This window comes from Cucumis sativus, chromosome 4, assembly GCF_000004075.3.
Source record: "Cucumis sativus cultivar 9930 chromosome 4, Cucumber_9930_V3, whole genome shotgun sequence".
NCBI lineage: Eukaryota > Viridiplantae > Streptophyta > Magnoliopsida > Cucurbitales > Cucurbitaceae > Cucumis > Cucumis sativus.
The window spans coordinates 20517873-20589961 of NC_026658.2; the positions used below are offsets into that span (position 1 = coordinate 20517873).

The window sequence follows — 72089 nt, forward strand, 5'->3', positions numbered from 1 at the left end:
GTCTTAATAACCTAAATCCAATAAACTAACATCCTAAGGTGTTCGATGAGTCTTGAACAGTATGTAGAGATATGCAAGGATCAATCTTCGAGATCATCTTAAAGGGTCTATAGTATACGGATAAGGTTTGGTACCTTATCCTAATAACACTATGGATACGAATCACTTCATATTTGATATAAACGCAATGATCCAACGAGTTTGTGTACGTAACATACGAGTGAGAGTATCCTACGCAATGAGTTCGCATAAGATCGGACCACGAAAATAGTAACCAGTGGATGTAACTTTGTTAATTAGTTGGGTTTCTAATTCTTTAGGATGACCTAGGTAACCTAGTCTTAATCTTGAGTGTATTATAAACACCTGTTCGTGAGGGATTATCCTTTGATTTGTACGATGAAAGTGGTCAGATTGTTGACTCAATATGCTTATCATTTTGGGGACAAGATAGAGTGGGGAGCTGGGCATAATCACACAAGATATAATTCACTCCTCCTAACTTTAGGGTTAGTAAATGAGGGTTTCCTTAAATGGTGTCTCTAAGACTTGAACAAAGGATCATATCCTCTTTATGGCACGAAAGGGGTTTCTATTTATTGGTTGGACCATAAACAATATGTTCATTAGAGGAGCACTTGTATTTCAGGACTAGAAATAACTTAGGGGTAAAACGATAATTTGACCCAGTTGGTGTTATGAACACTTGTGAAAGACTAACTTACTGTTATTGGTCTATATCTGTGGACACAGAAATATATATGTAGTGAGAAGAGTTCAACTATGAGTTTTTAGTAGAGTGTACACAGTTAATGAATATTGATTAATTTTGTTAATGAGTTTAGCCAATTAATCTCATATCATTATAGCTTATTTGTAGGTCCATTAGGTCTTCTTCTTAGCTCGTAAAGGGTAATGAGATTTATTTATATTGATTGTAATTTGAAATGTTCAAATTTACTTTGGAAATTAATATAAGCTATGGTGATACATTATAATATAAAGATTATATTTTAGTTAAATTTTATTATATAAAATTAATTTTGAATATGATTCAAAATTAATTTATGAGAGATAAAATATATGAATGAGTTCAAATATTAATTTAATGTGAATTAGATTTATATTAAAATTATAGGTTAATATTTAATGTGTATATGATACACATTAAAACTAGAGGATGTGAGAGAAATTTATATTTGGATACGATTCAAATTTGGATTAAATTAAATATAGGATAGTTAATTTAGAAATTAATTAATTTGAGAATTAATTAATAGTATGGTCTAATTTGATTTAATTAAATTAAAACTATAGCTTATACGAGAGATATTCATTTAAATATGATTTTAAAAAAATATTTGTTAAATATTATATAATTAATTATTAATTTAATTTAATTATTTAGTTTAATATTAATATTAATTTATAGGAACGTGGGCCCACGCTCCTTTATTCTCTCAACTCCTCACTTCTTCAATGAAGAAGAAGGAGTTATCGGTAGAAAAAAACAATGGGGAGTTTCTTTTTGGATTCTCACTATGTGCCTCTGGTTTTAACTATTTTACTTGTAGCATGGATTTAAGCATGTTTCAGTTACTTTAATAGTTACTCACTGAGCTATTTGGCCCATGTTTTCTAATTTTCAAGTAGAGATCATGGAACCAATACTTGACTTCATTGCCAATCTTCTAGTGGTAGAGTTTTGAGTCCCCTTCAGTATGTATTGTTTTGAGTTAGTCTGTTGGGTTGCATGTAAGCTTGGAGTTTTGATCAGGGGGTGCTCGAGTCTATTTAATTTAACTCAGATGTTGGTTGTTTGTATATATGTCTATATCAGATTCATGATGTTTAGTATTATGTAATGTTGGTTTCCCTTCAGTAATGTTATGTTGTTGGATGGTTGATGTCATTTATGTTTCCATTGTGTTATCCATTTTAAGTAGAAGTAAGTTTAGGGTCGATAGTTGTCACTGAGGTAAGTTGAGATATTCATTGGTCAGTTGCACCATCTTTTGGGCTAAGAATAGGTGGCTTGGGAGAGGGTGTGACAACAACGATCCAAATCGGATGCTTTGTTTCATGTTAGCCCTTTTATAGCCACTACCCCTATCAAACTTGATTCTCGAAGATTGGCAATGGGTTTCATAGAAGTATTGCTAAAATCCAAACGATTTGATTATTTTATGGTAGTAGTGGATAGACTAAGTAAATTTCCACACTTCATCACCCTTAAACACCCTTTTACAGCCAAACAAATGATAGAGATTTTTATTGACAAAGTGATAAGTAAGAATTGAATTCAAAAATCGACAATCACAGATCAAGACAAAATTTTTAAGCAATTTTCTGAAAGAGTTGTTTTTCGCTATGGCGACAGTTTTAAAAAGAAGTACTACCTTTCACCCTCAAACGATCGATCAGACAAAGTGGATAAACTGTTGCTTAGAAACATATCTTCGTTGTTTTTTAACGAGCGGCCGACAAAGTGAAGTAAATGCATACCTTAGGCAGAACTCTAGTATAATACTACTTTCCATGCTTCTTCGAAGATGACTGATAGAGCAATCCTAATCCTCAATCCAGAGATCCAAACTATTAACGTAACAAGAACCTTTGAAATACAAAACTAACACCTCCTTATACTAATTTAGATCAACCAAGAGAAAGTTAGGAATATATTACTTCTTAAATCAAAGATGTAGAAGCAAGATTTGAAAATCTCGTTCTAAATTGAGTCACTCCACAATCAAACTTAAGGTTGGATTGAATGACTCGCATGCATTTTATCACAAGAATTGTAAATTAAGGGAAAGCTCTCAAAATGAGATTTCAAATTGCATTCATCAAAAGTCTTGTTGTTACAAATGGAAGGATATAGGCATTAGATAGCCTTGTAGAGATTCTATTCTAATTAATGAAAATACCAAAAAAAGAATTAAAACATTAACTAATCTTTTTATCTTCTAACAACTAATTTTCACCCACCATCTTTAATATTAAGCTATTATTGGTAGTTACCCTAACTTATTAAGTTAAAACAAATGGAAATACAATAAAAACGTGATATTAAGTATGCTATGAGGTCTTCAGAATATTAGCTTCATGGAATCTTAATGTCTACCTCATAGTCCACTTCAATTGAGAAAACATTAACCTTCAAAACTCCAAATGGTCTTTCGTCTCTTGTATTAGTATGTGGCACATGAAATTCACGATGATCCAACCCTATCCCTTCTTGTACATGAAGAATGAATGATTGTTGAATCTGTGATGCCTTAGATCTTGTAATTGGTTCGTATGGAACATCATGATTCTTATCGATAACTCCCTCTCAAATTGTGTATAGAAGGCTCCAGCTCCACTAGTATTGTATGGAGATAAGAAAACAATTAATAATAGCGTTGAGCTGTTGTTTAAGGGCAAAGATTTGGTCATCAACACACTAAAGGAAAACTTAATGATAGCTCAGAATATAATGAAAAAGCAGACAGACTTGCATCGATGAGAATTAAAATCCAAAGCCGAAGACAATTTATCTAAATTGAGGCCTTATAATAGGCAACGATCTCTCATTAAAAAGGGAAGTGAGAAGGTTTCCCCCCAAATTTTATGGGTCGTACCGAGTGAAAGAGGAAATTGGTTGAAGTTGCTTACTGGTTGGAACTACCTCTAGAAGCTATTATTATTCATAATGTATTTCATATTTTCCAGCTTAAACAAAAGTTGAGTCAAGCACAACATTTGCAACACTTCCAACTAGCCCTAACTGAGAAATTTGAACTGCAAGTAACACTGGAATCTGTATTGGAAGTAGGATGGAACAATGAGATGTGAGATGTGAGCTAATTCATGGCTAGTGAAATGGAAAGGATTACTAGACACCGAAGCTTCTTGAAAATTGGTTTATGCCATGAACCAACAATTCCCTATATTTCACCTGGAGGAAAGGGATATTATTGAAGAGGAGAATAATGGTTAAAAAGCCCAGATGAATGTGAGTACTTAAAGAATGTTTTGAATTGCCAAAAGTAGGTTTTATTTTGAAAAAAGTTGCTATGAGCTTTTGAGGGAGAAGAAACCAACCTTCAGCTTATATCTTTTATTTTCCTTTGTTGTTGCTTGTTATTTTTTATTCTTGTTCTTGGGTTGATATTTGTGTTAAGAAACTACCATCTCTGTTTCTCTTTTATGTTGGGGTTTTATGAGGTTAAGGAGGAAGAATTCTAACATAATTTTAACTTTATAATATAAATTTTTTTTTTAAAAAAAAAATTTAGATAATTTACTTTGTTCAAGTTTGTATAACTTTTGAAAAAGAAATGTTAAATCTCTACTCATGCAACTTCTACATCAATCATGCTCAACAACATTATCCAACATTGAGTTTGATATATGATTAAAAAGCTACGAAAATATGAGCAAATAAACAAGAAACAAATGACATCATTTATACTGCATTTTTCATATCATACATAAACATTTGACTTTATCTATGCTTGAGTGAAGAAGGCCTCTAATGAATTGACAAGGCCTAGTTCTAATGCTTCTCTAAAAACCTCCATCTCATACATATACATAAATAACATTCCTAAATTGACTTCTCAACCCGGGATCGGTCGACTAACCCCTGCAGATCGGTAGAGAATGAGTTAAAACAGCCAAGAAAAAAAAATGAAAAAGGATGCCTCAAGCTTGAAGAACCAGGCTCTTGCCAAGGATTATGTCATCTGTTGAAAAATCAGCCTCTTTTCTGAAAGTGCCTCTGCCAAAGTCCAAATTGTAGGAGTCTGCAAGACCTTCCACCAAATCAAATTCGGGCTTCCAGCCGAGCACGCTCTTCGCTTTCTCAATTGATGCAAAGAAATGCTGCATGACATTTATATTAACAATGGTGCTATTTCAGCCATCAAATTCCAGCAAACTGCATCATATTTATCATTATATCCACCAGATTACCTGATCACGGAAAGGGAATGGCTTCTTCTTTCCAAAGTCAAACTCCTTCGGATTGTAGTGAACAATCTCGGGCTCAGGAAAGCCTCCAGCCTGTAAAGTTTATTACAGGAGAGAGAAGCCAATTCAGATGTTATCTCAATGATGAATACTACGGTGTCCTGATTATTTCTTCAAGAGATTACCTTGGCACAAGCTTTGGCTAACCCATCAAATGAAACATATTTTTCACCAGAAATATTGAATACTTGCTGGCTTGCCTTGTCATTACCAAGAACCTGAACAAAAGCATTTGCCAAATCCTGCAGTTGACAAAAAAGGTTCAATTATTAACTTGATCTCAATTGCTACATTAACATCAAGAAATGTTTTAAACTATAATCCTTTTCCCAGGCTATTCACATCAAAGGATCTCTATTGGCCTGCTACCTACAACAGACTTAACGATTTGTTCCTATTGCACTAAATGACCTTAACAGCACAGACCTTGACGTGACCAAGTTGTGTAATTTGAATGCCCGAGTTGGGAATTGGAATGGGGCGACCGGCTTTCAATCGGTGGAAGAACCATTCTTCCACAGGATTGTAGTTCAATGGTCCATAGATGTAGACTGGTCTTATAGAAGTCCAATTAACATCCTTCGACGCCAGTAAGCTCTCTGTCTCAAGCTTTCCCTTATGTCTACTCTTTGGATCAACTGCATCTACCTACGAAATGAAAGAGAAGTGGAGGTCAAACTTTGAGTAAACCAATTATTTTGGTATTGGACAAAGAAAGTAATCTGAAAGCTTTTGTTTATAAGGAAAGAAAAGGTACCTCAAAATGAGGTAGGAGATCAGACTTGAGGTATACACCAGCTGAAGAGCAGTAAATAAACCTGAGAATAATTAGATACATCACATTTTATCGAACTCCGCAAAATCTATATTCTGTTTCATGGTTCTTTATGCAAATTTTTGTGAATTGTAATATTTAGACTAGCTTACTTACTTTACTGATTTCATAGGACAGTTATCTTATAATGTAACATTTCAGTTTGGAAAACTTGTAGAACATTTAATATTTCCACTGGATCATCACTATGATTTGAATATATGACCTTTGATTCCTTGAAACACCTAAATTTACCTTGACAGGTGAATAATATATCTTCTATACCTTCATAAAATTAACAATGCAGGCAACGTTTCCGAATTCAAGTCGAACAATCTGAATACTTTCACCCACAGAAACACAACAAACCAATCCCGTATCACCAATGGCACAAAATCATTTTTGTAAATCAAAATTGTTCCCTCTAGCATTGGAAAACATGATGCACATGACTAACAACAATTGCTGTGAAAAGAAAGCAGATATTATTTAGGAAATCTTACTGCTCTAGCTTAGGCAAAGCATCTATAATTGGTTCAACTTCATCTGCTTCTCGCCCTGAAATCATGTAGCAGTGTGTAGACCAAAAAAACTATTGGATATGACGGTTTTAAAACAAATCAGGGTGAAAGTTTAAAACCAGAAGTGATCGATCCGAAATCAGACTCACCATTAATGTCGTAAACTACATCAAACCCCGCGGCCGAGAGACTGGATTTAACAAAATCAAAGTCTTTTCTGTCTCCCTTCAAATGCAGAATCTGAGAAATGAGAATCAAATAGACAAATTTAGCATCTGTACTCCAACAAATTCACAAGTAATATGCTTAAAAATAAAACCATGGTACCACATTTCTCTTTATGAAAGTTCACAAGAGTTTTAAGGCTTAAATGGAAGCTTAGATGACCTTGGATTTAAAATCAGCATAATCTGCTTCCGACTCGCCCGGCAATTGTTGTGTAACAGGTGCTTTTCCTCTTGTAAACAAAGTTACCTGCCAAAATTAGCAAATCCCATGAATCTTCTAATGGGGAATCTGCAGCAACCAGAGAAAGAAGAAAGAGAATGGCAAAACCTGATGACCCTCTTTGACTAGAAGTCTAGACAAGAATATACCAATAAATCTGGTGCCACCCATTATAAGAATGTTCTTTTTGGCACTTGCTGTAACATGTAATCCTCCTTTTGGCTGCATAACCTTCCTTTTATACTGCAATCCAAGGCCAAACCACATTGAGAAAACATATAAAGCACTAAATGCACCATAATCAATCAGCCTACACTTCCCAACGTAATGTAATTTAACACAGTATCAGGTTAAAAAAAAAAACTCATATTTGAAACCTCATTTCCCCACTTATTCATTTTTAGCAGCGCACATGCTAATCAGGCTTCATGAATCAAACTTATATTTCAAAGCTTTCGTAATTAACATAGCATCAACGCAGAATGTTCCGAAACCACACTCACCCTCAAATTCATGTTAACAGCTTTCATGTTGAATGAGTTTTTTTAATCCAATTAATAGTCGATGTATCCTATTTCTTCTAAGCTTTTGTGTTTAGTGGCAAACAACATATATGAATCAATCAAAACGGAGGGAAAAGAAACTCGCATATAGCAATATGGCCACTTAAGGGGAAACCCAGTTCAATGTGCACTGATTTTTAGGCTTTAACAACAAGAACCGCTCAAATAATATCCAGATTGAATCAAAATTGAAGAGATAAAAGCAAAACCCAAAAGAGAAAGATAGGTAGGAGAAAAGAAACGAGAAATAGACCTGAACTTGGGCGTGGAGTCTGGCGCCATTGAAATCGGAAAGAGAAGAAGGAAGAACAGAGAATGAAGTAAACTTTTGGTGGTGAGCAGCCATTGGGTTTGCCATGATCCCCATTTAGAAACCCTTCGTCTTCCTGTTTGGTGGTGGGATTAAAAAGGGAATGGATTTGAAGGGTTGTTCTTCTAAGGACATGGCTACTCATTCTCTGGCTGGATTTCATTCTAATGTTTTGAGGATAAGACAGTGATTTGCCTCCACCTCTCAATTAAAATTTATCGAATCTAAAACCCAAAATCGAAAAAAGAAATCGAAATCGAAAGAGCCACTTCAACATCTTGTTCAAGCCAATTGGCCTCTCTAGTAAGTACCCACTCAAGTCATCAGCACCACAAACGCGAGATAACTGTACAACGTATAGTTGGGACTCGCAATGAAATCTATCCCACCTTTTCAAATGTGGAATTTATTTTGGAAAATTTCATACATTAACCCAAATAGTAATATATATATATATATATAGATATATTATCACCCACCTATTTCTAAAACTTCCTTACAACTTAACATAAATTCTTACCCTTATCTATTCAATATGTTTTCTTCCTCTCTCCTACCAACTTCTTGAATGCACCAAAATTTTACAAATTACATGTTATATCATAAGTTATTAAATTACATGTTATGTTATCATAAGTTATCGGGAGATTTGTTATCATCCACTTAATATCACACAATCGTTCACATAATACTTAAAGATTCATTAATATTTATGGTGTAATCATTTGGTATTTTATTGGATTTCTACACTATCGTTTAGGGTTTAGGGTTTAGGATTTAGTAAAAAATTGACGTCTGTGTTTTTTTTCCTATGATCAGTTTGTTAGGGTGTGGTTATAAATGAGGACAAATATTTTTCGTCATCATTTCTTTTCAAGTACACAAGACCCAGACTGTGATTAAGGATAAACTAACCAATGAAAAGGGTTAGTGACAAAGAAATTCGAAGAATTAATTTTTGAATTTATATATCCAATTTTACCTCGTAAACCTCTAGGAATTAATGTTTTGAAAATGAACAAATAAAAAGTAAAAGAAAATCAAATTAAATTTTTGAAAGAAGAAATTGATTAGAAAAGAATTAAAGAAAATTTAAAGGAATTTTCTATTCAAAATAGGACGAAAGAAATTCAATTTAAAAATTGAAAATAAAATTTATTCTAACTTACCAAATGCATTTTGGGATAGGAAAAAACATATAGGAAATATTCCATTTTTGAAAGAATTCAAAGAATCGGACATCCCAACAAAGGCTAGACCGATTTAAATGAATTTCGACTTGCTAACACATTGCACGAAAGAAATACAAAACTTATTAAACAAATCTTTGCATAAAAGTGGTTGAAAGAAGAATACCAGTCTATGAGACAATTGATTATATGCAGTTATTTTTATGAAATGGTATTGGAAAACATGAAAAAGAATTTTCATTTCTTCACATAGGTGTTGTACAAGTAGCCTTAATTCCAATGTTTAGATCTGGATTGGATACATCAATTTTAGCAATTTTACGTGACAAACGCCATAACGATTTTTTAAATTCATTGTTAGGAATTATTGAATCAAATTTGGCCAACAACCCTATTTATTTTAATTGTTTTCCAAATTTTATGATATCTCTTGATGATCCACAAATTCTTAAATCCTTGAGCCTTGAGCCTTGACATCGCTCGATAAGGTTTGAACTTTAAAGAATGATTGAAAAATTAACACTTGTTTACAAAATACTTACAAAGTTTTAACTACTACCATGCATCCAAAGACTTTAATGTTGTGAGCAAAGGGAAAAACCATGTTAATAAAGACAAACCTAAATAAATCTTCAGTTAGTGTTCAAAAACTCCTCTCTTGGGAAGAAGTTACAAAGAATCCTCATTAGATTCTAGACAATGCTTTCATCCCTCAAGAGAAAAAAAAGGAGGTTTTCCATATCGATCATTGAACATCCAGATGGAAAAGTAGAAATCAAGTTTGAGAATGAGTCACCTAGGTTCCCTGTAGTCAAGGAAATAATGAGCTCTCAAGAATTTATGATCTCAACGCCAAGTACATCCATGATTAGGAGTGAGTCGTACCTAATCTAAACAGATCAAATCCTCTGAAGATTAAATATGTAAGATTAGATAAGGAATACAGAATATTGTTTATGAAGAAACTCTCCCTGGTTCTCCAACTCAAACAGAAATAGATATCAGTTGTCAATTAAATGTAATTATTTCATAATCAAAGTTTGAGCTTGATAGAGAATCACTACAAAAAGAATTTATGTCAGCTGCAAATCACAGTGAAAGAATTGTCTTCTTCAAAACCTACTCTAAAACATAAAGGAAGTTGTTCAGAGTAGAAATATTTCAAGAACATATTTTGTTTTTTAGATGGTTCAACCAAAGGAAAGAGTTTCACCATCTTTACACCATCAAAGAAAAGGAATCTTGAAAAACTCAAAGAGGAGAAATCAAAGTTGATTATCCTCCAATGGAAGATGTTGAGTTCAAAGTTTTTATAATGAAAACATTATAGCAAAACATTTTCAGATCATCAAGGAATCCGAAGAAAACAACGCTCCAACAAATAAGGAAATAAAAAGTATCCATGTTCAAAACAATTATTTCAACAGAATGCTTTCTTCAATTGTCAGTCAAGTCTTCAATATGATTTCATCTAAAACCTTAAGTCCATTTGCTAACCATTGTACCAAAGATTAAAGAAAAACTCAAAACCATGGTCAGATAAACACACCCAAAATGTTCAAAAAATTAAGTCTTTAGTTAAATAAATCCCTTGTCTCCGTCTCATCAACCCAAAAGTAAATCTTATCATCCAAACTAATGCCCCTGATTTAGGATATGGAGGAATCCTCAAACAGTGTCTTGATAAGACCGAGTCATTAATCCGATTTCATTCAGGAATTTGGAATGATACCCAAAAAATTACTCAACCGTAAAAAAGGAATTACTTGCAATAGTTTTTTGTGTCCAAAAATTTCAAGGAGCGTTAATCAATAAAAAAATTATTATTAAAACTAACTCAAGAGCCTCAAAATTCGTTTTAGAAAAAGATGTAAAAAATCTTATCTCAAAACAAATGTTTGCCAAATGACAAGCCATATTGTCTTGTTTTGATTTTGAAGTTTTGCTTATAAAAGGAGAACAACGAAGAAGATGCAGCTCAATTAATGGAAGATCTTAAGAATCTTTCGGTCAACGATGAAGAAAACAAATTAACAAGATAAATTTTGGAAGATAAGAGAAATCAAATTAATTTTCATCCTCGACCATCATTTCCTGGAGAAGGACTAGAGAAAAAACAAAGATATGCCATCAATACAAAATTCAATGAAAAATCCATATATGTATGGAATATTGATGAAACTCCATTAGATCAAATTTACGACATATTGAATAATATGTTAACTTGTTATCTAGCCTATGAATCCAGTGGTCATTCAAATGTAGAAGTTGCTATGCATCTAATCAATAAATTTAGTGGAAGCCTCAAATTAGGGTGGAATCATGCTCTAACCAATTAACAAAAAGAAGCAATTAACAAACACAAGACAAAGATTAGAAGGGCAATTAGGACTGAAGAGGGAACTTCAGCAACTCAAAAAGTAGTAGAAGAAGAGAGAGAGGAAGATAATCAAGAATCTAAAATGTTTCTCCATGGGAAACTTTAGATGGTACGAAGATATATATTTTTATTTAGGATTTACCTCTTCAAAGATTGCAATGCCAGACATTGGAAAGAAATGTTTATAGACAGAATTCCAAGTTTTATGGCAGAACGAGTCTACAACTCTCTCAACAAAGCATACCATTGTGCAAATACCATGGAAAGACCTTACTTATGCTCAAATACCCTAAAAAATCATAGAATGTGGTCTTGACATTTGTAATGAGATAAAAATTAAAACCAAATTTCAAAACATTCAAATCTTCACAAAAGAGAAATGAAGACTTTTTGTTCTCAGTATGGATTTGAGAAAGACAAAGAACCAGGTTCTTCTTCAAGAAAAGTTAGTCCATAAAAACTATAATAAGAAACCCACATATTATAGAAGATCCTGCAGGTACAACAAAACTTACACCCCTAAGAGGTATCATAAGTATACCAATTAAAAGAAACCTGCCCAAAAACAGCAGAAAGAAGTTCAGAGAAGAGAAAATCAAGGAAGAAGGTTTTTTGTTACAAGTGTAGAAAAGAATGACATTATGCCATTAAGTGTCCGCAAAGAAGAATCCATGAAATACAAGAAGAAGAATATTGTTCAGATTCATCTTATATTTCTAACTTCCAATTGTAGGAAATCGACGATGACACCGATTCAGAAATCCCAAGCTAATCTTCTTCCGATGAAGGACTAACATGTAGTTGTATTAAAGACTGATGTAAGTGTGTTTTAAATGTTTAACTTTTGAACATGATTTATTATTTCAAACTATTAACCATGTTTCAAACCAAGAGTTAAAGAAAAATATTTTAGAAACACTTAGAGGTTCTTTGACACGAGAATCTTCTTCAAAACCATCTTCAAATAAGAAAACTGTTTCAAAAAAAAGTCTTTCAAAATTATTACAAACTCATAAAGAAGAAACACTCGTTTCCGTTGATAAAAAGTCTTTCAAAATTATTACAAAAACTCCTAAAGAAGAAACACCCGTTTTGATGATTTAAAAGTTGAAATCAATTATCTCAACATCAATATGAAATTTTGGAAAATAAAAAAGAAAATTTTCAAATAAAGCAAAATAACATTTCACGTGATTGAAACTTAAAAATATATTTTTTAAACCATCTAAATCTTGAAATAAATTTAACTTCAAAAATAAGTTTTCAAAAAATGGTATTGTTTAATTACTTTAAAAGTAGAAGATTTCAAAATTACTTTTAGTTGATGATTTGATTTTTAAACTATGTTTTAAGATTTTTTATTTATTGATGGATATTGGTTCAAGATTTTTGTCACAATTTTCTCATTAAATTCTTAAGATTTCTAATCTTCTTCATTGTTGCAAGTATACTCTTCTAGAAAATTTGATAGGCTCTATTACCTTTTTTTTCCTTTTCTAGTAAAATTGTGTATGCTTTCTCTAAGTTATACTTTGAAATCTGTAGTGCAACCCATATGAAATCTTTTTAAAACTTATTATGAAAAATAAACAAAACATGAAGATATAAATATTTGAACAATCACAATACTACATTAAACAAAACAATGTCCTTGCATATCGTAAACTAAGTTGGTCTGGCAGTAGTAAGTTCTCCATACGGAGATCAACATTCTATACCTTGAAAGAGGAAAAATACTTTGAAAGAGTCTTGGTTGTGAGATTCCTCTCAAGCTTCTTTGATCTGAAAAATTCATATTTAATTCTTAATTAATTCATTGAGTATGAAAATATCCAAAACTTACCTTAAAATTCTTAAAAAAATATCAAGACAACCCAAAATAGCTCGAAAATAGTTCATGGTGAATGGGGATGGTCCCACGCACATGGCTTGGACCTTGCCGCATGCTAACCTTGTAATGAGGGGCGTCGCGTGTCCTTGCTGCCTACCCAGTGTGCCCATCGCGTGTCTTGTGCGCGTTGTGCTCCCCGCACACCGTACGTGCTAACCTCTAACGTAAAGATATGCGCGCAGTCTAAGCACATGTCTTGTCGCTCGGCTTTACCATGATCTTGTCATGTGCATGCAAAATGATCAAAATAACCTCTATAACCAACACCTATGCCCATCTCGCCCACACATGCAAGCCTCTCGGTCACTACTCAGAACAATGTTTTTTGTCCATAAACATTTTTCAGATTTGAAAACTCATAACTTATAATCCATAACTCTTTTGATAAAACCTTCTTCTACAAAGTTGCTCTAAATGGTCTTAACTATCTTACCTCAAATATTTGAAGGAAAATTCTAAAAAAACGAGTCCTATAGTCCGCCTAAACTTGATGTAATTGCCAACCTTCTTGAATCCAAATTGAACAGCATCCCTCTCTCACATACTAGACATAATTTCTAAATTTTTAAGACCAATTTGAGTGATTTTTCACGAGCATGTTGTGAGAAACTCCTTGTTGAAGTTGCATATTTATTTAGAAGTTCGTGCATGAGATTAAGTTGACACTTAATTTTGATTAGACTCTTTACTGCCCGAACACTCTTTTAGAGGTCATTTCCTCCCTTTTGCTGCCCCTGCTAACCTTCAAATGCCAATATCAATTATTTTTCACATTTAACCAACATTCTCAACTTTTCTCTTTCTCCTAAACTTAGACCTTAAATTCTTAAGCTTCCAATTACTTTATTCTCTTTTTTCTTATAAATTTCATTTCCTCTTATCCTTACCAACTTAATAATTTCCAAAGTTTTAAGAAATTTTGGTTTCACAATTTTGGTGTTTTGTTATATTTATGAAAATTAACAATATTTAAACTATTTATCAAATATAGCAAAGTTTTTTTTATACATTTTGTAAATAGTTTTTTTTTTTCTACTCATCATAATTTCTTAAAGTTTTTTTTTTATTATTATTATTATTTAGTCAATTTCATTTCTCTAAGCACAAATCAAAATAGGAAAACTATTTAAATCGTTATTTGTACCTAAACTTAGTATTTATTCTATTTTGATCCTAGAATTTTGAAAAAATGTATACTTTATTCTTGAAACTTTTAAATAGCATATTTTGATCCCTACCATTTGTAGGGGTGATCATTGGTCGAGCGGGAGTGGTTTTGTAGGATCGAAAATCGAACTAGTCGGTTTATACTAAAAGAAACTAACAACTAATGTTAATAGGTCGATTTTGGTCAGCTCGATTTTCTTGATTCAATTCGGTTGGTTTGGTTTATTTAATATTAAATAATACTTATATTACATTTATATTTATATATATATACAAGTTAAGTCTGTTTTTTAGACCTTTTAATTAAATCGACCACTGGTCGTATGTTTAATAAAATCGACCATCGGATGTTGGTTCGATCAATTTTGGTCATTCGAATGTGTTTTTTGGATGTCGATACTCACAAGATTTGATTAACTCTTTAGCGAATGATGAGGGAGCTTCTATATGGGGATGCCCAAGTTGCCGAATAAGATGTTCACTCTTAAAAATCTAGGATTTTAGTTTGTAATTAGAGGCCAGTTGGTAATTTGATGTTTTAACGAAGAACTCAAAAGGTCAATTTGCCTTCAAGATTTGATCATTATTATTTTGGTGCATTGACATTCTACATCACTTTCTCATATGTAATCTATGCAATTTCGTTCACATACAAAAATTTTAGGGCCACTTACCAAATATAAAATGAAAATTAAGCTTATAACCTAACACTTTAAATTTGCAAAAATAGCAAATTAACAAATTCATCCCAATTGAAATGATTGGATTACCAAAAGCCCTCATAGTTAAAAATATGAAACTGCATTGAACTACCATTTCATTGTTATTGATGAAGAGATAAAAGTCTTATGCAGCGGAAGATTTTACAGAATCATTCCTCAATTTAATTTGAGAATCCCAAAATATCAATACATTGATAATATTTAGAAACAAAATTCTAAAAGGCTAAACATGTTTTTAAATTAAAAGATACAGAGAATGAAAATCTCACGTAGTTTGACGCATCTGAATCTACTAGAACTCCAAATTGGGATACCACCTATCGAAGACCTTCTTATCCTCTGGGATAAGATTGGTTTGTGGGAACCAATTGGGATGAAAAAAGGTTTAGAGATAAACTATTTTGCAGAAAGCAAAAGAATAAGTTAAAGAAAAACTATTTTCTTCTGCATATTATAACTCCCTTTCCTTGAGGTTGTAGGAGAAAATCATGAGATTTTATTAATTTAAAAATATTTAAAATAATAGAAATTTCAAATCAACTAATTAATTAATCAATTAATAATTAATTAAATCATATTTAATTAATATTTCATTTAAATCGCACTTAATGAATATCTCAAATTAATTTAATTAAATAAAATTAAACTAAAATATTAATTCATTCTTCAATTAATTAATTGTGAGATCCATTTCTAATTTGAGTAGGAAAGTAAAATTCGTTTAAAGTATTAAGAAGTTGACGTTTGAATAAATCCGTAGAAAGGATTAAGTGATAAAATTTTTTATGGTTAAGTCTACGTTTTTGCGATTAAATGTGTAGTTCACGAAAGAAGTTGTGCGGGAACAAGAGAAAAAGTCTTCGCAAAGGTTAAGAAGTGAAAATTTTGACAGTGTTAGACTAGGGTTTTGGGAAGTCTACGCGAGAAGAACCAAGTGTTTCATGAAGAAGAAGTCTGCGAGGAAGCCATGAAGTTTAAGTTCGCGATAAGGGTTCTATGCGAGTAAAAGTTGGTTAGTTCGCATGGAAGGTTTCTTATAGTAAAAATATAATCATGCGATAAGGTTATTCGGGGGGAATGTTAAGGGGTTGAAGTTATTCACAATTTGGGTTAGGCGAGAAGCAAGGCCTAGCAAAGAAAATGTCAAATCTAATTTGATAGAGGTTAACGTGTAGGATTAAGAATTTAAACATGGCTAGGTTGAATATTAAATTTACACGTGTAAAGTTTGTAGCCACCTATTTTTATCCTACATATATATCTTTTTTAAATATTAATATTAGTAATAATTGCTAAATTATTTATTTATTTACTTTAAAAAAAAAAGTAAAAAAATTAATGATAACATAATATCGTATAATATTACATTTTTATCATTTTAGGAAACAAAAATAAATCAATTTGTTTTTTAAAAATCTTTTAATATTATATTTGTACTATTTTGGAAAAAGAGAATTGAATTTGTTATAAATATAATCTTCTAATATCAATTTTGACTTACTTAAATCATTTTTTGCAAAAAGAAAATCAATTTTAAATAAAAGTATTTTAATATTCATTTGATGTATTAATTTATTTTTCACAAAATCTCAAAATATCTCATTTAATTTATTTTAGGAAAATGAAAATTTGTTTTATTAATATAATATCAAATTTTGATTCTATTCTTATTATTTTTTCCTAATTTGTGGTACACTCGAGGTCTATAAATAGGGTCCATTGTCATTTGAAAAAGAGGGGGAGGAGAGGAGTTTCTTAAACAAAGAATTCTTTGGAGGAGAATTTCTTACAAAAATTCTTTGAAGAAAGTTTCTTAGAGAAATCTTTTTAAAAAGAGTGCTTAGAGAAAGTTTTTAGAGGGAATCTCTGCAAAAAAAACTCTGCAAAAGATGCGTTTCTATTATTCTTTTCATTACCCTATTTTCTCTATATTTTTTTAAATTTTATCTTAAACAAATTACACCTCATTGTTAACTAAACTTAGTCAGAGGTTGCATTTGGTACAGATTTAATCCCAATGATCCGCACCTCATACAACAAGTAATTTCTTTGAGATTCGAATTCTTATTTTTCTTTTCTTCTCTTGTTAAAAGATAAAAAGAAAGAAAAGAAAGTGCAGGAAAATTTTAGTATTTTTGTACTATTTTTTTTTCTTTTATCATCATTTAAAAAAAAATCTTTAGTCTTTTTCTTCTCTCTAAAAAAATAGGGAGAGAGAAAATGACATAAAACAAATGTGCTCTTTTTATTTATCTGTATTTTATTACCCTTTTTAATCTCAACTCTTAATCTTTATTCTTTCTCTAAAATATAGAGATAAAGAACATATAGAAAATTTTATCATTATTATTATTATCATCACCATTTATTATTATATTATATTACTATTAGGTTCTTCTTCTTTTTACTTGTTTTTCTTCTTCTACTTATTCTTATTCTTATTATTTCTTTCTTTGTTCATTCTTTTTTTTCGTTTCTTTCCTTATTTTTTTTATTGCTATTATGTTTCCTTTCTTTTACCATTCACATTGCTATATCATAATTATTGTTATATTCACTTAAATGTAACTCTTTGTATTTAAATTTTTTTATGTTTTGAAATCCTTCCAATTTAAAATTCTTTATGTTTTAAATAAAAGACTTTTTTTAAAAAAAAAAATCATTTAGCAAATTTGTCTCTAATGCTATAAATAATGGAATATTATTACGTAGTCTTAATTAATGGAATATTATTACACTTATTTTATGAGATCATTGCTTCAAATATCGGAGTAATGAGGGGTGAAATAAGACATTGGTTTAAAAATAAATTTAAAATATATTTCCAATTCAAGATTTGAATTTTGGCCACCGTTTATTTAAATGGGTGTCGTGGGGTGCTAATACCTTCCCCACACACAAATGACTTCAGGACTCAACTCAATTGTTTCGCAGACCATTTTTTTTAAATTGTTTATTTTATTTCAGTGTCCAATCACACCGTAAAAAAGATTGGTGGCGACTCCTATTTTATTTTAAAACTAGCTCTTTTGAGGACGTCGGTCGCTCCGCGTCGTCTCGGGCACGTGGCGACAAAGTTTTAAGCAGGAGTTGACGAACTGAGAAGAGTTTATGCATGACTAAGTTAGTTTAAGGGCTCTATAAATAAGAGGATTTGGATAAATAAGAAGAGAATGATGGGAGTTTTCTGGAAATGTTGAAGTGTTGTTGGTTTAGTGTGAGACTCATTTCTAATTTAGGTAAGGAAGTAAAATTCAGCTAAGTATTAAAAAGTTGGAATTTGAATAAATCCGTGGAAAGGATTAAGCGATAAAATCTTTTATGGTTAAGTATACGTTTTTTGCGATTAAGTTGGTAGTTTGCAAAAAAAAGTTGTGCGATAAGAAGAGAAAAAGTCTTCGCAGAAGTTAAGAAGTGAAAGTTTTGAGTGTTAGAAGAGGAGTTTTGGGTGGTCTTCGCGAGAAGAAACAAGTGTTTCGCGGAGAAGAAGTATCCAAGGAAGCCTTGGAGTTTAAGTTCGCTGTACGAGTTCTATGAGAGTAAAAGTTAGTTCACGTGAAAGGTTTCTTATAGTAAAAATATAACCACACGATAAGGTTATTCGCGAGAAATGTTAATTGGTTGAAGTTATTTGTGGTTTGGTTAGGCAGAAAGCAAGGTCTGGCGATGAAAATGCCAAATCTGATTTGACATGAGTTAACGTGTAAGATTAAGGATTTAAGCATGGCTAGGTTGAATATTAAATTTACACATGTGAAGTTTTAAGTAGAAGCTGACGAAATGAGAATAGTTTTGGTATAACTAAGTTAGTTTAAAGGCTCTATAAATAAAAGAATATGGGTAACTAAGGAGAAGATGATGAGAGTTTTGTCGAAATGTTAAAGCACTGCTGGTTTAGCCTCACGAGAAGATGCGTGCAAGAAGAAGAAGAACTTCTTTAGTAATGTTTGGTGAGTGTTTTTCTCTCAAATGAATTTATGTTAAAAAAAAATATTTTGATTTCTCTTTATTGATTTGAAAGAAGAATTCAAATGAGAATGTTTCAAAGAGATTTCTATGAAAAGTTATGTTTTCAAGTATTATTTATAATGTTAAAGCTTGATTTGATGACTATGATTTAAATACTATATATTTCTTTAAGCTGATGTTAACTTTTATGTACACATAAAAAGTCAAGGCCACCATGGGGTGTACAGACTGCATGGTGATAAGAAGTTAGCTTATGCTTTAAAAGGAGCGTATAAAGCTTAGCGGCCTGAGCAACAAGGACGAATCTGTATGTTCTTGGATACTATTGATATAGAAGTCAAACACGAGGTAATGAAACCAAATGTAGAGAACGATTTGGGATCCTTGACAAAATGAAATAATTTGTTAAGCATAAAGAAAGATTTATGCGAAATGAAATGATTTGTCGGTATGTTTAAATAATTTGATATTATTTTTGTGAAATGATTATGAAAAGGTATTGTGAAAGATATTTTCATAAAACCTCCCTAAGTCTTTTAGACTTACGTTTTAAAAATCTATCTTCTAGGATCATGTGTTTAGGCCAAATAGAGAAGAAGGTTGAAGGATTTGCAACGAGGTGATTCAAGACGTTTTAAAAATCGTTAAGTCTTGGTTATTTGGTCAAACTATTGTAATAATGTATGAAACGCCTGTTATTAATAAAGTTTACGTTTTGATTTGTATTTATTTTTCTTGGCATTAGATTGACTACCGTTACGTTTTGAGTGTTAATAGTTTAAAATGAGTTAAGAATAAGATTTTGCGATAAGAAAATTTCAAGGTTGCAACAAAGTCGCATCATATTCTTACTACCTCGACGTTATCGTCACAATACGGTTTGTGGTGTGACATTTATTAAAATTATAATAATAACACTTTATTAATAACAGTCAGTGGATTATATTTATAGTTTACGAGTTTTAGGACATAAATCCCAAGAAACTCCCACTTGGACTAAAACTCTAATCTCTAAGGGATGTACATAATAAATTAATCCTCAAACATTGGAAATGCTAAAATGTACAAGTATATTATATAAAATGTATATATACAAATACAATAAACTAGGACATCCTCATACCCATTACACGTCTCCCACTTGCCCTAGATTACCTAATGTACATATCTCACAGATCTAGACTTTCTAGATGACCCTCAAACACTTTAGTCGTGAGAGTCTTTGTAAAAGAATCAACAATGTTGTGCTCCAAAGCGATCTTGGTGACGATCACATCACCTCGTTGCACAATCTCCCATATCAAATAATACTTCCACTCTATGTGTTTTTCTCATTTTTCGCTGCGAGGTTCTTTAGAATTGGCTACTGTCCCACTGTTATCACAACATAAAGTGATGGACATGTTCATGTTTGGAACAACTTCTTAAGCCAAACTGTTTCTTTTGTTGCTTCACAAGAAACAACAACATACTCAACCTTCATAGTAGAGTTTGCAATGTATCCTTGCTTGGTGTTACGTCATGCCACAGCTCACCCATTTAGGGTGAACACTGATCCTGACGTGGATTTCCTAGAATCCTTATCAGTTTGGAAATCAGAGTCAATGTATCCTATAAGGATCAAATCCTTAGCTCCATACATAAGCATGCAGTCTCTCGTTTTCCTTAGATACTTGAGAATAATTTTAATCGTCGTCCAATGATCTAACCTTGGATTTGACTGATATCTACTGACTATTCCCATTGCATAACAAATGTATGTCCTAGTGTAGAGCATAGCATACATTAACTTGTCCATAGCTGAGGCATAGAGAATACTTCTCATCTCCTTAACTTCTTGAGGTGTCTTAGGACACTGTTCCTTAGACAAGTGGACCCCATGCCTAAAAGGTAATAACCCTTCTTAGAGCTCTGCATCGAATATCGAACCAACATTTTATCGACATAGGTTGTTTGAGATAATGTTATCGTTTTGTTCTTATGATCCCTCATGATTTGTATTCCAAGAAAATATTGTGCCTCTCTCAAATCTTTCATTTGGAATTAGGTTGCTAGCCAAGTTTTAAATTCAGTTAGGTATCCTACATCATTCCCAACGATAATGATATCATCTACATAAAGTACTAAGAAAGCTACTTTACCTTTGTTGATTTTCTTATATACACAAGGTTTATCAACGTTTTAGTCAAAATCGTACGATTTGATCATCAAATCTAATGTTCCAAGATCTAGATGCTTGTTAGGCGAGGAAGGAAAAGAGGTTAGCATGTTCGTTTTTTGGTGGCAAGAGTTCAACAAAGCTATGTGTTGAGAGGTTAGCTAGGCGGCCAATGCTAGGCGATTAAGAGGTTAACTAGATGGCCAAGTGTAACACCACACAATAAGGTAAATTTTAATTTAATTATCTTGGTTTTATTAATTAGCTTGGAATTAGTTGGGTGTTATATTTTGTGAGAATTATCTTTTTTTTTTTTTGTGAAAATTATGGTTAATTAAATGTTTATTAGAAGAATAATTAATTAATTATATTATTGGAAATTTTGGTGCTACGAACAATTTAATTCAAGTAACGAGGTTTGGTAATTTATTTTAGTAAGATTTAAGGATTTTAGCTAATTATGTATAGATATATATAATTAGTTGGGTTATGGAAGATAAATAATTATATTGTTTGAAATAATATAATTATTAAGTTTTGATTTTGGGAAAATAAAAAGAATGATTTGATGGAATAAAGTTATCGAGGGGAGAGAAGATTTTGTGTTGTTTGTTTTTAAAAGGTAAAAAGGAAAAGGAAATATATAATAATTATAATAATAATATAATTATTATTATATTAAGCTTCTCCCGATCTCGTCTTTTGTCGCTCAAGTAACCCAATTGAGTTGATCTCTCTATTTGCGCTCGAGTCGAAGACACGTGCTCCATTGGACCCGAGACAATCTGTCCTTCGCCGAGCTACACGTGCGCAAAGTTCCTAGTTATTTGTGGTGAGTTTTTGTTGGGTTTGGTACGCCCAAATAAATATTCTTTGGATCTTAAATGAATTTACAATTGGTATGAGTTGATTATTTTTCTTGAAGGTTAGCTAATTTCTTAATTTGATGGTTGAAACTGTGGAATTTTTTCATTTAAAGTTGTTTTGGTTTCAACCTTAGCTTTGGGGTAAGTTTGGATACTTTAGTGAATAATTGGATGATTGATTGACAACATTATTAATTTAAGTTTGTTTATGTTTTGGATTGAAAATATTGTCTTAGCTAATCTCAAGATAAGAGATTCTACTATTAGACATTTATGTTGAAGAGATTGCATGTATGTTTTCCTTATTATGCACTAATCTAGTTAGGATGCATGATTAAGATATGATATTATACATGTTATAGGCTATGGTATTCTGTTAATTTTATATGTTAGGATTGTACCCATATGGGTGTCCCTCAAACCAGTTTCTCTTAGGTATTCCTTCGAGATCACTAAAGACCAAATGTATTCCTTTGGGATCACTAGATAGCGTGCGTTTGTGAGAACAATAGTTATGGGGTACTTCATTACAAGACCCTAATGAGAAGTTAACAGACACCTAGCGGTACTAGTAGTTAGTTCCTTACGGAGTATATGTTTATACTCACTCTTTATATGTTTAATTTTTTAGGCAAAGGTAGAGGTAGAGGAAAATTGACGAATGACAAGAAGTGATCGTGGTTCGCCATAAGGGAAAGTTTATGATTGCTTTTGCTTTTATGTTTTCAATATTTTGATTTACCGTATTTTATTTAAAATTTTAGAACTCCTGAATACTCTTATAATATTTTTTTAATATTTTAAATAAAGTATGAACTAATATTTTATTCATTATTTTATCTCTACATATTTTATTTATAATTTATAAATGAATATTTGAAGTTTTTCCTTTAAAATTTAGTATCTTCTTTTATTTGAAATAAAAAAAAGTATTTATTTGTGTTAGTAGTAATGACCTCAACTTAGTATAAAGAGTTGGGTTGTTATAGTTGGTATCAGAGCGGAACCACTCCCAATAAGATGTGGTTTGGGGACAAACCAAGCAGAAGTTGGTGGGCATGTAACGTCCTGAATTTAGGAGGGGATGTGAATGAACCAATTTCACATCTGAATGAAAGGGATCATGGAGATATGAAATGAGTATATGAAAGTAATGTTAAGAAAAACTTAAAAAAATTAAAAGTTACTACCTATATCAACAAGGTGCAACTTTCTTTTCAGTGGCTCGATCATAGAAACTCCAAAAAGTTAAGTGTGTTTAGCTTGGAGCAATTCTATGTTGGATGAGCTCATGAAAATTTTCCTAAGATGCATGTGACTGAGGACAAAGCATGTTAAAAGGACTCGTGTTGGTTTGTAGGGAGAACTTTCACTCTAATAAACTTTAAAGACAGTAAGGATGATGCAGCCAGATCGTAGGGGATGCAGAAGAATGTCAAAGATCTGAATTCCAAATCCTGGTCTGAATCTTGAGCCTGGGGTATTGCACCAAGGCTAGGAGTTGAGAGGTTAACCTTGGTGTAAATAAGAGCTTAAGAAAGTTGACGTTTGGATCAAGTTTAGGCGAGAAGGTCATTTTCTAGAAGAATCTAAGGAAGATGCACTTCCAGAGAGCTACAAGGACTCTGTTCTTGGAATTTTTCCTTCACAAATTTGTGGTAACAAATTTAAGACACTTTAGAGTAACTTTGTAGAATAAAGTTTTATCAAAAGAGCTATGAATTTTAAGTTATGAATTTTCAAAGTTGGGTCATGATTTTGAAAATAAAACAGTATTCTAGGTAGTGGCCAAAAGGCTTGCAATTGTAGGTGAGATGTGCATGCATTTTAATTTTAGAGGTTATTTTGGTCAATTTGCACGCACATGACAAGGCCATGACATAGCCGAGCGACAAGGCATGTGCTTAGACTGCCCGCATGACTTTACGTTAGAGGTTACCACGTACAGTATACGAAAAGCACAACACGTGCAAGGCCTTGATGGACGCGATGGGTAGGCAACAAGGATGTGCGTGACACCTTTCATTAGGAGATTAGCACACCGCGTGCAGGCCACCTCAACGAGGTTAACATGCGGTAAGGCCCTAGGCCATGCGTGTGGACAACCCCATTCACCATGTCATTGGACACGATGAACTGTTTTCAAGTTTTGGGTTGTATTGATATTTTTTGGGAATTTTAAGGGAAGTTCGGAATATTTTCAGATTCAATGAGTTAATTAAGGATTAAATATGATTTTTTCATATGAAAGAAGCTTGAGAGGAATTTCAGGACCAAAGCTCTATTCAAGTGATAGTGAGTAACACTATGATTTCTAAAAGTATTTATTAAACATGCTTTCAAGTTCTACAAGAAATAGCTTGTGAAATGATTTATGAATATGATTTCCAAGTTCTATTTTGTGATAAATATTTATGAATGATTATTCAAGTTATATCATGATTTCATGATCAAGTTCAAGGAAAACTATCTTCATGTTTTCAGATGTTTTCTCCATGCTCAAATATATCATGAGACCTATTGTATACATGTGAACCATACTGATGGTAAGGTTGATGAGCCTATAGTTTATGGGCCATTAGAAATGATATATTTTTATGCCTTAAAGAAGGAGGGTTAGCTAACCAACGACTGTTTTGTCTTCAGACGAAGGGGTAAATATTGTCCATGGCTATGGATGACTGTCTTCGAAAATCTATGCAATGTTTCAAGTTTCATGTTACGACTGTTTATTGATAAATGTATTTAAGTTTTGGTTTTATACTAAAATGTTTATGAAAACCTATTTTATAAAATAATTGCTCACTAAGTCTTTCGACTTACTTTTTCAAAATGATTTTCCTCTTTCCAAGTACAGATTGTGGATCTTCGTATGCTAAAGTTACTACTGTCAGGCCAACTTAGTTTATGTTATGCAAGAATATTGTTTTGTTTAAAGTAGTATTGTGATTGTTTCAAATATTTATGTCTTCAAGTTTTGTTTATTTTTCATGATACGTTTTAAAAAGATTTCATACTTGTTGCACTACATATTTTAAAGTGTATTTAAATGTTTATTTTATTGAAAGACTTTCCCTGTTTCAAAGTTTTGCAACTGTTCATGCTATGTGTCCGTTGAAGATATTTCGGAGGCGAACGACTTCGGCTGACATCACGCCACGTCTTGGGCTAAGTAAGCATGTGCCCGAGGCAGGGTGTGATAAAAGTAAAGTATTTACGACATGTGTAATAAAATTAAAAAATCCATGAAGTCGGTAGAAAATTTTCATAAATTCAATATTTGTCTTTGATATTACAGACGATTCGTCACTTCTCTTTCTTCTTCTTCTTGTTTGTAATTTATTTATCTTCTCTTTCATATTTCTTCAACTTTTTCTTCTTTTATTTTTATTTTTGTTATAGATTTCTTCAAATTCTATATTCATCTTCTTTTCAACTAAATAAAATACAGATTTCTTCCAATATTTTCTTTCTTTTATGTTTATTCTTTCTTTCTTCACCTTCTCTTTCTTTCTTCCAGCTCTTCTTCTGGAATATCAAAATTGTTTAAATATCACTTTGATATAATTTAAACAATGGTTTAAATTTGAAGCATTTTTCCATTGTTAAAAAGAACTACACGATTGTGTATCATATCCTACATGATCGTGTAACTTTTCCTACATGATCACGAATCATGATCGCGTTTAGAAGAGCTACACGAAGAATTTTTTCCATCGTTAAAAAGAACTACACGATTGAGTATTGTAATCGTTTAGAAGAAGAATTATACACGTGTGTGTGGCTGGTGCTGATGTTACCTACACGATCGTGTATCATTTTTTAGACGATTGTATATCATTTCCTACACAATCGCGTATCATATGATCATTTAGAAGAAGAATTAAACATACGTGTATGATCGATTAATCGCGTGTTGAACTTGTTTGGTCTTTCTCATCGTGGGCCTGTAGACTTTTTTCATTTTTCAAAATTGTTCTATATATTGTAAATATTTTGCTGGTTTGTTATATTTCTTTTTAAAAAAACCTCTTTAAATACGAGAAAATTGTCTAAAATGGAAAAATGAACAAATTATTTACACATTAAGTCAAATGTAATAATTTTTTTTCTTTTAGTGGTTTTTTTTGACATAAAGCATAAACAGATTGTATTTTGGGGTTATTTCAAAAATAGAACAAAATGTGAAAATATCTACCTCGTATATAACAATTTTGAAAAAGGAAAAAGTCCATACTGTGAAATATAAAAAATACCTCATGATTAATCGATCACTCGTGCCTTAGTTTTGTATACGATCATTTACCAAGATCATTTATAATTAGTTGAAGATCTTGTACCAAATATAAAACATCTTTGTACACGATCTTGAACCGGGATAATTTAGATCCTAGTACATGATCATTTAGATCTAAAAGTGGGAATATATGAGAGATGATGAAGATCGTCTACCAATTGAGAATATGAGGAAGTGAAAAGAAAGGAAGAAAGAAAATATATGAGAGATGAAGAATGAAGAAATTTCAAAAGAGAAAATGAAAAAAACAAGTACAAGTCCGAAGAAATTTATAAAATAAAGAAAAGATTGAATAAATCGTAAAAAAAGAAAAAGAGAAAAATAAAAAATTTATGTTCGATGTTCTAGGTTGACCTAAAATTTACGGAAATAAAAGTTTTTGATTTTGTTACCCGCACCATAAATATTATTTATGGTGTTTTATTATATCTAAAAAGAAAAGTCATAAATAGTTTGATGTGGAAAAATGAGTCGAAACCAAATCAAATAAAATGAAGGTGTGAAATATTTACTTGATTCTGGTGGTGCTACAATTTCCCTCGGCGAGCGCATAGCGACGGAGGGGGTGGCGGTTTCGCTTCATTTCTTCAACAGATAACCCAAATTCTACACTTACCCACAATTTACTTCGTGCAAATTCTCTCCAATTTCCAGATCATGGATCCCAACCAGGTAAATTTCACTACTTTCAAACTTCTTTTTGACCTTCCCCATCTTTTTATTTCTACAATTATCATCTTTTCGTGCTTAGACATGCTGTTAATCTTCTGCGTTAGGCATTTTCGTCTCCTTATCCTTGTTGATTGCTAGATCCAATCGGAAACTAGGGCCGACGGTTGGGATGCGGTGTAGAAGTAAACGTTCATATCTGTTAACGAACAAAATCCGTGATTAATGTAAGATCTGAGCTGATGATGGGCAGATTATGGTGGATTTTCAGATTAGCTACAGTTGAATTTCAATTGGTTTAGATTTTAGAACCTTCGCACATTTCGTTCTTGAAGCATAGGATTGAGCGCATTATTGTGTATTAGTATGTGATGCATTTATGAAATTGGGGTTCCATTGGGATTCTAGATTTGGAAGGTTTTTTTTTAGAGAGTTATTGCTATTGTTTGACTCATACGATCCCTCTTTTGCAGCCACCTGTGGAAAATTATGCTAACCCGAAGACTTGTTTCTTTCATGTTCTTTTTAAGGTAAGATTATGTTACTATGATATTAATAGACTTCATTCTTGAATGACCTCTGGGCTTTCTGGGATTTATGTGATTGTGCTTCTTCTTTTTCAGGCTGGAGCATTGGCCTTTTACATTCTTTCCTCTCTCTTTTTCAATAGTTTTGTTATCATTTTTGTGGTGACTGTTTTTCTTGCTGCTCTTGACTTTTGGGTCGTGAAGAATGTGAGTGGGCGTATATTGGTTGGTTTAAGGTGGTGGAATGAAATAAATGATCTGGGTGAGAGTGTGTGGAAATTTGAAAGCCTTGATCAAGAGGTGAGTGCTTAGTTCTTTCATTTTCAGAATTTTCTTCTCAATTATGTTATCAGGAAAATATTTAAATGCTTATTTCTTGCTTCTAATGCTCTTGGATCCTTGGTTGTTTTCTAGTCATTGTCTCGGATGAATAAAAAAGATTCCTGGCTGTTCTGGTGGACCTTGTACCTCACGGTAAGAAAGTATTGTGATCCCAAATATCGTGATAATTTGATTATGTGTTTCCAATGGGTTATCAAACAAGTGATGGTTTTTGAAAAATATATTTTATCATACAGATACGAATGAATGTCAGCAGGTATGATTCCTGAAGGAGAATAATATTTGATATACATGTCTAAAGCTTAATAATCTGGAGGCAGGCCAGTCTCTTTGTTTTTATGTTTTCTTTTGTTGGATGTTGGGGGGGAACTTGAAGAAATTACTTATCCCTGATTATTTGAGTGCTTTGAAGAACCAATTTTTTGTTTTTGGTTTTCCTTCAAAGGATGTTGTGGATTTTAGTTATTATTTTCTTAAGCAATGCTATTGCTTGCTAAACATGGACCATGGCCTTAGAAAGTAGGGAAAAAAACAAAACAAAGTAAAATAGTTGGATTCAACAAGATTTAATATTTTGAGCCGTTTCTTTCTTGATAATAACTTCTAAAAAAAAAAATTTATTGAGAAAATAATTTTGTGTCTTGGAATTTACTTTTATTCTAAGAAGCAAACATAGTGGTTAGACACTTACCTTAGAACTGATAGATTTGAATAAATGTTGTAGGGTCATTACTCATTACCTTGAAATTCTCATAAATATATATGCTTTATGCCATGCAAGGGATGTTTGCATTTCCATATTAAAAGCTAATATACGGGAAAACAAGAGAGAACAAGAGAAAAAAGCAAAAAAGCAAAGAGAAGAAAGAAGGGGAAAAAGAAAAAAAATCAAGGATGGGGGATTGTGCTTTGGTCATTATGGTTTATTGCTAATCTAAATGGGTTTTCCTTTGGTCACTATGGTTAGATTGGAACTCCTGTATCTTCACAGGAAAAGATCGGTGTTCTGATTCCATTATTTTTTTGGCTCATCGATGGTTTATAAATTGTCCTTTTTGTAGTTTCATCATTATCTTATTACCCATTGGAAAAGTTTTTTCTGTAGAACCCCTGGATAGTTACTCTACTCAAGAGTGGATCTACTTTATTTTGCAATTTCATTTAAGCATTTCTTATATATATATACAGAAAATTATGATCTTCATTATTCATATGTGCTCATGCTTCTGAACTTATGAAAAACAGGCAGTTGCATGGACTGTGCTGGGCATATTCTCGTTGATAAAGTTTCAAGCTGATTATCTCCTTGTCGTAGGAGTTTGTTTGACTTTGAGCATTGCAAACATCATTGGCTTTACCAAATGTCGTAAAGGTAAGCAATAAGTTCCTTGAGCTATCAAAATTCTACAGGGTTTGTACGGCACTGAAATGCCTGATTTGTTGTTGCTTTCTCCCTGTTTGCAATAGCTTTGGAATTTTTTTCCATGAAAAACTTCTGAATTCTTTTGAAGGTTTTAGAAATATGTTTTAAACCTCAAGGGATAGACCATTGTGAAACCCTGCCTGCTGTTTGTTAAGTTTGGTTTCTATTTTTAAATCATTGTTAGAAGAGATTGAGTTTAGTGGGGAAGTCTTCGTATACCAGCATGTGAGGATATGATTAGATAAACATTTCTGTTTTGTTTGTCATTTTAACCTTTTTGCTGCTTGTGTACCATAGTAACTTGTAGTATAGCCCTTAGATACATACACATGGATATGGATACGAATAGCTGGTATATATGGTTGGAGCCTCATATCTCCAATACATCAACTTTATCAATGAATCCTTTAATAATTATATTTTCGATAAGGAAACTAAGGAGTTGCATGGACATAACAACTATTTAAAATGAGGTAAAATTAAATCAAGTCAAAAGTGTATGATTAAAAGACAAGAATCTGATGATTACAAAGAAATTTAGACAAGGAACTTTATGAGGAAGCCACAAAAATAGTAAAGTTATATATATTCCCTAAGAAATCTCCAAATCCAGATACTTCCTCAAAAATATTTTAAATCCCATATAGCCATAGAACTTTTCTGTCCTTGAACACTAGAGAGACAAAAACCAGCCAAAAGATGAACATCTCCTTAGCACGTCTCAGCCTTGCAGCTTAAAGAAAATGCCAAAAGACCCTCCATCCTCGATTAACTCTTTCATTCATACTTTTTCTCATATTACACTGGGGCAAAGAACGTAAGTTATGCCTGTCTTTAGTATTATTTGGCAATTGCAATGGATATCACCCGTAGGGCTAATAATTAAGTGTATAGTAACATTTTCAAAGAACAACAAACATAGCAAAATCTATCATCAAGGACTCTCACTAATAGACTCTATTGCAGATAGAATTCCTACTGCTTATATAGTCTATCATTGATAAACTTGGAGGGTTGAATTTAAATTTTGCTACATTTGCAAATTCTTTTGCATTGTTCTATATATACTTATACTTTGGGCCTAATTACTATATTTTGAACGAGTGAGTGAACAACTTTCAAACAAGACAATCTTTGGCATCAGGAAGTTTATAGGGGTATTTTCTTAGACTAGTCATCACCATGATTGGAGTCATAAGAGGACTCATGGGTTACTAACGGTAGTCATTGTATGATCTTTCTATGCGATTCAATTTATTCTAGTGCTTATGCATTTTACTACTTTATTATCCCCTTTCTTTACATTTTACTTCAAAGACTGTTTAGGGTTGGAGAGGTTATTCCCATGTACTTGACTAAATTTGTGCAATTGTTGTACTACTTTCAGATGCCAAGAAGCAGTTTCAGCAATTTGCCACTCAGACCATTGCTTCTCAGTTCTCCTCTACATTACAATCAGCTTTCAGTGTTGTTTGAAGCATCCTCCAAGCAATGTGAAAGAAAGCAGATGAAAGAAGAGCAATGGCACAAGAGATGTGTTGAGCAGCAGCTCTAAGGGCATGTAAATGTGCATTATTGTAGGTATTACTGGGTTGGATTGGATTTGATTGGTTGGTTGGTTGGTTCTAAACTTTTCTTTTTTCTTCTTTCTTTTTGGATATACAAAGAAAAATATTAAATAATTTTGTACAACTCCCCTTTTCCCAAAGTTTTGTGTTTGTGAAAATCCAATGAAGTGAATCATAGGGAAAAAAACAATACATTAATTTTGGTTTATCCATGTAGTTATAGTTTAAGGCACATGCAATGGAAGAAACATTTTATGCTCATGTTTTATCATCACCTTCATTTGTTTATTTATTTGTTTTTATTTCTTTAGATAAAGGCAATCTCTTTTATCATTTCATTATTTCTTTTGAAACTCTCCGTTAAGCCCTCAATGCATGAACCTTTTTCAATCAAGTCTTATTGTAGAAATGGGTAATAATTAACATATTTGAATATAGTTTAGGTATGTTCTTAAGCCTTACACTTTCATTAGAGGGGATATGATTTTTACAAGGGATTAAAATGTCACAAGTTTAATCTGTATATTTTGTGAGATTAATTGATGTACATAAATTGACTTTTAAAAAATATATATATATAAAAAAAAAGAACAATAAAATGGATAATCGTTGAGAATGAACTTTAAATTAAAATTGGAAGTTTTTGTGCTATTTTTTTTTAAACAATTCTCATTTAAAGTAACCTCAGTTTTAAAATATACTTTTTCTTTCAACTTCTTTTCAAACATTTCAAATTTGAAGTGGAGAAATCCATGAGGTGAAGTAGAAGTTTTGTTACTTAATGTGACATAAATTAATGGGTAAACATGGTTTTGAAAAATAAAGTTAAAATTACATAGAAAAAGAAATCTTACCTTTGTTGTCGTCTCTCGATTCTACTAAATTCCAAATTTGAAGATCACCACCATTTGGATCATTTCTTATCTTTTGAGATCGAATTTTGATTTGGAGAACCAATTCGGTATGAGAATACAGATATAATTTTTCCTTTTCTTTTCTTTGTAAAAGTTGTTACTATTCTTCGGCATTACCAACCAGATCAAGATACATGGGATGCATAACTCCCACAAGGGAGTTATTGATTTCATTTAATTATATTAATATTAATATTAAAATCATTAATAATTAAAATGAAATTTTCAAAATTACAACTTTTCACAAAATATCTACCTTTTAGTTAGTATAACCAATTTTGGCTTTTAGTGATTGTGTTCTAATAACAATTGTAAATAATTTGTTAATTTTTTCAATTTTAAAAAAAATTCTAACCAAATTAATAATTAATTAATATTTTATTTAAATTATATTTAAATAAATATCACTCACATAACTTATAGTTTTAGTTAATTTAATTTAACTCAAATTTAATTAAATAGAACTAAGGGAGTTTTTTTTAAAAAAATATAACAAACCGGCAAAATATTTACATTGTATATAGAACAATTTTGAAAATGAAAAAAGTCCACGGGTCCACAATGGTAAATATAAAAAATGTCTCAGTTAACACACGATTAATCAGTCATACGTGCGAGTGTAATTCTTTTTCTAAACGATCATGATACGTGATAGTGTAGGAAATGATACACGATCATGTAGTTGTTTTTAACTATCGAAAAAAATGATTCAAATCTAAACGATTGTGTTGACTATAGTAACCGATCGTTTAGATCATATCCACATGATCGTGTATTTCTTTTTAAACAATGGGAAAAATGGCTTCAAATCTAAATGACAATGCTAATTTGATCATGTTGACTATGATAAACGATCATTTAGATCATATTCACACGATCGTGTAGTTCTTTTTATACGATGAAAAAAAAACTTCAAATCTAAACAATCGTGTTGACCATGCTAAACGATTGTGTTCACTATGGTAAGTGATTGTTTAGATCACATCCACACGATTGTTGTAGTTCTTTTTAAACGATGCGAAAAGGGCTTCAAATCTAAACGATCGTCTTAACTAGGTAAGCGACCATTTAGATCATATCTCGTTTAGATCATATCAAAGTGATATTTAAATGATCTTGATATTTTGGAAGAGAAGCCGGAAGAAAGAAAGAGAAGATGAAGAAGGAAAGAAAAAGAAGATGAAAAAAAAAAAATAGAAGATGAGTTGAAGAAATTTGAAAGAGAAAATGAATAAATCGCAAAGAAGAAAAAGAAGAATTGACAAATCTTTCCAAATATCAAGGGCAAGTAAGAAATCTATGAAAATATTTTACCGGCTTCATTGGTTTATCATTTTTATTACACGAATTGTAAATATTTTGTTGTTTTGTTACATTTATGAAAATTAACCTAGAGTATTAAACTAAACTATTATTTATTCTTTAATTAATTAATTACTAAATTAACTGTCTCTATTTAATTTTATTCGATTTGAATCATACTCATATATAAATTTTCCTCATAACCTATAGTTTCATTATGAATCTAATTCACATTTCATTCAATAATTTTATTCTTGCATGAATGAACTTTGAATCATATCAAAAAATAAATTCTTATAATAAAGTTTAATTAAAAGGAGTTCTTTAAAAAGTAGAACAAAAACGCAAAAATATTTACATAGTATAAAACAGTTTTGAAAACAAAAAAAAAAAAACTCAAAAGTCCATAACTTAAAATTACAAAAATATCCTGCTATTAATTGGCCACACACGAGCACGAAAAACTTGGTACATGATCGTTCAGATGTTGATACATAATCGTTAAGATCTTGGTAAAAGATCTTAGTACATGATCTTGTACAACATCTAAGCGATCTTGGTACATAATCTTGTATCAAGACCGTCCAAGTTTATTTTGATATTGGTAAACAATCGTATAATATAATCTAAACGATCATCAAATCCATATACACGATTGTTTACCATAACTACGCATCGTTTAAGATATATTGCAAGGATAAACGATCACTTAGTGAAATAATATAATTTAAACGATCGTCTTACCATGGTTAACGTTAACAATCGTGTTGACCATAATAAACGATTGTGTTGATCATGATAAGCGATCATGTTTGTTATGTATGATAAGTGATTGCATAGTCCAATTTAGATGATCGTGAAAATTTTCAAATCTAACAATCGTGTTGACCATGATAAATGATCGTGTTGATAATTTAAAATGATATTTACACAATCTTGATATTCTCGAATGTGAGGAAGATGAAGAAGAATATTGAAACAATCGTGAAATATATTTAAAGCATCTTGTTGAAAATGATGAAGATGAAATGTGGAATTTAAATAGAAGAATAAATAGTCTAAAAATAGAAGAAACAAAATTTGGAAGAGGAGATGAAGAAATCACAAATTAGAAGAAAAAGAAGTGACGAATCGTCCTGCAAAATTTAAGTGCAAATTTAGAATTTTTGAAAATATAATGGTGGCTTCATGAACTTTTATTTTTTTGTTATACGTGCCGTATATATTTTTTGGTTTTGTTACATTTATGTAAATTATCCTTAATTAAAATATAAAATTTATATCCTAATATATCACCATACATTATATTAGTTTTCTAAGTAAGTTTGACCATTTTAAATTACAATCAATATATAATAACCTCAATAGCTTTTATGAGCTAGGAATGGGATCTAATGAACCTACAGATCAGAAACTACAACGATATGAGATTAATTGGCTAAACTCATTAACCACATTAATTAATATCAGTTAACTACATGTACAATCTACTAAAGACTTACAAGTGAACTCTTCTCACTATAAATATATTTTTGTTTCCACGGATATAAACCAATATTAGCAAGTTAGTTCTTTATAAGTGTCTGTAACACCAGTTGGGTCAAGATTATCGTTGTACCCCTAGGTTACTTTTTAGTTCTTAAATACCAATGCTCCTCTAGTGAACAACCAGTTTATGGTTCCAACCAATAAACAAAAACTTCTCTTGTGTCATAGAGAGAGTAGGGTCCTTTGTTCAAGTCTCGAAACACCATTTAAGGGAACACTCATATACTTGCCCTAAAGTCGAAAATGAGTGAGTTTCATCTTATGTGACTATGTTTCCAACTTTCTACTTGGTATTGTCTCCAAAATGATAGGCTTATTGACTTGGCAATTTGACCACTCTCACTCATACAAATCAAAGGACAAATCCTTGTGAACATTAGTTCATAATACACATGATTAAAACTAAGCTACCTAGATCATCTTATTGAAATAGAAACCTAATTAGTCAATGGAATTGCATCTAGTGGTTTACTATTTCATAGTCCAGTCTTATGCAAACTTATTACTTAGGATACCTCCACTCGCATGTCACCTACACGAATGCGTTGGATCATTGCAATTTTATCAAATACAAAATGAGTCATATCCATAGTACTACCAGGATAAAGTACCTAGCTCTATCCCTATACTATAAACATCTTAAGTTATATCTCGAACATCAATTCATGTATGTCTTTACATACAATTCAAGACTCATCAAGCAACTTAGAATGTTAGTTTATTGGATTTAGGTTATTAAGATAAAACTAATAAAATAATCAATAACACTTTATTAAAATTATAATAATAACACTATATTAAGAATGATCAATGGATTACATTTACTATCTACGAGTTTTAGACATAAAACCCAACATATTCAATGTGGGAAAATGGTTTTATGTGATTTATCCCTTAAAATAAAATATGTAAAATTTACGAGGCAAAAAATAGAAATCCAAACGTCTCTTATAGTTCACTTAGTCAACATTACGACACAAATCACATTAAACCTACATTTTTTGTGTAAAGCTTAATTTTGGTCAAATTTCTCGTAAAGTTGGCTTGGTAAACTTTCTTGTAAAGTTGGCCAAGTCAACGTTCTCGAAAAGAGGACCTGGTCAACTAAGTCAACTTTCTCGTAAATTAAATGTGATATATTATTTTTATTTATATATAATTACTTAATCATTCCACCAAATCACATTTTTCTTAATCTTATAATTCAACTTAATTAACATCCCTTGCAATCTAATCCTAAATAAACCAACTTAATACCTTTAAATAATCCAAGATAATTAAATTAAAAATTACCTTAAATTTGGGATGTTACAACTATAGCCTGCACGTGTACTCTCCTTACCGCAGGACCTAATATTACCATAATTAGTTAGTCGACCCTTTACAGATTGTTTGAAATTTCAAATGGACCAATTTATCATTTTACCCCAAAAATATTACTTCTTGTTTCTGAAGCCTTAGTTGACCCTCAAATGTATAATTGGTTTACGGTCGTCTCATCTATAAACTAAATCGTTCTTGGACTAATGAGAGGGCAAAGCCTAGAGAGATTAAAGCCCTTAGGAACAGAAAATTTTACAGAATCATTTCTCAATTTAATTTAGAAACTAAAAAATACCAGTACATTGACAAAAGTAATTAGGAAACTAATTTTCTTATTAAGCATGCTTTAATAAAGTATAAATTATGAAAAGAAAAACTTATGTAGTTTGACGTCTCTAAATCTACTAAATCTCCAAATTTGAGGAACACCACTAGTTGAAGACCTTTATATCATCTAGGATGAGATTGATTTGTGGGAAGTAATTGGGATGAAACTATCTTGCAGAAAAACAAAATCATTAGTTTGTATTGATTAAGAAAAACTATTTTTCTTCTGCATATTTATAAGTCTCTTTCGTTCAGAGAAGGAGTGAATCATGAAAATCTATTAATATAAAAAATTTAACTAATAAAAATTTTAAATCTACTAATTAATGAATTAATAATTAATATTTCATTTAAACCATATTTAATGAATATCTCTCCAATATTTTATAGTTTTAAATTAATTCAATTAAATCAAATCAAATTAAACTATTAATTAATTATCCAATTAATTAATAGCTAAATTAAATATCTTATATTTAAATTAAATTAAATTTGAATCATATTCAAATATAAATTTCTCTTATAACCGATAATTTTAATATGAATCCAATTCACATTAAATTAACATTTGAACTCATTCAAATATTTTATGTCTCATAAATTAATTTTGAATGATATCCAAAATTAAATTTATATATTAAAGTTTGATTAGAATATAAACTTTATATTATAATATATCACCGTACATTATACTAATTTCTAAAGTAAATTTGAACGTTTTAAATTACAACAAATATAAATAAATCTCATCACCCTTTACGAAATAAGAAAGGGATCTAATTGACCTACAAATTAGAAGCTACAACGATATGAGATTAATTGGCTAAACTCATTAACCACATTAATCAATATTCGTTAACTGTTTGTACACTTCACTAAAGACTCACAACTAAACTCTTCTCACTGTAGATATATTTCTCTATCCATGGATATAGATCAATAACAGTAAGTTTGTCCATCACGAGTTTTGTAACACCAGTTGGATCAAATTACCGTTTTACCCCTACGTTATTTCTAGTCCTTAAATATCAGTGCTCCTATAATGAACAACTTGTTTATGGTCCAACCAATAAAAAAAAACTCCTTTCATGCCATAGAGAGGGTAGGACCCTTTGTTCAAGTCTTAGAGACAACATTTAAGGGAACACTCATTTACTTACCCTAAAGTCGGGAAGGAGTGAATTCTATCTTGTGTAAATATTTTTCCAGCTCCCCACTCGGTTTTGTCCCCAAAATGATAAACATATTAAGTTGGCAATATGGTCACTCTCACCCGTACAAATCAAAGGGAACAAGAGTTCATAATACACTCAAGATTAAGACTAAGTTACTTAGGTCATCTTATTGAATTAGAAACCTAACTCGTTAACGAAGTTACATCTAGTGGTTACTATTTTGTGGTCCGGTCTTATGCAAACTCATTATATAGGATACCCTCACTCGCATGTCACCTACACGAACGCGTTGGATCATTGCATTTTTATGAAATACAAAGTGAGCTGTATCTATAGATCCTTTAAGCTGATCTCGAACATTGATCCATGTATGTCTCTACATACTGTTCAAGACTCATCAAACAACTTAGGATGTTAGTATATTGAATTTTTGGATTATTAAGACAAAATTAATAATATAATCAATAACATTTATTGAAATTACAATTATAATACTTTAATTTATTAATAACGATCATGTATTATATTTACAATCTATGAGTTTTAGGACATAAATCCCAACAGGATCTCTATGTTCAAGACCTAGAGGTAGCACATAAGTACACCTCTTATTCGATAACAATTTGTTGAACAATACTTCAACAACTCTATTTAATAATAGAGTTTAACATCTACCAATCATGACTTTTAAGACATAAGATTCAATTAAAAATACAAAGATTATTTTACTTGCCTTAGTGATCTGGAGCTAAGCTAATGAGAATAAACAAAGTGAAAGTTAAAATGAGAGGGATGGGGTTGGAGGAAGCTAGAGTGGGTAAAAGCCTTGCTTAGTTATGTTTCGATTGTCTAAGCCGATCGCCCTAAATCTTGAAGCTTTGACCTTTACTTTTAGATAAAGTTATGTCTTCTCTCGATATCCTCTCATGATTTGGATCTTGCTTTGGAAAACTCTCAACAATAATAAAACCAACATTGAATCCTATACTATATGAACAATTTAGTTTCTATAATTTTAAATGGGAGAATTGGATGGAATAACAAAATTTGGGGAGCTCGTTGGAATTATAGCAAAAAAAAAAAAAAAAAAGGAATTGATAAGTTTTATAGCAAATTTTTTGACACATGCCTTTTTTATCCTCGCTTTGACCTTGATTTTGTGATATGTTATGTTTTCAAATATATTAGACATTTGTAAGGCCACTGGATTTTTCAAAATAGTGTATTTTCAAAGGAACTTTTTAAAAAATATAACAAACTAGCAAAATATTTACACTGTATAGAACAATTTAGAAAAAGAAAAAAGCCCACATGCATATAATGAAAAATACAAAAAATGCCTCAATCAACATGTGATTAATTGACCACTCGCCCGCATAATATAATTATTAGTTTAGTACACGATCGTTTAGATTTAGCTACTCAAATCAACCAAATCTAAATGATAATGTACCAATATTCTAATATAAAAGATTTATATTTTGCTACACAAGTGTTTAGATTCTTTTATATTTTGTATATGATCATTTAGATTTGGCTCCAAATCTAAACGTGATCATGTACTAATATTCAAATGATTTTTTTCAAGATTCTTTGACACACGATCCAAATCTAAAGAATCGTGTCAAATTAAAAAATATATATATATTTTTTCAAGATCTTTTATAATTGTTAGATTTGGTTGTATCCAAATCTAAACTACCAACTTCGAAATGATTTTTGTTCAAAACAGTGAACCAAAATCTTTTATATTTAGTACACGATCTTGAATCAAATAACACTTTGAAAAAAAATACAAGATTTATTATTGATTGAAAATAAAAATCATGATTTCAAAAAAAATATAAAATAAAAATTATAGAAAAAGAGAAGAAAGACGCTCAAAAGAAAAAGAAAAATTGTAGTAGAAGAAGAGAAGGAAGAAGATAGTAAGGAAGAGCAAAATTGAAATATTTGAAAAAATGGTTGGCTTATCGCGCTTTTAAATTTTATTCTAGGAGCCGTAAATATTTGGACGGTTTATTATATTTATAAAAATTAACATTTTTTAAACTCGCATATTGTGTTAGATCTTAACCGAATCTGAGATTTATTTGCTATACAATATTGAACAAAATCTTTGTAAATCTCAATCAATTATATCTCGGATAAGTTATATCTAATAAATGTCTATATATTTATTTAATAATTATATCATAATTAAAATTTATTTTTAACAAATGTGTATATATTTATTTTCTAAAATTTCTAAAATACATATTTAACTAATTCATAATATCTATTTCTGGTAAGAATTCGAAAAAAATATAGATTTATTTTCGAAATATCTATTTTAATCTTGTATTAAATTAATTATATCTATAACTGGAACATCATACATATCAAAATATTTCATTAATAAACTTTATAAAACAACAAATATCTGGTTATTATATTAGCTTTAGTTTTATTTATCTAAAATATGAAGATTATTTTTTCAATTCATCTAAACGTTTTGACGTTTGGAAATCGTCATATTTCTTAACTAAATTCAGACTCTTAGCAAAATTTTATTTTTTTCACATTTTTATAATGGAAGATTGTAAACAGAAGAGAAGAGAAACTTTTCAAACCGTGATTTTGCAGAAAACAGTGAAAAAAACGTTTCCATTAGATTGTAGACAAAAGAGAAGATAAGGTTTTCGAATCGTAATTTTGTAAAAAATTAATGGTGAATGACAGAGAGGCAAAGTTCTACGGTATTTTTCGATGGTTTGTAGTACACATTGTCGCCACTGGTTTTCAACAATTTTCGGCTCTGGATGTATGCTTCTCGATTGATGGAAGGTTGGCATTGATCCTCGACCCAAAGGTTGGCATTAATCCTCAATGGAGATGAAGAAAAGGGAAAAATTTTAAAGGAAATTTAGGATTTTGAGTGTTTGTATAAAGTTCTGATTTATATAAAAATGTTTCGATTTGATGTTATTTTAAGATGTGAATATTAAGTATGGCGTACTTTACTTTCACAATAACTATATTTTGTAAGGTGTCATTTGTACTAAGCAATCCTATTTGTAACAATTTATTACTCCGTTTTTCGTCTTTGCCATTTCTATAATTGAAATAAATTTTTGGTACTTTTACAAAGTTAATTTTGATTTTTTCTATTTATGTAGTTGTCCCTTCTAAATTTGCAATAATTTGGTACACTAACTCTAATAAGTAAAGTAATAAACAATTTAGAATTTTACAATTTTTAATAATGGAACCTCTATTGTAAAAAATAGGAAAATAATCAAAAATAGGAAATTTTTTATATTTTTAAAAATATAAGAATTGACAAATTATTTAGCAAAATTTTAATCCAAATCCAAAATGGATAACCAAAATTTTAAAAATATTTCCATTTTCTTCTATTGTAAATTTTCCTTCTCATTTTTTTTATTAATATTAAATGCATTCAAATGCATTTTCGGATCTTACTACTTAGCTTTCACCATACAAGCTGTTTAAAGTTTCACATGTAAAAAGGAATAGATTTTACAAAATGAATTGACAATTAATATTAGAAGATGCACGAAATTGGAGAGTTCCCTAAAATATTATGTAAAAGTTAGTAGTTTTTTGGGCATTTTTTAAATCGTGACTTTGCACGGATCCATTTAATTAAATGTATCATAAGTCCATAAAATATGTAGTTAATCAAGGTATTTATTATCGAGAGAAAAACATGAACATAATGGTAAGAATATATATATATATATATAATGAACTTTTAGGAAGAAAAGTAATAGTTAGTTAGCTTGGTATAACCTATAATAAATTTCATAACCCATTAAAGAAAAGTAATAATATACACACACAGGGTTGCAGTTTAGAGTAGGAGAAATAGCACATCCTCGATTTTAGCATTTCCATTAAACTAAAATAAGGATGCAAAACAAAGCCTTCAGTTGATAAAGATACATCAACTAACCTTTCAAGGGGCCTGAGTTTATTGGCTTCTGCAACACTCTCACTGCAGGCATGCCATCCCCACCATCGTTTCCCATCCGCCACGATCGTTCCTTTTTCCTCTGTGGCTTCTTGTGGTGTTTATGAGAAGATGCCTTAGCCTTCTTTTCGGTAATAATGTTTGGCTTCGCAAGTCCATTAGCTAGATCAAATGAATCAAGATAATCAGCCACCTGTTCAAAACCAGGGCCGTTTTCACCATCATCTGAGTCTGAATCTGAATCGTGTGTAGCGGAGAGCTTGAGAGTCTCAGCATCTTCTTCCTGAATATGATCCTCATTGGACATTCCTGGGGGCAATTCATGGTGGGGAATCTTTCCATCAACGTAATCCTTCAAAATTTGGCGGGAAGCTCTAGTTTCGTCAGGCAATCCACTAGATGCAACATAACCTCGGGAGACGCAATATGCTTTCAAAAGTTCTGATGCTAGGGGTGGTTGAGATTGTGGCTCATAAGGTTTTGGTTTCGGCAATTTAATCTTGTACACATCCTCAATCACATGCCTTGGGACTCGATTGGCAACGACTTGAATAGCCTCCCTGTGCTCCGTCATTCTATCAATAGGCAATACTCCATAAGCAATCATTTCGTATCTTGAGCTTGAAAATGAAGGAAAAACTAAACCAGGGCAATCACATAGTGTAAGCTTGTCGGATATAATCAATGTTTGGAAGTGCTTTGTCTTCCCAGGAGTAGAGGTGACTCCTGCCCGTTTTTGGCCAACTAAAGCATTAATTGTCGAGCTCTTTCCAACATTTGGATACCCAACAAATCCCACCATGACGCTACCTGGTGATTTTTTATTCATTTTTCCTCCTTGAGAAAGATTATCGGACCGGCTTGTAGAGTTAGTGCTCGATGTTCTCCTCTCAACAATCTGCTCAGCCTCGTACTGCAAACGAGCCAGAAGCTCGTCTCGAGCATATATTTTCGTATCAGGATCATCCACACCATTCTGGGGTTCATTTGTGTTCCACTGGGTGCTAAGTTTTTTCCCATCCAGAGTGGCAGAGGCAGCTTTAGCTGACCAAAACAAATATAATATATCGTGCTGACTGAAAAACTCTGCCCATTTCTTCCTGTTCATAAGTAACATGGAATGTTTATTTGTTAAAAGATTGCACTAAAACATAGAGAATAACATTCCACTAGTGATTGATAACCTGACTGAATAAGACAGCAGATCTGCCTTGTTGACAAGAAGCATTGTCCTCTTGTGTTGATCAACTTCTCTTGCATATGCCTAAATGAACAAAACCAGGCCATAAGCACATAAAGGAGACGAGTTAATTTTTTTTTTTCAAATGGAACAATAATTTCTTTATTAATAAGAACTCAAGGTATAAGAGATTTATACAATGAGAACAATATAAAAGTAGTAATCAAAGGAGTCCTAGAGGGATCAGAAGGCACACCCGAGCATCTCAACTAGATTGACACCCCATAGCGCCAAACATCATATCCCGGGTACAACCAATCAAAACAATAAAGAAAACATAATAAAAGCAGCCAGCTTAGTACAAAGGTCCAGAAAAACTATGGGACCGAAAGAAACAAGAAGAAGAAACTAATAAGAGGGGGCCAAAAAACAAACAAAATAGGGGCAATCCTTCAAGGCTTCAAAGAGCAGTAGAGGGCTAAAGACTGAATTATCTGCACACATTGAAACTGAGGCAGCAAAAGATTAGGCAGGTTGAGAAAGCAAGGCAACCTAGTTAAGGAAAATGTCTTGGATGGAATAATTAGTGAACTCCTTTTTAAGGGAACACCAAGCTGCTGTGTTAAGGTCTGCTGCATGCATAATTTCTGCCCTTGATCTTACTTTATCATGGAAGATACGTTGATTTGTTCGAACCATCATTCTGAAAGCAAAGCTTTTGACAAGTTTTCCCATATGATGATTTTTTGGCCAAAACTGGACCAGACAGAAGCTGAGCCACACTAGCACTAAGTGAAACGTCAAACACCCAAGCTAGATTAAGCAAGGAGAAAATCCTTGCCCAGCAGAAGGAAGTGACAGGACAGTTCAAGAAAATATGAGAAAGATTCTCACTAGCCTTCAAACATAGAGAACAGATCGAGGGGAAGAGGCTTTTATTGGAGGCTTTCTTTTGCAAGCTTTTTAAACTATTGAGGGACCCGAAAACCATAATCCAAATCAAAATATTAATTCTCCGTGGGTTGCCTGTTTTCCAAATTTCTGAAAAAAGACATTTATCCATTGGGGAGGCAGATTTTAAGTGAGCCGAAATAGACTTAACTGAAAACCGGCCTTTTTCAGAAGAGAGGAGGGAAAGCAGTGATCGAAAGTCTACAATTTCGTCATCTCTCAGACTTCTTCTAAAGGCCAATGACCAAGAAGAAACATCATGGTCCCAATGTGCAGCAACTGAACCAGGGGGCCAAAGAGCAATTCTAAAGGAGACAAGTTAATTACAAACTAAAATACATGCATTACAATGATAAAGAGGACAAGAAATTTATGCAAGCGTTCATCATTGTTACTATGAGTAGCCATTTTTATTCAAACATTGGAATGTAAAAAAAAAAAATTAATGAACATAACATGCCAAATGAATGTTGCCGTGTAGAGCAATACAAAATATTATAAAGATTCAAAACCAAGTAAATGATTTAACTGTTCAAAAAATACAAAATATTTGGACTAAAATATACCATACTATTATATGATTTTTTGATAGTACATCGAACTTTAATTGAGAATAATAAATAATGCAAGGGTATAAAAAAACAAAACCACAAAAGGAAACCTACCTCTGTCTAAAGAAAAGAACTCCAATGAAGAACAAGAAAAGACCTAACAAATAATTACAAAAAGACTTAATCACTGACACCTCGAGAGGAACTTCGAAACCTCACAAGGGGCAATCCTATGATTGAAAAAAAAAATCATATTTCTCATCCAAGTACTTCACATTTTTTTTACTTTATTGCTTTTTCTTCTTTTTTCATCTTTTCTTTTGTTCTTTTTTTCTTTGTGGAAAGGAAACATACTATTATATTGCTTTTTCAGAACTAAAAAAACTACACACGATTGTCACATCAAGTGAATAACTTGTGTTGGAGAACGTACATGTACCACAGAGTCATGATATCAAATGGGGAGCTCATATTTCGGACACTTGAATTTAATCAAACAAGGGCTTGCAACATAAAATTTATTATTTGGATCAACCAAAAACAAGAAAGGCAACAAAAACAATATTTTAGCTAGTTTGCAACTCATTCTTTATTATAACTTTTATTATGAAGAACCAAACTTTCAATTAATAAAAAATGAAAGATCCATTATTTTCTAGTATAAAATATAAACCCTGCTCCATATAAATGAGTTAAACATTCTCCATTATAAAAATCAAAATAGAAATAGAATGATAGCAACTAGAAAGTTATAGTGGAGAAGGCAAAAAATAATATAATTCACCTCCAGATCAGGGCAGCGGTAGAACAAAGGGTCTCGAGCATCAACAACCATCACAAGCTGAAAGAAAGAAGAAATCAGCATTATGATCTACAACAAATAAAAGAATATCATGATGGAAGATGAACTGAACAGTTAACACGAATGTACATGCCAATCAAAAAAGGAAGCACTTAAACAATTACTGAAAAGGAAATATTTAAGACTGGTTGATTATTGGAAACAATGATTGCTTTTTATAATACTTGAGGAATACTTTTTAAGAAACATATGTAGTAGCTAGATTATATTCAGTTCCTAGTTTTCATGACCACTGGATGTTAATAACAAAACAGGAAACTACAATGGCAGTTAGTAAATTTCATGATGTTGTTTAGCTTTTGGTTGGGTCTTACTTGAAGCCTGAGACTCAGCTTTTATGGTCAACTACAATAGGCTTACTTGTTGAAATATTGTTTGAGAGAGATATGAGTTTCTCAAGAAAAGTCTTAAAAATGGATAAATTGTATCAATCCAGGATTAATATCTCCACTTAGTGTTCCCCTTCTAAGCTCTTTGCCAATTTCTCCATTCAAGAGTTGAGCACAAATTGGATTGTATTTGTTTTTCCAGCCTAGTTATAATGTTTTATGTTTTGTAGTTGAGTTTTTCAATTTGTTTGTACTTTTTGTATTTTGAGCATTAGCATATTTTCATATTTTGATCGAAAGTACTTTTTAAAATAATAATTAAAAAAAAAAAGTACAAGGCGTTCCAACAATTAATGAATAATGTCATACTAAAGTTTGATGCCTAGTTATCAATATGCATAGTGATGCAATAATAATTTAGGACAGATTCCTGTATTGGAACTCAAGATAGTTTTATAATTATTGTAAATTCAAACTAATAAACTTTCCGATTATAAACTTTACATTGATACATTGATTTGCTACCCTACGCACATGATAAGGAAAAGGATTAACCATTCTCAAACAGAAGAGAAAATAATAAATTACTAAAAAGAATTCCTACAAGATGAAGAAATAAACCCTATAGATTTTACATATCAACTCCAGAAATGTGCAAATTACTAAACTCCAATAAGAGTATATATATGTGGCACAATTAAAAGATCTAAGAACAAGCCCTCCTTTTAGGGAACCCAACTACCAAAAGAATCCCCCTAAACTCTAGCAAACGCCCATGTGATAAATCATCTAACCCTCTGTATGATTTGTTATCATTGATCATATATAAAATGTTTTTACTCTTTTTGTACGAATGAACGATAATGGTAACAACAAATTATGTTTGAAAAGCATGCTATTTGTTTGTTGACTGACAGTCATCATCAGAAGGATAAATGCCACCTTACCAAATCACATCGTTCAACAACCCGCCAAAGCTGTCTCCAAATATCTAGGTTTTTCTCAAATGGAGTAAGAACAAGATTTTCATTCTCCTCAAGCCTAAAACAAGTAAGCATAATCAAATAAAAATGCTATCAATGAACAGGAATACTTGCAAACAATTTACAAGTTTGAGTTAATATAATATGCTAACTGCTAAGACGAGACAAATAAAAAAGAAACAAGAACATCTCAATAAGAGCAAACCTTGCAAGGCTTCGACGCCATATTAAGAAAGATTGTCTCTCATTATCATCAAGCTCCTCTGCAGACATCCTAGCATTCCAGGGGGGCCTAAAACAAGAGAGAGATTTATTAATTGCCAACCAAATTTCCAAAAAAGAACTTGCATAAATTTGGTAAGGATAAGAAGACAAACCTACGTGGAACTCGTAGACTGCTGGCGTGCAAAGCCTCCTCTATCTTTTGCTGCTCTCTTCTTTCTGCAGGAGTCATTTCACTTATGCTCGAACTTCCATCCCTAATAGCAAACATAACATTAACCAATAACAGTATCCCTTAGCAAAACTTCATTCATAGTCAATTCCTTTCAATCTGTTCATGACATACATCTAACATGAACAAACTATTGCCACTTTCTATGTTAAAAACCCAATCAAACTTTAAAGTTCGTGGATTAACAGTTTCAATTTCAATCAAATACTGTAAATCCAAAACCTCAGAGGTACAAATAGCTAGAGGAACTTACAAGTTGATAAGAAAGTTGGGAGTAGGGTTATCGATAGAGAAGAGGCGCTCGGCCTCATCTGCTTGTTGGATAACAGCATCAATGTCACTGACCTCAGTGACCGACTCCAAAACCTTCTTCTGCTGAGATTTGTAGAATCTACCTTTCTCCTTAGACTGCTGGATCATTTGGTTATGTTGCTTCACAAGAGCCCGACCTAGCCCCATCTTGTCGTTCTTCCCCATATCGAAATCCCAGCACACAGTGTAATACAAGTATCTCTTCTGGAACCGTTGATTTTATTTCCTTAGGTATAGATAAATGGTGCGCACTCCCTATTTAGAACCCCAAAAAATGAGTACTTGCCTATGGACTGAAAAATGGTCTAAATTGTAACAACTTGACTTTCTAAGACCTCTTACTAGAGTCACTACTTTATGCATGATAATTAAAACAAAAAAACCTCTCAAGTACTTTAGCTTTACTTATTTGTAAAAAAGAGAATCACATAAACATCATCATCTTGTATAAATACTTTTATTCTGGCATACCATACCATGCGTAAAAACAAAATAAAGTCCTTCAAACTACTGTTAGGATACTTCCTAACAAGAATAAGATCTAAATTTATTATAAACTATAAGAAAATGCAAGATAAACCCAAGTATAAGGCACTTGGAACCTCCCTCTTCAGTACTCTCACCCAAGCCCTAGATCATTCCACCAAATCCAAATCCCCCCTCCCCCATCCAGCTATAACAAGATGTAACCACCCAGCAATGACACTTACATAATAACTACTAGTAACCACACTTACACAATAACTACTAGTAACTTCCTAAATATCAAATTACCGTTATACCCCTAACCCTATAGTAATCTAATTACCCTTATACCCCTAACCCTATAGTAATCTAATTACCCTTATACCCCTAACCCTACACTAATCTAGGTATCTAACTACTTAGATCAACTTCAGTACAAAAATTGCCCTGAAGAGCAAAAATAATTTTACAAAATAAACATATGTGGAAATAACATCTTAAGGCACTGTCAACGGACCATCTTGTCATGTGCCCTATACATTACTATAAAAAATGAAATTATTACAAATACTCAGCAAGTCCATGTCTGAGCATTCTAGAGAACTCAAACCCTTTTCAATAGTAGTTGGCACCCATTCAACTGAGTTAAGCCTCACTCATAACAAACCCTTAATTTAAAGAAAAAAGTAACTGCTCTTCTCCTCTGCCAAGCACTACACTGTACATCACCTGTCTGAGATTATTCATATTTTCTAGCATGCTTCAGGTCTTTCTATTAATTTATCCAAAAGTGAGCTTCTGGGGATTCATATTGATGATTCTGACTTGGATTGGATGATTGATTCTTTTGGCTGTAAACAGGGTCGTTGGCCTACTACTTAACTTGGCTTGCCTTTGGGTGGGAACTCTCTCTCTAATAGTTTCTGCCATCTCATTGTTGACCGTATTCAAAAGAAACTCCACAATTGGAAGTATGCTTTCATCTCTAAAGGGGAGAGCGGCAGCATACTCTTATTAAGGCTTCTCTGTCTAGCCTGCCCATTTACTTATCTCTCTTTACTATGCTCCTTCAGATAACATTAAGGGTATGAAAAACTTGATTCGTGATTTCTTCTGGTAAGGGCTCGCAGTGAGGATGGGATGCATAATGTGAATTGGGAGATTACTCAACGATCTAAACTAACGGGTGGTATTGGTATTGGTAATCTTCGCCATCATAATTTAGCTCTCTTAGCTAAATGGATTTGGCATTTCCTCCACGAGAAAGATGTTTTATGGTGTCAGCTCATTGTGGCTAGATATTATTCCCCCACTTGATTAACCCAAAAATCACCCACATGGCTTCCTTGTGCGCTACAGTATCTGTACAGCTTTTCCTCATCTGTTCAGGCTTACTCGCTCCCATGATGCTAGGGTTGTTGATGTTTGGGTTCAAGACACTGAGGCTTGGGATTTGCAACTTTGTCAAAATCTAAATGATTTAGAATCTATTGAGTGGGCTGCTTTGTCCCTTTTGTTACCTTCAGTCCATCTCCGCCTTTGCTTGATTCTTGGATTCGGACCATTGATCCTTCCTCCACATTTACTGTTAAATCTCTTATGGATGATTTGGTGGGATCTATTGACTTTCATGTTAAGGAATTTTATTCTGCTATTTAAATGGATCATTTTCCAAAGACAATCAAAATTTTCCTTTGGGAACTCAGCCTAGGTGCAATTAATAATGTTGATCGTCTCCAACGACGTCTGCTCTATATGTCCATCTCCCTTTCTTGGTTCCACAGGTGTCATAATCATTGAGAATCAACTGCACATCTGTTTATGCATTGTCCCTTTGGCTTTACAGTTCTGGCATACCATATTGCAGGTCATTGGTTGGTTGACTATTTTTTCTTATTATATGCTTGACAACCTTGCATCTCTGTTGGTTGGTCATCCATTTCATGGCACAAAGAAGACCATCTAGTAAGCCATTGTTTGTGATTTTTTCTGGACCTTGTGGGACGAGCATAATAAGCAACTTTTCAGGGATCTTCCTTCATGTTTTGACCTATTCTTAGATTATACTCTCTACTGCTCTGTATTGGTGCAAAACTAAGCCACTTCTTAATCATTTGAGTATTTCTTATTTAGTTTCAACGGGAAGTATTCATTGTAATCACCTTTTGGTGGTTGGGGGTTCCCCCTATTTCATTTTATCAATGAACTGTTTCTTCTCTAAAAAAAGAGTAGTGAGCAATTGCCACATCACGTTCCTTGACAGATGTGATAGTCACAACTATGCATGAATTCCATGACTCGTATATTAATTGAGACATGAATCAACTGCTTTTCATTATCACATGCATCTCAAATCACACTTCATTATCAAATGTATTAGCATCACATTCACATTGAACACACATCACATTAAACCATCTAGTCACTCAACACACATACAATATCAATTATTATACATGATATTTAAACATGCCATATACACATATACACATTGGATAGCCCTAAGGCGGTCATCAAAAGAGCCACCTACCTTTAGTTAAAAAATTTAATGATTAACCCAAAAATCACCCACATAAAATCTCATTTGGTCTAAATGACACTTTGGCTCAATAGGAATTCACGCATATTTTACCAACACTAATCAATATTTTGAATCTATACTTTAGTGGTTACTTATACGGCTCTCACTTGGTGTAACTTGGCTCATCCATTTTGTAACTATGGTTTAAACTCTCTTATATACCATTGGTTAAGTTTTTGTAATCCGTTAGATTGGACATACTTTTCTAATACCATCTTATCAATGAAAATGTGTTGTTTCCAATTAAAAAGAATATTGATGATAATTAAGAATAAATTTTACTCCATCACAAAAGAAGGGAAAGGGAAAAACTAGGTAAAGTACAAGAACCCTAAACAATAAATTCCATAGGCACATTGAGATTCATTGCATACTTGAAGAAGATATTATTCCGAAATAAGAGCACTTAGTATCGTGGCAAAAGAACTCAAATTCTACAACACAATGAAAAAGTGTAGTGAAATCTTGATAAATGAATGAAAAAATAAAGCAACAAGTGACCAGACCATGACGATGAAGATGAAGATACCAGGAATTGACAAAGAAGAAAGCAACAGAGATGGTGAAGATTGAGACTGAGATTTGAGGCTTGAAAAGTTTGACAATGGCATAGACAAAGAAATGTGTTTAGGACAGCATATGAATTATAGAGTTGAAGGCAAACCAGTGCCAAAAACAATGGAGTTTGAAATAAGGCTTCGACTTCTTCCTTTCTTTCCCTTGGGGGAACCTTAACAGGGATTTCAATTTCAGATGTGTCTAGTTTAAGCACCAAAAATTACAAAAATTCTCATAATTCACCCCAATGCATAATGCAAATATTACCATAAAACTCCAGCAATCTATACTCTATGTAACAGTGCCTAAAATGGACAATATTTAGGTCCCCTTGAAGCCCTCCACTTTATTATTTAAAATATGGCTATCTTACTCTTTACATTTTCATCAACCAAAACGCATATAGGTGGTCCTTATTTCCAATAAACTGAATGAATCACTAGTCGCTGTATTAGTTAAACCGAGGAAGAAAATTTCAATTTCAAAGAAGATAAAAAGAAATAAAAATGATTGTCTTCTTCTCCCTAAATATAATCGATAAATATGGAAATATAAATATGATTGAAATTCAACAAAAATAACTCTGTGGCATTCAAAATCAAAGGTTACAATTTCATTTCCATAAAACAAAACATTCTCGTTTGCCATATTTATAGTACTGGTATTCATCTAACTTAAGTTCAATTGAATTAACTCCTACAAGCTAGAGATTAAAAAGAATTGGATACTGTGACAGGTTACCTCAACAGATTCTGTGATAAATAAAAAAAGACGACATAATGGAGAAAATTTATGTCTACGAAATGAAACAGATTTTAGAGATGTACAGATGATGAAAACCTCAACTGATAGACGTAAGCAACAAATCAAACAGCAGTTCGAGAACTCAAAATTTGCCACAAGTGCTATTCGGCTATTGTCATTGAAAAAGAAAATAAAAATCAAATAAAAAAAACAAGTAGATTAAGAGAGGGAAAATACCATAAGAAGAAGAGAGGTGAAAATAAGAGCAAAATCGGAAGGAGAGAGATTGCGGCAGCACGGGTGGAAGAAATACAACGGGCGACTGCCCGGCTGAACGGTAAATAGGCGGTGTGAAGAAGGAGAGAGGAAGACTAAAGAATTTAGGTTTTCTCTTTCTTTTATTTATTTCAATTCCATTATTTCACAAAATTAGGCCGACTCTTTTCTAAAATAGACTTGAGATTTTATATATATCTTAATATTATAAATAATAATAAGGATCTTTTAAAAAATACAACGACGACTATTAATCGGCGGCACGCGTGTGTTTAATTTTTTATTAAACGATCATCATACATGATCGTGTAGATTACCATAGATATAAACCCTCAACAATGGCAAAAACTTTACATATAAACAATCGCGTAGAGTACATCAATGATCGCTGCACATGTACATACAATAGTGTATGCAAGTATAAACGATCATTTAGACAAGCCAAGCTTAATCACTCATAATTACAAAAATACTATCGAAATCAACATGTTATAAAAAGAAGAAAGCGCATTTGTTGAGACTTTTCCTCTTCCTTACCATCCTTTGTCTTTTTCACATCATTTTTTTTTTTGTACATCCTCTTTATCAATCGTTTAAACTTCCAACATTCTTCTTTGTCTTGTTCTTCACCTTTCGTTCTCATCAATCTTCAAAAAAATAAATTTTTGGTCTTCTGGTTGTTGCTCAATATTTTGGTTCCACAACCAAATCTATCTCCATCATCTTTCGTGATCTATCTCTCATACAAAGAGGTTTCAATCTATATTTGTTATAGAGCAAGAAGCAAGCAGCATCAAGTAGCAAATTGTTTTATCTTTGTCAATATCAATCTGAATAATGTTTTGTATTTGTGAATCTGGAATGAATAATGTTTTGTATTTGTGAATCTGGAATCAGGATTCGAAATTTGAATCCCCGAAATTTCTCAAGCACACTTAACTTTAGAGTTTCTATGATTGAGTCACCGAAAAAGAAAATACACCTTGCTAGTATAGGTAGTAACTTTTAATTCTTTTAAGTTTTTCTTAACATTACTTTCATATCCTCATTTCATGTCCTCGGGATCCCTCTCATTTAGATGTGATATCGGTTCATTCATGTCTCCCTCCGAAACTCAGGATGTTACATACACCATCCAAAAGACATTATTATGGAATATTAATACAAAAATCTTAGAATTATTGTGTACTATAGTTTAGAGACATTGAATTATATAAAATCAAATCAAACCAAACAATTTTTTCTTGAGTTTTGATGAACAACCCTTTTGACCAGTTCCTTAACATTAAAATGACAAAAATACCAACACAATTCCTTGCTTTCAACTTCAATGGACATATAACAGAATTTGGGCTGAAAGAATTCTGTTTGGTGACGGGATTATAAGGGCACAAATTTTCAAAGTTAAATCTAGGAGAAAGAAAAAAGAATGGTTTGAAAAATGTCATTTTCCCTCACGATGACTTTATAATGAGAAGAGATATAGAGAGAACTTTCCAAGCACTGGGCAATGAGGAAGACTAGTTGAATGAAAAATTAGTTAACCTTTATATCTTATAAACCTTTTTAGTTCCAAACAACAACACAACCACATAAATCTCCAACATATATACATATTGGATAATGAAGAAACCTTCAAAAACTATCCATGGGAGAGATTATCATACATCTTAACATATCAATTCTTCAAGAAAGCATCATACAACGACAAACATATTGTATACCTTCAAGGATTTCCCCTAGCTTTAGTCTATTGGGCTTTTGAGACAATACGAAGACTTTCCAATTTAGATGTTGGATTTGGAAGAAAATTTGGAAATCAATGGCCAACAATCGTGATATGGGAATGTTTGGAGTCAAGTGTCTGGAGGACTCTAAATATTAACATTTTTTAATCTGAGAATGTATGTAAATTTAAATCATGTTCTATATATGTCAATCTAGATAGACAATGATAGGTTTCTATCCATGTCTATCTGTATCAATACAATTGCTACTTTTTCACTAATCATCTAACATCATTTTACTTGTAGTTCTCTATAACACCACTAGACTTAACAAAAGAAGAGTCTCAAACAATTTTAAAATATTTCAAAGAGATTGAAAAGCTGGATAAAAAAGAACAGGCAGAGCAACATAAAAGAAAAAAGAGAAGAAACGGAAAGAAACATAGATATAATAGAAACAAACAAAATATTGAATGAAATAAGTCAAATCAGAAAAAAAAATCAAGAAAAAATAGAAGCATAACAAATTTTGTTACGATAAGAACTAAAAGAAATTAGAAGTATGTTGACACTGGTTATGAGAAGCTTGAATGTCGAAGTGTCTAGGATTAAAAGCCACTTAACTATACTAGATTTCGGTTGATTGTGAGCAAGATTGCTTTTGATAAGTCCAAGCAATTTTAAAGCTCCAAATTCACAAGTTAGTTAGTTAAGAGATTTCTTATGAGTTTTATTGAAAAGCATTGAGGTATTTTGGTTAAGAAATGAGGGAGGTAAGCAAGCTTTTATGGGTGTTTGTTACTGCTAAAAAATAAAAGACATGTTTTGAATGTTTCGTTGATTTGAGGAGTTTGAGAGCGTTTTTGTGAGACCCATGCCTGATTAGAAAGGGTCCTTTTTAGGAAGAAGAAACTAAGTGAAGGATTTTGAAGGAAGAGGTCTTTATAAAATAGGCATTTTCATACTTGGCGTTCTAGAGATTGCGACGTGAGGAAATAATCTGCGAGCAAGGGGCGATAGGCATTTTTAGGGCTAAGCATGAGATGATATTAGGCGTTGAAGAGTTAGGAATTGGCTGGGAAACTTCTTAATTTTACTTAATGGGTCACGTGTAAGGATTTAGGCTAAGCATGGTTTGAAAAGTTATTAGATTTACCTATGTAGTACTTTGAGTTAGAGCTGTCATGCTTAAAAGAAATTAGTGATGACTAATCCAAATTAATATCAATGTAAACGTAAGGAAGGATCATAAGAGAAGAAGGTTATTTTGAGATTTTTTTATAAGAAAAATATTAAGTGTTGTCTTGCTGCAAAATCACTAGGCGAGAATAAGGCTTTTGGGGGAATTAGGCGTTTTGAAGAAGTAGTTGTGTTGTGAGTGATTTTCAAATATTGTTTAAAGATTTTAAAAGATTCTTTTTGTTTGTAATGTGTTTCTTATGATAATGTTTATGAAAGAAAAGATTGCTATAGAAAACTTTCGTGTTATGTTTAAAGCAAAGTTTTATTCGTGTTGAATGTATGCTATGTTGTATGTAAAGCATTAGTCTTATTCTTGTCTATGAAGTTAACTATTATGTGCACATAAGGGGTAAAAAGGACTACATGGTGGAGTGAAGCTAGTCAATGCGTAAAAGGAGCATATTGTGCTTTATGGCCTGAGCAACGAGAAGTGAACCAAAAAATTATGCAAGGGATGTCGTGACGAAAAAGACATCACAGTAGTCTATGTGTGGAAATGGTTCATGTTCTCGAAAGAAAGAAATATCAAAGACTAACGTGTATTTATGTTTTATGAAACCGGGTGATGAAAGTCATGTTTATGAAAATGATTTCATATATTGTATGCCCAAAAAGGTTTTTAAAAGTTATCACTCACTAAGTTTTTACTTAGGTTTTAAGTTTTCCCTCCTTTAAGTCATCAGATGTAATACTCATATCTTTTATCCCAATTGCTTTCTGAGAGTTGAGAAAGGTTAAGAAATTTTGGTCAAAAGTTTTGGATCGAGTTTGAGGAACTTAAGAAGTCAAAGTGGTGTTTTGGAAAGCAAGTCAAGTGAGTCTAGAAAGGGCTCTTGGGGCAGAAGTGTATAATCTCGATCTAGTTCAATCGAGAGAAAATACAGATAAAGGAAGAATGTAAATCATGGGCATCTCATGGCTGTGGTAGCCCAAGATCAAAACACATAAAATGTAGAGAGTAAATCTCGGTGCATCTTGGGGTTGTGGTAGCCCAAAATCAAAAGATAAAAAAGGCAAAGAGCAAATCTTGGTGGGTCTCCGGGCTCTAGCAGCCTGAGATCGAAAGATAGAAAAGGAAGAGAGCAAATTTTAAGCCATCTCAAGTCATGTTTGGTCGAGACTGGAAGAGGGAGAAAGTGTAATTAGGGTTCTCGGTGGATCTCGGGTCGATATCACTCGAGATCACTTAAAGAAAATGCTTGACAGACTTCCAAAAAATTCATTTCTCGCATGCGGTAAGCATTTTTCAGACATAGAACTCCTTTTTAAGTTTGAAAGACTGTCATTTCTCTCATTTCTCACCAATCTTCACTCCAAGAGCCAGTAGAGAAGATTATTTGAAAAAAGTTGAAGTTCCTTGCAAGAGTTAAAGCCAAAGCAAAAGAGTAGTTCAGATAGGCTTCAATTTGGGTGTCCGGTCAAGAAGCTACTCGAGAGTTGTAGTGTTTAGCGAGATCAAGCTAAGAAAAAAGATGTGGAACGTGAGGTAGATCCTTGTAAGTTAAGGCTTCCTCTTCTTTGTTTAAGAAAACATAAGAGCAAGTTTGCTACGCTAGGACTTGTTGTTTTATGCTCTAATGTCAGTTAAAAGCTCATGAGGAGCTAGGGAAAACTTGAAAATCAAGTCTTGAGGAAGCTAAGACCACCCAAAGAGTTCAAGAAAGATGAAGGTTAGTAAGAAAAGAGCTTCCTTGAGTCAAAAAGGAAAAATGTGAGAAGTTGAAGAAGTTTCCTTTAGTTGGAACCCAAGACTTACTCGAGTTTTCTTGTTATTTTCTGGACAAGAGGAAATAGGGAAAAACTATAAGCCAAGAACCTAGCTAAGTTGTGAGTGACTAAAATAATTTTTAAATGAATTTCTAAGGTTGACATAAGAGTTTATTTTTTAAAGCATGCTTTGAGTTAAGCATGTGTTTCAAGTTTAGAAAAGAATTATGAGAAAGCATGGTTTAGTTAAAGTCTCAAAGCGTTCGAATTAAGAAATGTTTCTTAATACATGAGATTATGAGTACAAGTTCAATGTTAAGTGTCTACAAATTCTGTGCAAAGAAATTATTTAAAGTAAAGCTAGATTTGAGACTTGCTGAATGCAATAGTTTTTCATAAGCATGCTAACTTAAGTAAGTTAATGTTTTAGCATGAGATTTCTGAATATGCTTAAGTCTATATCGAGATGTCTTGATATGTTAGTAACCATGTGGGTGAAATTATCCTATGTACAGAGGACGTGTGATGAGGGTATCTAGTAGATGCCTAGAGTTTCCATCACATAGACTAGGTAAGAGATGAGGGCCTCTACAGACACCTAGGTTTTCCATCCCATGTTAGTAATAGTGAGATGAGGTGCTATGGGCGTCTAGAGTTCCATCTCGGCTGTACTGTATTGAGGGATAAGGCTTCCATGCCTAGAGTTTTGTTTCATAGATACAAAGAGTTCAAGGTAAGCAAGAAAGAAAGAAAAGAGAAGGTTAAAATCTAAGTTTTGAAAAGAAAATATGCTTTGCTAAGTTTATGTATGTTTTGTTATCATGCTTTGTTTTAAAAGTTGTCACTCACGGGGCTTTATAGTTTATCATTTTAATGTTTATTTATTTTATAGGTAGAGATCAGGGTTTCGACGCCTGTTAAAGCATCCACCAACTCTACTAGAAGTTGATTAGATTTTGTACAACCCATCTCATACATGCATGATCATTTCGTAAATAAACCAGTAAAAGTATTAGTAGTTGAGGTCTATAATAGGCTAGGTTAAGAGTTTGCTTGATTTTTTGAAATAGTGTTGTCTAGTTGGGACTCTGAAGCTCTTTTATTTTGTCAATATAGGTGATATTTCGTGGCAATTGTAGGTAATTGTTATTGGGCTTTTCATCCATTATTTGTGTGATATTTTGCAATTTACATATGACTTTGATTCTAACACTTGGATTTCTTACTTAGGTACTTTAAGTGTTGTACTTATTATGGATTGAACTTCTAGTGAATATTCTGATAGTGTTGTCAACTTTATCAAAATTGCAATTAATCATTTAGACGAAGAGGGAAGAACAAGATGTTCTTGTTCAAATTGAGTGCACAACAATTGGAATAGATTAGATGTTGTAGAACGTCATTTGTATAAATATGGTATGTCCCTGACTTATAGGCGATGGACATTCCATGGAGATATAGTTGATATTTTTCCATTTTTAAGATCTAATTCAAGGTTTCTAGGTGCAATATTTCCCAATTGAAGTGAATATAGAGAAGAAAATTTAAATCTTAGTGAAAACATTGGAGTTAGAGATACTATGAATGATGAGATGCTAGGATGATTAATGATCTACATGGGCCAATATTTGAAGAAATGACAAGAGAATCAAATGAGCAAGATGAGTCCTATAGAATAAGTGGAATGTTTTCTAGAATAGAAGAGGAGTTATATCGGGATGTCTAGAGTACACTTCGTTTAATTTTTTAGTGAAACTTATGCACATTATGGTGCTTAATCGTTGGAGCGATAAATCCTTTGATATGTTGCTTGAATTATTAAATGAAGCCTTTCCAGATGGTGTGAAGCTACATGCCTTCTACTATGAAGCTAAGAAAAGACTATGTGACCTAGGAATAGTTTATGAATCAGTTCATGTGTGCAAATTTAATTGTGTTTTATTTTGGAAAGATTATGCGTCACTTGACAAATGTTGTATTGTGGAGAGTCTAATATAAGTTGAATGATAGAAAGGGGAAACAAATTCCAAATAAGGTGCTAAGATATTTTCCACTAAAGGCAATGTTGCAAAGATTATGTCTTTCAAAACATATTGTAGAGGATATGAGGTGGCACAAAAATAAGAGGTGTGAAATTGAAGGCATAGTTCGACATCTAGTTGATGTGGAGGGTTAGAAATATGTTGATGAGAAGTATCCTTGTTTTTCCTCAAACACTCAAAATTTCAAATTAGCACTTTGTTTTGATGGGTTTAATCCATATGTAAACATGAGCACACCATACAACATGTGGCCAATTATAGTCATTCCATACAACTTGCTTCCCTAAAAATGTACGAAAGCACCATTCACTTTTCTATCTTTACTCATCCCTGGTCCAAGGTCTCCTGATAAAGAAATTGATATTTTCTTACAACCATTGATAAATGAGTTAAATGAGTTGTGGGTAGATTGTATTCAAACGTAAGATAGTTTCAGTGCTTCTTTCTTCCAACTCTATGTTGCATTGTTGTGGACAATATATGATTTTCTAACTTATGGTAATTTATCTGGTTGGAAGACAAAAGGTTATAAAGCATGCCCGATTGGCAATTTTGATACAAGCTCAATGGGACTAAAGAGCAAAATATGTTACATGGGACATTGTTGAGATATACCTTTAACACATGCATGGCGTAAAAGTAGGCAACATGATGAAAAACAATAAATGCGAGCAGCTCCAGATATTATAAATCAATTGAATTCTATAAGTTTTCAAATGTTGAGCAAAAATCCTACAAGATGTGATATCAAACGTAAAAAGACAAATGGTGAGCACAATTGGACTAAAAGATGCATTTTTTTCAATCTTCATTATTAGCAAAACCATAAACTATGTCATAAACTCGACATGATGCATATTGAGAAAAATATTTGTGATAACTTGGTGGGTACGATATTGAACATTGATGGAAAGACTAAAGATAATATTAAAGCTCTTGAGGATCTAGCTAACTTGAAAATAAGAAAGGAGCTTCATATACAAGAGATTGGAAATAGATGTGTAAAGTCTCATGCTTCCTACACATTAACTGTTGTTGAAAAAGTGGACTTTTGTACGTTCTTGAAGTTTGTGAAGTTTTCAGATGGTTTTACTTCCAAAATAACTCGTTGTGTTTATTTGAAGGAATGCCAAACATATGGTTTAAAAAACCATTATTGTCATGTTTTATTACAAAGACTTCTCCCAATTGGCATCCGACCTTATCTATATAAGGACGTTTCTACTACTATATTGGATTGTCAAATTTCTTCCATGTTCTATATAAAAAAACTTTGAGCATATCAGAACAAGACAAAATGCAAGATGATATAGTATTCATCTTATGTTAGTTGGAAAAGATCTTCCAACCAGCTTTTTTTGACGTGATGGTTCATTTAGCTGTCCATTTGCTGTAGAAAGCAAGAATTGTTGGACCTGTTGGATATAGTTGGATGTATCCAATTGAAAGGTATGTGATTTTTTTGTTGCTATTACTTTTATGGTGTAGGATTCCAACACATGTATTTTGGTTCATGTTATCCTAGGAGTTTGCGATATTTGAAGCAATATGCTAGAATCAAGGCTTGACCTGAGGGTTCGAATGCAAAAGCTTATATCATAAATGAATCATTGGACTTTTATTCTATGTATTTACGTGGCATTGAAACAAGGTTTAATAAAGGGGATCAAAATAATGATAGCATTGATGATAATGAGATTAACAATCGTGGTCTATCAATTTTCTTTCAACACATAAGGTGGGTTAGGTGGTGCCCTATTTTGACAACTAACCCCTGATGAGTTAGAGAAATCACATTGGTATATTCTAAACAACTTTGATGAAGTGGAACCTTATCTTCAGTATGTATCGTTTTGCTTATATTCATTTTTAATATTTTAAATATGACTAAAAAGTTACACTAACTTGCAAAACACAGGAAGCATATGAGAATCCTTGAGTTGAGTAATGGACATGGTGACTTGCATAAGAGACAACAATTAGAATTCCCTCCTTGGTTCAAAGCAAAGTTATGGCATTTTTTGTGGTCATACCTTGCGTTATACACAAATTATATTACATTTATGCATTGCATTTGTGATTAGACCCAAAGGTTGCATTGTGATAATTCCATATCCGATGACTTGTATGCCCTTGCCTGTGGTTTGAATGGTTGTGCTCGCTCTTATAGCAGGTGTATAGCAAATGGAGTTTGATTTCACACTAAAGATCATGATAGTCGTCAGACCACTTAGAATAGTGGAGTAATGGTGCCAGGTGATGATGAAACAAGGCAAATCTTTTTCTTTAGTGAACTACACGAAATTATAAGGCTACGATACATTTGCATGAAGGCAGTTGTGTTTTTTAGGTGTGAATGGTATGATAATAGTTCGATGAAGAATGAAATTAACACAGTTGATGAGTTTACATCAATAAATACTCATAACAGATGGTACAAAGATGAGCCTTTCATCCTTGTAAGTCAAGCAGCACAAGTCTTTTACTTAGATGATTACAAACTTGGTCAAGATTGAAAAATACTTAAACAAATTCAACTAAGACATGTGTGAGATATTGCAGAAATAGAAAGTAATGAAATAGAAGTAACATCAGATGAAACCATATCCACATGTTATCCTCGAGTTGAACATAACCTAGATTGACAAACTTTTAATAGAGAAAATGTTGAACCTTTGATAATTGGAGACCAAGAAGACTTTATTGCACAAAGTAATGAAGAAGCATTCAACCGTTGAAGCAATGGTTGATGAAGAAGATTTTGATTCGGATAATTCTAGTGATGAGTCAATGAGTGATGAAGATTGTGATATCAAGTGACTTATAAGTATACTACCAAGGTTATACATAACTAACTATGGTTTTATTTATGCATACATTTGAATTGTACCTTTCGATTGTTCATGTACTTTTATGTTTATAGTTATATATATATGCTAACTAGAGTTTTATTTATGCTAACTATAGTTATATTTATGCATCAAAATATTTTATAAGACACCATCACAAAATTTTGGATCGAGAAATCATAGTAGGTCATCTTCAAATGTGAACCAAGCAAACAATTCTAATCAAAATAGTATTGGTGAGCAAGAACTGGTGTCCATAGATTCAAATATTCAAAGTATGTATTCATTTCTATGTTAAATCTTCTAGTTTTCATGTAACATTAGATGTATTAATATCAACATTTCTTATGTAGGTTCTAGTACAAAAACAAAAGGTCGAGGAGTGACTAGAGGGGTTGCACTTGAGAAATATGTCCAAGCAAATGGTCCCATTCCAAATAGAATTGAACTTGAAAATATAAAATTGATTTGTAAGGACTCCTCCATGTTAAACTCTCAAATTGGAAAATAGGTACAAGCGATAATACCTCTTGAATGTGAACATTGGTTGGATGAATCTAAAGAGGTGAAAAGGGAGATAGTAGATAGGCTTTCAATAAGCTATTTAAGCTTAGTTTTAAGGAAATACTATGTTTGTTTTAGACCAAGTATAAACTAACTAGTTTTATTTCTTAATGCTAGAATTATTTTATTATAGACTCGATGAACCTTTGGTACAAGACTATCTTGATCATGAGATGAGTGTATTGTATAGAGATTTTTGTTGTTCACTACATAAAAGCTACAAAAAGTATAATTCTCCAACTGAATCATGAAAAACACCATGACAACGAGTGGCACATGATTCAAATTGGGCTTGTTTATGTGATAGATGGGAACAAAAAGACTTTAAGAGTAGATCTGAAGCAAATACTAAGGCACGATCTAAACTTTCATTCACTCATCGAGGTGGAACTACAACATTTTTACGCCATAAGTAGAAAATGGTATGACACTTATTTTTGTATTGTACTTATAAATACTTTTCATACTTATAATTTTGATTGTAATGTGTAGAAAGAACAGGTCAAGGAAGTAAGTGAGATTGAATTATTCCAACTCACGCATTCTAATGAGAAGAAATGGTGGGTGGATGAGGCTAAAGCGAAATATGCAAGTAATGACACTCATTGTTGAAAATTTTCTTAACCTAGAACACATTTATACTATTATGTAATTATGTAGGATGAAATGATGGAATTAAAAACCACTTCATCACAAGAAGGGAGTGAACCTCTTCTAGAAAAGGAAATATGTGAACGGGTATTGGGTAAGCGGTTGGGGGAAGTGAAAGAACAAGATTGAAGACCGAGACCCAAGAGTGCTAGAAATGAAGCAATTCAACAAGCACCAGAGAAGCAAATGCACAGATTGCACACTTGCAAAGTATAGTTGAATCGCAACAAGCTATAATTGAAGCGATTTAAAAAGTTTAACATGTCAAGAAGCTAGCTCCCACATGGGACGAAGTTCAAAACAATCAAACGAGGGTCAATAGCAGGTACATTTTTCAACTTGATTAGTTTGATGTAAAGTGTAAGATTTGAATAGTATATACAAACATGGTATACCGTGAATTGTTATGACTATCTTGCAGTTATGGTAGTCATAAATTCGTTCTTATGATGATTATGGTGCTTATGATCAGAACGTTATGGAGTGTCATTATGATTTTGGTGCTTGTGATTAGACATGCCTCCCCCCCCCCCCCCCCCCCTCCCCATTGTTTGAGTTTTCACTTTAGACATGCCCCTCCCTCCTTTCATTTTTTCAACTTAATTAGTTTGACATAAAGTGTCAGATTAGAATAGTATATATAAACATGGTATATTGTAAATTGATATGACCATCTTGCAGTTATAGTAGTCATAGATTCGTTCATGTGATGATTTAGGTGCTTGTGATTAGAACGTTATGGAGTGTCATTATGATTATGGTGCTTGATATAGACATCCCCCCTTCGTTGTTTTGAGTTTTCAATTTAGACATGCCTCCCTCTCATTTTGGTGCATGTGATTAGAATGTTATAGAGTGTCATTATGATTTTGGTGCTTGACATAGACATGCCCCCTCTCATTTTGCTACTTGTGATTAGAACGTATAAAATGTCATTATGATTTTGGTGTTTGATGTAGACATGCCCCCCTCTCATTTTGGTGCTTGTTATTAGAATGTTATGGAGTGTCATTATGATTTTGGTGCTTGATGTAGACATGCCCTCTCCCTCATTGTTTGAGTTTTTAATTTAAACATGTCTGCCGCCCCTCCTCATTATTTTAGTTTTCAATTTAGACATGTGCCCCCCTCCCCTCATTCATTGTTTTAGAATGTTTAAGTTTCATCCATTTGAGAGTAATATCATTATCCTTGAAGTGCTAAGTTTTGTTTATTCAGTTTAATTATATTGAATTTGTTGCTTTTCATGTAAACATGCCTCATTTCTTCATTATGGAGTTTGTGCTTTCGCTTTAGACATGCTCCCCACCTCCCCTTTTCTCATTGATTTAGAATGTTTGAGTTTTATCCATTTGAGTAGTGTCATATTAAAGTGCCTTAAGTTTTGTTTTATGCTTACATATTTTACTTATTTATTCTGTTATGTTACACATTTCAGATTTGACGCATAAATGGTCTTCTATACAAGATTTTGAAGTTGACTTCGGATGAATATGAAAAGACTTTTTGGTTCATATCTTATGATTTTGTTTGAAAAGATCATTTCATGATTCCAAGACTTGTAGGAATTTTTTGTTAGACTTGTAGGAATTTCAAGACATGGAACTTCTTGATGTAACTACGTGGTTATAACTTTGAAACTAACTTTGGACATCCATTTTTTTTTTTATGTACCTTCATACTTATAACTTAGGTTGACATTGCTTGAAATATTTATGAAATTATTAAAGTTTCTTGACATATATTTCTTGTGATAAAATTGGTGTTATTCCATGTTGCCTAGTGATAGTTCTTAAAATTATTATATTTGACATTTTATAACAGATTTATATAATAAATTGGACATTTTTTTTACATAATAAAGCACTTTTACTGGCGTTTTCAATAACGTTACAAAAACATTAATTATTTTAATAAAAAAATGTAGGAATTTTTAGTGGCACACTTTAATACGTAGCAAAACATATTTTTAACTGTCTCAAATTAACCTTTAGCAACAAATATTATTTGCCACTAAAATGTGACCTTTAGTGGCGAGCATAATATGTCACTAAAAAAGTAAATAGTGACATAACACATGTTATTAAAAGTAAACTTTTATAACGCGGACTCATCACTAAAAGTATATCTTTTGCGGTGCGTAATTGGTGCATCACTAAAACTTTTAACTACACGGATTTAGCGAACAGTCCTAGCGACGAATGATTTTGCGTCACTAATACTTTTAGCGATGTGTTTTTAGGTTTTAGTGACATTTTTCGTGCGCTCCTAAAAATAAATTTTTTTGTAGTTTTAGAAGCAAATGATGGAGACATTGGGAGCATTTCACATGCAATGATCATGTCAACCAGCATGACAAAGAGAATATGGAAAGCATTTTCACATGTAATGATCCGTATTCAATAACACGTCATTATACCACAAACAACCATTCTGTAAAGAAAACACCCACAAAGCAACGAGTAAAGGTTTGTAGAAACTACATGCATTTATTCATTTTGTAAATAAAAAGATTGCTATTAAAATTTTCTCTTAGTTTGATAATTAGCTTAGTTTCTTGGGTGGGGAAGTTTTATTCCATTTTGATGACTTCTATTTCCATGCTTGATATTGTGGACTTCGTTAAGTTGTGAAAGACATTCTTTAGCAGTAATTATACATGGAATGGATTACTCTAAACTTTTTTCCTGGCTGGTTGGGTATTTTTTTTGTAAAGTTCCTGACAACAACAAAAACGACTCCAAGATGATAAATTTTCTATTTATAGTCATAATATATTCATGTGAAATATTTTATTTTTATTAATTTTTCTTCTTCTTCTTATTATTATTATGTATATAGACATTAATTGTTGAATAATAAAGGATGATAGACATTAGGCAAGGTCCTTCAATAAATAAAGGATGACCGACTTTAAAGGTGGACTTATGCACTAAAGGCAACCAACATCGCGAAGAACATTATTATTAAAGGTTTTCAAAGTCGGTCAGGTATAACATCAGATAACAAGGATTTATATTTTTGTTGTAGTGGTTTGGTTTTACATGAATATATTATGGCTATAAGTAGAAAATTTGGTTTGGTATAAATTAAAAACAATGAGATCTACTATATTTGGTTTCTATGATAGTAAGAATGCAAATATACCACTTTGAAAAATGACAATGAAGAAATGTATTAATTAATGTCTTTAAATCTAACCGATTTTCTAAGTTAACTCTATACTATAAGTTCGATGAGTTATGTTCATGAATATAATTATAACCACTTATTTGATTCTTCACAAAGTGATGTAAGATTCTCCAACTAGGGATAAAATTTATCATTTTGGCACTAGACCCATCTCTTACTCCTCGATTCCCATTAGTTTTAAGTGGTGTTTATCGATCTTCGTCATGGAAAAATTCTTTTTGGATAGCAAAAAGGCAAGCAACTTGTCATCTAGGCCTCGGATCATCAACACTTTAATGGAATAATCATTTATACATGCACTCAATGAGGAGATGTGTGAAGAGTGTGCACATTCCATTAATGAATATGGTTGTGAGTTTCATGTTCTGTGATTGTAACCCCACCCCAGGGATATCTATTTGACATATACAACCCTGATCTTTCCACATAAAGACAACTAGAGAAAATGGTTTTTGGTACTTTAAGATGGGTAAATCCAAGAAGTAATTAATTAAAGTGAAATTGGAGAAGAAAACAGAATCCATTGAAGACCCAATGAACAACAACAATTGAATAGAGGGAAAAGATATCATAAGAAGTGACTAGGGGTTCTTGATTTCCTATATCCAATTTTCAAGGTTATTTTTCATATATACAATGTTCAAGTTTCAGCTAATATAATGGAATTTAATAAATCATTTGAAAATATTTCCAACAGTTCATTTCAAACAACTTCTTTTAGAAACAGGAAACACAATGTATTGGGAATTTTATTGTTTACTTTTACAAATTAATTTGTACAAATTGGGAATCTAATAGCCAAAATATTTCATTAGAAACTGTACAAATAATAATTCGTACTATTCGACTACTCTCATTATAAAATCTAACCGATCTGAACCGACTCATTTATATATATCCAAGAGTATTCTTGTTTATTCTCAATCACCAAATGTCTCTCCTTAACCTTCTCCCTTCTAATCAGGCCTCTAATTGTAAATTGATTTGATTCTATTTTATCATATTTACATCATGTAACTTGTATAAATACAAGTGTATATCAATGAACAGAATCATATAGAAATCCAAATTATTATTCTCTTTTAGATCTTTCAATTTGCACTTGTTCAATTTTAGTATTTTCATGTTAGAAATTGTTTGTTGTTGAACTATTTGTTTATGATCAGTAGGTGTCTCTCAGTTTGTATCTGCATTATTCGACTTATCTGCAAGGGCCCGTTTTCTGAAAATGCTTATTCATCTTAGTATTTTTGAAGATCTTTCTCGCCTTTTAAATCCTCATTCGTTTTGGAAGCTAGGGTTGGGCTTTTAGGTGTGCACTGCACATATTTATTGTTTGTAGTTTGGGTTTCTTTGGTTTGTCTTTTAACGATAAGTATTGAGTGCCATTGTCATGTAAAGGATTCGACCATAAATGTTTTGTTCATTGCTAAAGATAAAAGAAGATAGTGTCTTGTAAGGTTGGAGACATGCATATTCTAATTTATTTATGTGCTCAACCGGTGATCATCTTTGAAAGGGAATCTAAGCAAGTGTGGTCTTCACTTGAAAGAGAGAAGAGATGGGGAGTTTCACGGCTCAAATGGAGCTATTAAGCTTTATTGAGAGGGAGTACTCAAGTTCTTCAGTAATATTAGTATTAATTAGGGGAGCCTACCGATGGAGTCTCACATTTAGGAGAGGAGTCAATATGAAAGATTTGGTGACTTAGCTCAATAGTGGCCATTGCAATCAAGTTCTTTAGTACAGTACATAAGTATCATTTACATATATTTAGTGAAGTTATCTTTCCTAGATGCATTCGGCCTTCAAACATATACGGTGATATTGCACTAAATTAGGTGACCAATCTCCCATATTACTACTATTGCTTGTTGATTGTTCATGTTTTATTGTTCTATGGAGTCTGTGGCAGTATTGTTAGTAACATCGTCAAATAACGTATAGTAAGCACCCTTCTTATTTTTTTACTCTACCTTTAATAAATCTTATGTATAGCATCTCATAGTTAATTCCTAAGAAAATTAGCTAAATAAGTACAGTAATTTTTCTGCCTAAAATATAAAAGGTGAATATGTTTTCAAATATACAATAATAATTAAATGTTAAAAAAAATAGCAATTTTTTTAAAAAAAATATCAACAATAAACACTGAGGACTATATATTTGTGATTTCTTCAAGAAATTATACATGTGGCATGTTGTATTCTAATAGTAATCTTATACCAATTTATTGGATATGATCCCCTACTCACATGCACGTGTATTTCTTCAATGTAAAACAATATCTAAGAATAAAAGTTATATTTGTAATTCTTACTAAGTAGGTCATACCTACAATGTTTACATATATGTTTTGGTTATTTTTTCAACATGACTTAAAAATGTGTTGATCATGACTACTTTACTAGCCTAATGCTACGACTAAACAACTCTCTAATTTTAATAATTCTTTTTAGACTAAGCAACTTGGCTCGTTATCGTAAGCATGATCTAAAACAGTTTCCTAAGACATTATACACTTGTCAAAAGTATTTTATCCTCTAAAAACTTGGTGTTGTTTAGTGTAACAAGCATACTTGTCTAGGGCGATGTTTGCCTATGGTCGTATGTCTAAATATCCCCGATTTATTTTATCTATATGTCTTAATTATGTTTAGTTTAGCTAGCTGTTTTCCTTTTTATGTAATAAATCTACAATGTGACTTTTTGGCTTTTTCATATGCAAGCCTATCAGAGCTCAAAAGTCCAAAATGTACTATAGGGGAGATATAGTGGTTGAATCCCTGCCTGAGTCGTGTCACACTCTTCTCAGTCTAAGCTTTTTGTTGCAATTGACAGTCTTCAATGCTTGTTCTAACAATGATTTCAATGAATTTATTTCTCTCTCATGTTTTCTAAAACGTTTTCTCAAGAACATGATGAGAGGTTGAGTCGTATCGTGAGCTTGTATGTGATTTTTCAGATTTTAACCTAACTGGGTCGAACAAGTGCCGCACAATCGCTCTTCTCGAGTTTGAAAGGTTGTAACTGTGACAATTAGAATCGCATAGTTTAGTTTCTTTTCTCAGTCTTTCCGCTTAGTTTGGATTGGAATGCTCTTCATTTTACCACTACATGAGACGATAAAGTCCTATTAAGAAAAAGGTTAATTACAACTTTCCAACCAAAATCATCCTATATCAAATCCACATAACCATATAGCTTTTTAGTTTTCCAAATTATATTCAAATTCCATTGCAATAGTTCTCTTGGCAACACAAACAAAGCAAAAGACGTTTTTATACTAAATTAAAAGAAAATTAAATATAAAATAAATAATATAATGTTTTAGAAACTAAAAGGTTTCCTATATATAAATTGGTAATTGGTGTTGAAATTTGGATGACAGGGACAATGCTTAATATTATAGAAAGCTCAAGTCCAATCCATTGATAGGGTTTAATATATATATATTCTTTGCTTTTAATTATTTCTTTTATTTTTGTAGTTTTCTTGTGCATGAGAAACCCTAGCTGTTTGATATATTTATTCAACTGCTTTTGACAAAAGCCCTAGCTAGGGTTTGTCTTTCCATTTGTTTGTTTCCTTCCTACTCACATGAATTTATAAACATCTCATCATTGTCAAATAGAATTTTGTAGATCTATATAGTTTTTAGTATGGCCAATTATACTGAGCGAGAGAGAGAGTAGAAGTCGAATGACAGGTGTTTTATATAGCTTCAAACAAAGTACTTTTTTGAGATAATAATATAAATACTTATATGTCGTTTATATATATGTATATATACAGTTTTTGCTCTCTTTTTGTACATTGATATTGATAATGTTAAAGAATTAGTGAAAGATAATTTGTTGTAGCTGACCTAGAAAATGACACTACCCTAAAAGGAAACAGATAAGAAAATTAATTTAGCCGGCCGGCCAAATTGATTTAAATTATGTGTAGAAAGAAGTTCTTGATCTTATTCACCCGTCAACATTTAAAGCAGATTATTATTATGCATAGCAGATATTGATTTCTATCATTCAAACAAAAACAAAATTGATTTGTTTGGATATGACTTTAATGTTTAAATTACTTTGATGGTTATAGGGTAACTATTTGTTTTTTATAATTAAGTTGTTTAAGGAAATGGTTCAAAATGGCAAAATCAATTGTAGTGGCAATATTTGTTCTTTACTGGTTTTTGTTTTTTATCAGGAAATGTAAATAGTTTGTTTTTTCCCCCTATTATTCTAAGAAAACCCCTTTAAGTTTATAATAATATCTAAATCACTACTACAAAAATAAACTCATTTTCATGTTTTTTAACAATTAAGAATTACTTTTTACAGTTTTAAAACAATCATTAAAGCTAGCGTCGAGAAAGTCCAAGTTCATGACAGTTAATAAACGTTGACATTTTATAGATGTCAAGCATACAAATGTTCGTGACATGTAAAAACCGTCAAGTATGTTGATGTTTACGACATTTTAAAAATGTCAAGAATGTACTTATTTATGGCACTTAAAAAATGTCAAGAATATACTTGTCTATGAAATTTAAAAAACGTTAAGAATATACTTGTTTGTGACATTTAAAAAATGTTGAACCTGTTTCAAATTATTTTTTAAATTGTAATTTAGTTATATTTTTGTTTTCGTATTGCCCCTATATTAATTCATGTAGTAGATGGATAGCATACAATAGCAGCGGAAAAACGGATCAATTTTACTCTATATGCAACTAAACTATTTAGTGATAAACATGCTTGAAAAATCCTAATTAAAACAAATTAGGGTTAAAAGAAAATAAACCTTTGATGCTTTTCGAAGTTCTCGATATCTCCTCACGAACTCAAACCAGGACAACCACTAAAGTTGACCAGGTAATCTCCGAACTTAGAACCGGATTGTGAGACCCGATTAGGTGAAGGAACTAAGGGAGATATATGGAAATTGGAAGGTAGAAGTTTGGTTGAGATTTTGGAGAGTAAAATAATTTTGTAATTTCTAAAATTACTAGAAAAAGGAAAGTTTTCTTAACACATCTGAAAACAACCCTATTTATAACATAATTACATGCAAAATTGCATCTAATTAGTTTACCAAATCTCAACACATAATATTCCACTAACAATTAGTGGAACTTACTGGACTAGATGTCTACATCTCATGTAGCCACATATCCCACTAAATGTTAGTGAGATTATCCAATAAAATGTTGATTTCTCCATTAACTAAGTTCAAGGGTAACATGATTATTATTAGTGTGAGTTTTTCTAACATAAAATAATATGTTATTACACAATTCTTTTGTGCTTGTATTTTTTTTTCAAGCATTAAGAAGTGTGACCAAAGATTACAAGAAGAACATTTACCCAAATCATCATTGTGGTGGTGCACAATTAAACAACCATTGCTTTCCGAACTAAAAACCTAAAATTAACATTTTGCTCTCGACTTAATTAGTCAACGTTGAGACTGAGCCTTATAAAATGCCTAATGGGACATGCCCAATGCATGTCCTTGCCTAAGGAACCATCTTAAACGAAAAAAATATAGCTAAAAGAAGGTGCTCGATCAAGGCTAAGGTTGATATGCTAACCCTAGTAAAATACCAAACGTGGCCAAGCTCCTCACACATCTCGACCTTGTGAGTCAAAGGGCAATCCTAATATATGTAGCTCCAAAACCTTGACGAAAAGGACTTAACACCAATAATACTTCTAAATACATCATGGTAGCTGCAAGAGAAGTAAGTCCATTTTAATACTAGAGTTACACTTTTTAACTTAAGCATCGGAGCTAGCGCTTGTGTGGCAAGCATGCACAACAACAGTGTGTGGAAAATCTTTTAATCTAGCAGGATGTTACGCTATTTTTTCAACTACAAATATATTGTTGTTGTCACATAAGTTACGCTTCTATTTAAAACTTGACTTCAACAAAAGTTAATGAACATTCGCTAATATTACATTTTATCTATACATTTCATAAACTTGAGCATGAAATTATTTTTTCACACTATTCTATTATTTATCTTTGTTAGAATCCCTAGCTTCTAGTTGAAATTGACTCTACTCTTCCATAGTTTTCTCACTAATTTATTATTGAAGTCAATCAAGTTCTCTCTTTAACTCCTTTAATTTTCATTATTGTTAAAGGATGGTTTAATTAAAATATTTATAAAATATAGTAATTTTTTTAGATTTTATCGTCAGTGATATCCTTTTATTATTGGCTGTCAATGTCACTAACAGAAAGATATCACTAGTTATCAAATATCTGTTATTGATAAAATATGAAATTTTGCTATAGCTTATAAATATTTTGTCAAATTTGCTATTTACCACGATTCCTCCTCTCAAGACAATAACTTTAGAAAATGTACCTTTTTAAGTCATCAAATTTTAAAGAATATTTGCATTTGTTCTGTAATAATTTAAAATTTTTTCTTTTTATTTCTCTAGTTGTTA

At 31.9% G+C, this 72089-nt stretch overlaps 3 protein-coding genes across 3 annotated transcripts; 1 reads left to right on the plus strand and 2 right to left on the minus strand.

Annotated features, from left to right (window-relative positions):
• Positions 1–4418: 4418 nt before the first annotated feature.
• LOC101217448 (chloroplast stem-loop binding protein of 41 kDa b, chloroplastic) lies at positions 4419–7932 on the minus strand. The gene is made up of 10 exons (XM_004146343.3): positions 7615–7932; positions 6907–7041; positions 6739–6825; positions 6501–6591; positions 6334–6388; positions 5774–5834; positions 5443–5664; positions 5142–5258; positions 4960–5049; positions 4419–4869 (listed from the first exon to the last, which is right to left on the minus strand). Exons 1-10 carry the CDS (start codon positions 7726–7728, stop codon positions 4690–4692), a joined length of 1152 nt encoding a protein of 383 aa, XP_004146391.1. The 5' UTR covers positions 7729–7932; the 3' UTR covers positions 4419–4689.
• Positions 7933–26750: 18818 nt separating this feature from the next.
• Positions 26751–31114, plus strand: LOC101219996 (Golgi apparatus membrane protein-like protein ECHIDNA). Its single transcript, XM_004151067.3, has 6 exons — positions 26751–26983; positions 27454–27510; positions 27604–27807; positions 27922–27981; positions 29095–29221; positions 30660–31114. Exons 1-6 carry the CDS (start codon positions 26969–26971, stop codon positions 30746–30748), a joined length of 552 nt encoding a protein of 183 aa, XP_004151115.1. The 5' UTR covers positions 26751–26968; the 3' UTR covers positions 30749–31114.
• Positions 31115–41151: 10037 nt separating this feature from the next.
• Positions 41152–51798, minus strand: LOC101217674 (GTPase LSG1-2). Its single transcript, XM_004146344.3, has 8 exons — positions 51613–51798; positions 46969–47282; positions 46639–46740; positions 46467–46553; positions 46226–46319; positions 44872–44928; positions 42590–42669; positions 41152–42505 (listed from the first exon to the last, which is right to left on the minus strand). Exons 2-8 carry the CDS (start codon positions 47190–47192, stop codon positions 41383–41385), a joined length of 1767 nt encoding a protein of 588 aa, XP_004146392.1. The 5' UTR covers positions 47193–47282; positions 51613–51798; the 3' UTR covers positions 41152–41382.
• Between the last annotated feature and the right edge of the window lie 20291 nt (positions 51799–72089).

Coding starts and splice junctions, on each gene's coding strand:
- LOC101217674 (XM_004146344.3), bottom strand. CDS start 47,192: ATGGGGAAGAACGACAAGATGGGGCTAGGTCGGGCTCTTGTGAAGCAA. Junction 46,554..46,638: donor AGTCTACGAGTTCCACGTAG/GTTTGTCTTCTT, acceptor CTCTTGTTTTAG/GCCCCCCTGGAATGCTAGGA. Junction 42,670..44,871: donor ACCGCTGCCCTGATCTGGAG/GTGAATTATATT, acceptor TTGTTCATTTAG/GCATATGCAAGAGAAGTTGA.
- LOC101219996 (XM_004151067.3), top strand. Junction 27,511..27,603: donor TCTTTCATGTTCTTTTTAAG/GTAAGATTATGT, acceptor CTTCTTTTTCAG/GCTGGAGCATTGGCCTTTTA. Junction 29,222..30,659: donor CTTTACCAAATGTCGTAAAG/GTAAGCAATAAG, acceptor TACTACTTTCAG/ATGCCAAGAAGCAGTTTCAG.
- LOC101217448 (XM_004146343.3), bottom strand. CDS start 7,728: ATGGGGATCATGGCAAACCCAATGGCTGCTCACCACCAAAAGTTTACT. Junction 7,042..7,614: donor GACTCCACGCCCAAGTTCAG/GTCTATTTCTCG, acceptor CTTGGATTGCAG/TATAAAAGGAAGGTTATGCA. Junction 5,665..5,773: donor ATCTCCTACCTCATTTTGAG/GTACCTTTTCTT, acceptor TTCATTTCGTAG/GTAGATGCAGTTGATCCAAA.